The sequence below is a fragment of the Dermacentor andersoni genome, chromosome 9, assembly GCF_023375885.2.
Source record: "Dermacentor andersoni chromosome 9, qqDerAnde1_hic_scaffold, whole genome shotgun sequence".
In the NCBI taxonomy this organism is placed as follows: domain Eukaryota; kingdom Metazoa; phylum Arthropoda; class Arachnida; order Ixodida; family Ixodidae; genus Dermacentor; species Dermacentor andersoni.
In genome coordinates, this window is record NC_092822.1 from 43,333,450 (window position 1) to 43,404,324 (window position 70,875).

The 70,875-nt window shown below is 48.6% G+C and overlaps 4 protein-coding genes and 1 long non-coding RNA gene across 5 annotated transcripts; all 5 read right to left on the minus strand.

Annotated features, from left to right (window-relative positions):
• Positions 1-14,705: 14,705 nt before the first annotated feature.
• Positions 14,706-22,304, minus strand: LOC129383867 (uncharacterized). The gene is made up of 3 exons (XM_055068828.1): positions 22,215-22,304; positions 18,349-18,650; positions 14,706-16,252 (listed from the first exon to the last, which is right to left on the minus strand). Exons 2-3 carry the CDS (start codon positions 18,643-18,645, stop codon positions 15,182-15,184), a joined length of 1,368 nt encoding a protein of 455 aa, XP_054924803.1. The 5' UTR covers positions 18,646-18,650; positions 22,215-22,304; the 3' UTR covers positions 14,706-15,181.
• A 5,907-nt stretch (positions 22,305-28,211) lies between these two features.
• On the minus strand, positions 28,212-34,619 carry LOC129383868 (uncharacterized). Its single transcript, XR_008611708.1, has 2 exons — positions 34,557-34,619; positions 28,212-29,751 (listed from the first exon to the last, which is right to left on the minus strand). It is a non-coding gene; the product is annotated as an uncharacterized lncRNA (long non-coding RNA).
• Positions 34,620-37,767: 3,148 nt separating this feature from the next.
• LOC126527735 (uncharacterized) lies at positions 37,768-44,453 on the minus strand. Its single transcript, XM_050175610.2, has 2 exons — positions 43,232-44,453; positions 37,768-39,290 (listed from the first exon to the last, which is right to left on the minus strand). Exons 1-2 carry the CDS (start codon positions 43,526-43,528, stop codon positions 38,220-38,222), a joined length of 1,368 nt encoding a protein of 455 aa, XP_050031567.2. The 5' UTR covers positions 43,529-44,453; the 3' UTR covers positions 37,768-38,219.
• Positions 44,454-49,463: 5,010 nt separating this feature from the next.
• On the minus strand, positions 49,464-57,069 carry LOC129383869 (uncharacterized). Its single transcript, XM_055068829.2, has 2 exons — positions 56,592-57,069; positions 49,464-50,958 (listed from the first exon to the last, which is right to left on the minus strand). The coding sequence occupies exons 1-2, from the start codon at positions 56,886-56,888 to the stop codon at positions 49,873-49,875; spliced, it is 1,383 nt and encodes a 460-aa protein (XP_054924804.1). The 5' UTR covers positions 56,889-57,069; the 3' UTR covers positions 49,464-49,872.
• Positions 57,070-65,695: 8,626 nt separating this feature from the next.
• LOC126527650 (uncharacterized) lies at positions 65,696-69,926 on the minus strand. The gene is made up of 2 exons (XM_055068830.2): positions 69,099-69,926; positions 65,696-67,028 (listed from the first exon to the last, which is right to left on the minus strand). The coding sequence occupies exons 1-2, from the start codon at positions 69,393-69,395 to the stop codon at positions 65,940-65,942; spliced, it is 1,386 nt and encodes a 461-aa protein (XP_054924805.1). The 5' UTR covers positions 69,396-69,926; the 3' UTR covers positions 65,696-65,939.
• Positions 69,927-70,875: the final 949 nt, after the last annotated feature.

Sequence of the window (70,875 nt, forward strand, 5' to 3'; positions counted from 1 at the left end):
CTATTTAAGATGGCGGGGGTGGGGGTGGGGGGTGAGGGAGGCGCGTGCGCGAGTGAGGCTGGGCCGAAATCACGTAGGACAAAGTTCGGCACGGCATGGTTTGCGGGATGCCGAACTTTGTGGGTCTTGTCATTCGTGTGGAAGGGGACGGGCGGTTCCAACATCTTTATAGCGGTCTTTTGCCGGGCCGTAAAGAAAGGCGGCTTTTACACAAGGGTGCCACGCGAGTGTCCCGAATACGGGGGTGATTTATGGCATCTCGTCCTAAGGCGCAGTAATTTCGTGGAGGTCATCGCAGAATAAACGTTCGAAGGGAGAGCACTCGTGAGATAAGAAAATATTTTTTTTTCACTGTTTTTTGTTTTTGCAAGACTGAGCGAGGAACTCGATATACTAAATGTTTCTCAAAACTGTTTACGAATATAAAGCTGGCTGCTTATCAACCGGACTACATGCAAGATTCTTGAATGTTTTCTTCACGATTCCCACGTTTCCTTCTTCCCGTCCGAAGAAAGGTTCTTTTCTTTTTTTTCATTCCTACCTACTGCTTTCTTTTCTGTTGTACCAAAGCTAGCACACCTGAACCGTACAATTTCCAGAACATTGTGGACCGAAAAAAGAAAGAACAACTCGTCTGGGCACCTATTTATTTTATTCCTTAAACTAATCTTGGGCGTATTGTCGATGCTTCGTTACTACATTCGTGGTCACAGCGACTCTTGCTATTATTTTCTTTCTTTTTTTCCTTCTCTCTTTCTCTCTTTGTATCTTTCTTTCTTTCTTTGGTACATCTGTCACGCAGCAGTTACCGGGGGCTCCGAATATAGATTGCTATAATTATCGCACTTCGCTTGAGCATGGCGTCCGCGAAACCGTTGTCTTTCTTTGAGAGCTCATTTGCAGCGTCTAGTGCAACATATAATTCTTCACCCTATATCACGCGAAAATTACGATTTTCTTCTTTTTCTTGAAGCTCCTACGGGAAGGGATTGTGCGTATCCATGCCAGGGCGACCCTCTCCCTCCTGGGCCCATCTCTGGAGCCAACGAATTAGAAACCGCTGAAGCAGAATGTCGTTTCATGGCTCTCCTGATAAGTTTATTGTGTCCACCGCGTCCGTCCCTTTGTCTTCCGAGACTGTCAAGCTTCAGCGGTTCGGCAAACACAGGGGCACTAGACGGGAAAGAAAGGCACCGGGCCTCTTCCTGGCCGTCTGTATTGTCTCTATTAGAACATTCATTATCATTTAGGGTTCCCAAGTGATTAGGCCACATTCTATTGTTTTAGAGCTCTTGGAGGAAAAAAACAAACGCGAGCTGCAAATATTACAAAAGTTAGACGCATTGATAGAACTCTTGCGCCAAAACAATTTAACTGTTAAGAGGGAGTTCTCGCTTCGGTGCACATATGGATGTACATAAACGCCTAAATTTGTTTCTCTCAGGAACCAATGAAGCCCTAATAATGGTGTTTGTGAATTTACAAGCAAAATCTATAGCCTACTGAGTATTGCAATTCCGCTCTTGAGTAAGGTTTTTCATTTCAATAAATATTTGGAAGCGTTAAGTTCAATAAAGTTCACCAGGTTGAGAAACAAGGACTCGGTAACAATGCAAGGCAACCCCGCAATGAAACTGCATAAGTTAATGTGTTCAAAGAAAGGAAAACTAAAAGTAATATGGAATTTAAAAAAAAATTCCGGTGTTTCACTTGCCAACACCACTAACTGATTATGAGGCAAGCTGTAGTAGTGGACTCTGGATTAATTTCGACCCCCTGTCTATTTTTTTTTAACATGCATCCAACACCTGATACACGTGACGTTGCTGTATGCAACAAACACAAACGAAACGGTTTACATGTTATAGCCACGTGCACAACCACTACCAGTGTCCTGGTTAATGGCTCTCTTCTCTGCGGAATTACGCATTGAAATGACAAACGCGACCTTGTTATTTTCACTGCAACGAAAGTACGCCTTAAGTGCACCAATCCTTTAATAAAGAAAATAACTTTTTAAAAACGTTAGGCTTTTCGCTTCCGTAACACAATTGCCGTCAGGGGTTGCTGCACGATTTTTTTTGTTTTGTATTGTTTTGTGTCCGAGTACAGCAGCTGTCCCAAGTGAGGTCTGCTTCTTTGGCTCAGCCGAATTAGGATGGCTCAAAATTCTTTTCGGCGAGGTGTGAGTTAAACAGTTAATGCAGTGGTGCAGACTTCCTCACTTTCACTTATCGCTCAGTGTTCGCTGCACTAGAATTGTTCGCATTGGCAAATGACAGGCCGCTCCTAATGGCGGACATATAATTTGCCAAGGGGCTTTTAGGCACGGGTAATGTAAAACCGCGAGGAAGAACGGAAAGCATTGTGAAAATTAGTCGTCAGTTCTCTTACTCCGAACATTGCGATGTAGACTTATGTACCACACCTGGTGCCCCGTGTCAATGCTTGCGTCAACCCAGCGGTCTTATAAAGATGTCGCAGTGTGTGCGTGTGCGTCTGCGTCTGCGTGCGTGTGCGTGTGCGTGTGTTCGTGAAGGTGTGCGCACCGCCTTTTGTTTTGAGTGATAATCCACTTCAAGTCCGGGACGACCCAGTGTGTTCCATTTGACTTCTTTGTGTAAATACGTGTGTTCAGAATCAGATTGCGTGAACACCATTGCACTAATATGTGCAGGTTGGAGGGCCACGAATGTTCTTTTAGGACATTCTGCATCCCGAATTTGTTGCGTTTACGATACCTTGCGTAAAGAAAGCACATGTATTCCCTTTATGTCCCAACGCCTACGCCACTTGTTCCTAACGTAGAGTATTCAGAACTTCAGCAGAGATTTCGAACGACTGTTACAAACATAGCAGTCAAAGTTGGCGCAAAACCAATGTGTGGTGTGAACAGAATGCTGGTGATCTTAGGAAACATGATGCGTTACTAAGACTAGGATAGTTAAGAAATTTCACATAATTGCCGAGCTACAGGAATCGTGTAACACGCAAGCGTACTTACGATTTCATGAATGATGACTGTGAACGTAAGAGCTCCCGCTGCCTTTCACTGAAATTGAACATCTCTGTAGGAGTTGCCTAGGAATGGTGAGGTTTTGAGCCAATGAGGATGGTTAAAGTGACTTTTCTTTCAGAAGTAGTCAGGACTCCACACAACCTCCTGCCCGTGAACTTCAGCCAATTGTTTGAAATGGCCACACCAAAAGTGTCCCAGGCTCCGTGTTTGAATATACCAACGCGGTCACCACTAGCACATACCTTTTATGGATGAAACTGAACAAATGTTGGCTAGTTGTTTTCATCACCCAGACAAATTAACATCCCCTGCGAAAACAGAATGCGTTGATTTGAAAATGTCCGTTTCCCTTTGAGCACTCCCCAGGACGGGCTTTTGAAAAAAAAAAGGTAACATATCCTTTGATGCAGCGTAAAAATTATTGAAGGCACAAAAGTGTTTCCAGATACGGTGATGGATAAAATTAAGCCAACTCTGATGAAGAAAGAAAAAAAAAACATTTACCATAGCTCGTAAGCTAGTCAATGAGCCAATAAGAAAAAAAAATTTCAATGACTGCCAATTGTTGCCATTAAACTGATAATTTTTTATCTGCGTAAACATTTCTTCTGAAATAACTTCCATACACGTCATTGCAACCTGGGATTGATATTACAAGCAGCTCACTGTTGTGGATCATTTCTCGAAAGAGTTTAAGCACCAAACTGCACCTACACCAGTTCATCGATATTCACATGCAATGTCATAATTGATCCCCTAAAGTATTTGATGGATATATTCGTGACTAGATGTCGAAGCTGTATGACATAAAACAACGAGCGTAGCGTGTGGCTATTTCTGCGAGTGACTTAACCTCCTCCTCCTCTTCAATGCAAAAGCCTCTGCTACAAGGAAAGTTGAGCATTGTTTGCGACGCACACTTTATTGGATGGTTGGCTAAAGAGGTTGGCTGGAACCACGTGGCAAAGGCCGCGTGCTTCCACGTGATACTTGAGGACAAACACTCGCAGTGAGAAGCTTACCCCGATGTCGGAGTCTTATACCTGTGTCACACGGGCACATTTGGAAGGCCTTCCAGTCAACGGCCTTTGAAACGCCACAACTCTATCGACTCAAAGCAGTTGTCGCGCTGCTACACGGCACTCTTGAAAGGCCGTTGAGTGGTTCAGGCGTTTTTCGCAAAATTGTGTGGCGCTGTGGATCTTTATTTTCGTTTTCATGTCACGAAAACGTAAACAACATTGAAACCATTTAAATATACTATAATTTCTTTTATGTTTGTTTATACATTGCCATACATATATGTTTAGTTTTTAAGTTGTTGAGTAGCGAAACTGCGGCAACGTTTGCGCCGCTCGATGCGGCTGCCGTTTTGGTGTGTGTTCGCACATGTCAAGTGACAAAAACACTTTATTGAATAATGAATGACACTCATCTATAGTATTCTTAGAGCATTTGGTTTGATTTGTTCTTTCTAACCGTGAGTACGAGCACACTGTGCACGAGAGGGCATGTTCGCGCTGTTTCCGCTTCCGTTGCTCAAAGGCCATCGAGATTTCGATAGAGTTGCAGGGTGCTCCGTTGACTCGATAGACTATTGACTCGGCGGCCTTCGAAACTGCTCGTGTAGCAGCTCGAACTTGACCTTTGAGTCAACTGACTATCGGTTGGAAGGCCTTCCAAACGCCCGTGTGACACGGGTATTATACTGCACAGGAAAGGTCAACGCATAAATGCAGCATTTCCATTTATGCTATACCACGATAAAAGTATAAAAGGATTTCGACGAAGGCGCACTACCGTCATTGTCAAATTTCTTGATTTCTTCTTTTTTTTTTACTTTATTTCAAACCGGCAACAATTATTCTTCCAGCTCCTCTTCGTCGCCTAAGTGCTGTGCGATATTAGGTGAGTCGAATCATTAAAGCTATTCGGTGATTCGCTGAGTCATTCGCAATGAGGAAAAAAGCGTTAAAGAAAGAAAGAAAAGAAATAGTTTCCGAACCGTCTGCTCGAATGAAATAGTCTAGGTATTCAAAGATAAACGCTTTCAAAAAGAATAAAACACGAAAGCAACTGACGCTACGAGTAGTTTTGCTATTCTCCACAAAATATAGGAGAAATCATCAAATCCAAATACGTACACAAACACAACATTGTACGCGTAACGGCGCAGTTTGAACAACGCTCTGCAACCCACGAAAACAACACAACCTTTATATATATATATAAAGATATTTCGGACAGAAATCTAATAGGAAAGCTCGCTTATATCAATCAATAAGTTGACAATCTGTCACTACCTCTTACGACATTAATAAAGTGTTCACAATTTAACCTCATGGCTACAGCATTGAACTTTACGTTCCAAATTCTTCTTGTATCTGTAAGCTACTATTTGTTTCTCTTTTTATCCCCCTTAACCCTTCCCCCTGCGCAGGGTAGCCAACCGGAACTACCTCTGGTTAACCTCCCTGCCTTTCTCTGCATTATTTTCTCTCTCTCTCTCTAAATCACTTTCATTTCCCCGAGAGAACACTGCTTGCAGATAAATATAGCTTGATTTTGAGCTGAATCTTAACCAAATCCGGTGATATAGTTTGTTGAGGTACAGTTCCTCCTTTTTTTGTGTTTCGATACTTTTAGCAGAGTTAAGCGCCGTCGCCAAAACTGAACTGCACATGCTTTGTACAGTGCCGAAGCTTTGATTACCAAGGTATTTCGTTCCGCGTGTCATCCAGATGCAAAATCACCGCTGAAGGCACTTCCCCAAATTAAGCAATCATTGAGACACGTTTTGAATCCTATAAACCTGAAGCCCTGCCAGCTGGCCATTACGAGACCTTCAGTTTAGCGAGGCTCCGAAGTCCCATAAATTTACATTAACGAAGTTGCCCGTTTCATAACTATTACTTTAAACTGTGTTCACCAGGACTGCAACTTCAAAGTACTGTTCAATTATCATGCTATGACTATCGCATTAACTACGGTTGTGCGAAATTAAATAGATTAAATTAATTGCATGGAACACTTCGTTGTGCATCAGAACAGGGAGAAACCCTAACTTTTACAGCACGTTTCCTAACTAACCCCGTATTACGCCAAAGTATTCGCTTAAGCCTTGTAACGGTTGGATTCGGGCATGAAATGAATGGTAGCTGGTGCATGCCGCCGTCCAACTCATCCACGCTGAGGACGTTCTTGAAGGGAGAGACTAGTTCTCATCGAGAATGAGGAATATTGGATTTATTTACAACATCTACATGATAACGTTACAGTTCATCAGTCCAGCATGACTGAAAGAGGAATGCACCCCCAGCAGCCGCGCAACAGCAGCTTATAAGGACTCTGTCCTGCCTAGATCCCTAAATGAGGGAAAACGGCCGTTCGACCAAACGGAGCGTCCAAAGTCATCGTAGCCAACCCGCCTTTGAGGAGGAGGGTTTACGCACTCACTTCCGCACAGGCTCGTGACCGTGCTCGAAAAACTGGACAATCGCCCCTTCACAGAAGAGAAAGTTCTAAGACACTGGTCCAGACGGGTTTCGGCAATCAAGGCCTTAGGGGCTTTGCTCAAGTTCTGAAGGACATGTGAATTGTGCGAACGCCTTTGACTATTGTTGCGCGTAACATCGCGTTACTGTGTGCATTTTTCTTGTTTTTTTTTTTGCTCTTCCTTCTTTTATTCCCTTTACCCCTTCCCCCAGCACAGGGTAGCCAGCCGGTATTTACACTGGCTAACCTCCCTGTATTTCCTTCCCTTTTGTCTCTCTCTCTCTCTCTCTCTCCGCACAGGCTGCACTGACCACGCCAAGGTGAGAGGGTTTTCGCAGACACGGGTCTTGTCCTGAGCAGGCGCCTCTTGATCCCAGTGTTGACCCCGCAGACAGTGGCCGCCGCATCCGTCCATTGACTGACGCTTGGCTTCTAAGGCCCGTGAGACGGCGCCCCAAAACCTCTTCTTCCCAGAGTTCCCCCGCTTCAAGGAAACCGTGGCGGGGGCGGCGAATCCACTAACAATGCTTGGTCCGCCGACTGCGTCTAGACATCTCGGCGCCATTCCGTTGGGGACGCGGCGCATTGTCCTCCTTACAAAGTGAATCGCCGCCGCAGACATGCCGGCGCCTTTCCGACGGTCGCTTCCCCGAAAATCGCCAGCCCCTGCCGGTCGAACGCAACAGCCAACGTGCCATGTGTCACAGCCTTTCTCACGTTACAAGCTCTTCATTTAGCGTCAGGACCAATTATCAGTGTAGCAACTTGAGCTTTCCAAAGCGTGAAAAAAAAAACGAATTGCCAATAGCTTGGGCCGATGTACACAAATTAGACAACTAGCCTGTAGAGAATGTAGGACTTCTTAAGGTGTGGCACTCCGATAATTATGTCGCGGCCTGCTGCCCAGTAAGTTGCCCGTGCAGTTCCCTAACTTTGGCAAAGATTTCAAGGGCAATGTATTGTCAATATAGATTATGTAGATTGCCTCTCACGTTCGTTTCGCTGGTAACGAGGAAAGTGATGCTGACTGAAAATTATAGTCATTCAAAGTCAGTCATTCACCATGGGCCCACTTGGGCTTCCTTTTTTTTTTTTTTTTTTTTTTGTCGCTTTGATTTCTGTTCGCAGTAAAAGGGTAATAAACAAGAGGGCGCATTTATAATATCCGCGAGAAAGTTGTTTTGTATGAACAACAAAATTACTCACGAAAAATTAAGCGTGCATTTAATTAATAACTTGTGGTGACAGCTCAACAAAGAAGTCAGTTCGAGGTCTCCTTTGCTGCGGCGTGAAGTAGGGGGTCAGTGCGGCCCTGCGATTGTCCCAATGCTTTCACTCCGATACCGATAGTTAAAAGAAAAGGTAGCGGTTTCACGGGAAAGGCGAGCAACAATAGCCATAGCGAGGTATGAAACAACGACACGAAGTAAGTTTCCTACTTGTACAGGTAGTCTATATTGCAGCAAACATCCTGTTACAAATGAAATTAATAAGGGTGGTGTCATGCATGCACATAACAACACTAACACATCTCACTTGAATACTGCGACCACTCGCTCTCACAACGCTGGTGTGATGTAGACGGCTGGCAGCGGGGAGTGGACGCTTTGCGCTGCCTTTCACTTCAACGCGTCTTTCCAAACTTCACATTACGCGAGCTCCATCATCAGGCACGCATGAAAACAGCGCGTATGAAGCCACCGGCCACCTAGGCTCGCCCTAACTTTGCCCCCGCCGCAGATTACCTCCAGGACAGGGCTCATGGGCAGCGTATACTCTCAGCCACGCGGACCCGCTCACCTAAAAGACCCGCTCACCTAACCCCAACCTTTATGCGTTTGATCGCGCGACTTTCAACACTGATAGCTGATTCAACAATAATGACGACGAAAATCGCTCTAGCAGTATCTCGGCACGCAAGCTTGCATTTCATTATGGTCCTCTGCTATTTTATGATCAATAAGTTGATTAAACAAACAATCGACAGCGTAGTAGATAACGGATGCTAAATATAAATATCGCTTATGAAATACATCGTAACGAGATTATGCAGGCAAGAATTAGGTGCGAACTATTCAATCTCGTCGCCACATCCGTCACGTAACTCATGTTTCAATTGATAAAGATTGCTAGAATCAGTGATGAAACTTTCGCTTGCATGTTTCATTTCGTTGCACGCAGACTTGAGGATAGTTAAGCCGTAGTTACCAAATGCAATAGTTAAGTGTTGTCGACGAAAGACGACCGGGTGAGGACGGCTCGCTTCTCGATGGCTCGTTTCTGCATCGGAATGCTGACCGCACGAAGTAAATATTTCAAACCCTGATTATTCCCGCAGCATTCCACCAGTCCACGCACGAAGGCGTTGCTGTGTTAGCCCGCGCGCATGCTTATCTGCGTGAGCCTTAAACTTAATGAAACGTCACATCGTTCTTTGCCTTGGCACGCCCTAACCAGTCTACTGGCTACAACCCAACAGTAACGTTGTGTATCTCTGTCGTGCATCAGGCAACGCAGTGAAGATCATCATCACGAGTCGTTGCAGTGGGACAGCCGGTGATTACACAGCGCTCCCGTGCATGAACAGAGCGTCCGTATGTTTAGAAGCAGACCGATGGCTTGCGTCACAGTGGCCCGATTGTTTTTTCGTACTTGGTGTTTTCGTACGCGGTGTTTTCGTACGCGGTGTTTTCCCGCACCAGATTTCGAAAGCGTTTATGAGAAGCTTGTTTTTAACGTTTGTTACAAAGCGAACTACACTCCCAGCCTACCACTGCGTCGGGAGAGACTTGCGAGTTCGGTGTCTCGAGGGCATTGCAACAAGTCTTGCACTTCGAGTCACCTTAGCTTGTGCCTGCAGGCGTAAGGTGTTTTAAGTAAGTCATTGAAACCGAGCTTCGAGGAATCATGAACTCGAAACACACCCGTAACGATAAAGCCTTCTTTTTCGACATGCATACGCAGTCATCGACGTTGCACAAACGTCAACTAAAGAAGCTGGTCAAGTTGTTCAAATACAGATGAGAAAACCTGTGCCTCCGTGAAGAATGTCAAAAACAAACGAATTAGTTTTCTTTTTTTAATAGCCATAGTAGCTAAATACGCACGACCCGAATACGCCTACTTTACCTGCCTAAGCTTTTGCAAAAAAGCCAGGTGTTATATCTTAACATGTCGGATTCAAGATCGTCGAACTGGAGCAATCAAACCACTCAAAACGTATTGTTTTCTCGAATATTGCTTCCGAATGTGCCTGTAGCTAGTTGGCGTGCGCTAAGATAAAGCATTAGGTTACTTCTACCACGCCATATTGTTCTGCGGTACTCGAATCCTCACACACTCACAAAAAACAAATAAAAAAAGTTCACGCGTGTACATGCTTCTTAGAGAAGAAAATATATCTAAACAAACAATCGCTTGCTATCCGCCGAAACTGCATGGTACACACACTTGGAACTGTGAGAGGTAACCATGCTGTCGGCTTCGTTAAACCACCGAAAATAAACTAGAAAAAAAACTACTCACGTGTTTTCAGTTGTGGAATTTTCCTGGACTCGAGACCCGGCGTGGTGGCTTAGCGGATGTGGCGTTCCTCTGCTAGGCACGTTGGTTGCGGGTTCGAATCCCAACCGCGATGTCGGCATTTCTATGGGCGCACGCTAAAGAACCGCAGTTGGTCACAATCGACCCGGACTCCCCCACTACGGCGTGCCTCATAACCAGATCGTAGTTTTGGCACGTAAAACCTAAGATTTTTTTTTTTCTCTGGGCTCGAGCGAGTTTTACCAAGCGCAAGTTATGGGCACTGTGGTTTTCTTATTAAAAAAATTTTGCGTGTCTGCTATTCCGGCAAACGGGGGCGGTTTCGGCGGATTGCCGGATGTGCGGAGGCGTAAACGTGAGCGGCCGGAGCGGTGCAGCCGCCTGGTGGCCGTATAGCTCAACCAGACAAACACAGAGCTAAAATTGCAGTAACCCACTACATCCTGCTTCGCTGATAGTGCACATTTTCGGGAGCGGCGTAATTGTGAACACGCAGCAGCTAAGCAGAATAAACAAATTGGCTCTGTGTTCGTTTGGTTGACCTTTGCACTACCAGTTGGCGCTACCAATCTGGCGGCTCACGTTTACACACCCGCTCAACCGGCAAGCCGCCCGCGCTTGCCGGAATACCGCACGCACTAAAATTCTCTATTAATGGAATCTGCGGTACGTGAATGGACGGAGACCTACTGTTCCTTTGATTCAGCCGACACGAAGCCTAGAAATAATCAGCCATTGTTTGACAACATTGTGGCAGCAATCAGCCTTGCACACGGTAAAACATGTGCAGACATACAGGGTGTTTCAGCGAACACTATAAAAAATCTTTAAAAGTTCTCTGTTGCAGATATGATAATTCTCGTTCATGAGCTGGTCTACCCGAAGCGGCGGACAATACTTGCACAAAAACTGACAGGAAATCGACTAATACATAAAAATTCACTCATCAAGGTTTTAACTAATTACATTATGGCCCATATTGCAATTTACAAATTCTAGCCGTGGAGTTCGCAAGGCAAATCCACTTGGAAGGAATTTTCAACATGACACCAGTTTCAAGATATAGATTCCCGAACTTTGAGGAGAAATGCATTGGCGTTCCAGTTAATTTGTTAACGAAACGCCGTTTCATCCACTGAAGCACACAAGTAATTGGAACGCCCGTGCATTTCTCCGCAAAGTTTGGGAATTTATATCTCGAAACTGGTGTCGTCCTGACAATTCGTTCCAAGTGGATACGCCTTGCGAAATACACGTCTAGAACTTGTAAATTTCAATATGGGTCATACGATAATTAGCTAAAAGATAATTAGTGAATTATTGTTAATTAGTCGAAGCTGCATTTCAACTTTTTGTGCAAGTAGTGTCCGCCGCTTCGAGTTGACCGGCTCGTAAACTAGAATTGAGCTATCTGCCACAGGCAACATTTAAAAATTTATGAAAGATTTCGCGGAAACACCCTGCATATATGTAACGCAACTGCCTTAATTTCATTTAATATACTTATAATTTATTACTTATATGCTTATGTACTTTATATACTTATATAACTTACTATACTTATAATATAATTTACATATAACCACGCACAAACAGCGAATACGACCGGTGTTGCCGAAGCGCTGTCGGAATGTCCGAGTTGTGTGCATCCCCTCGCCTCGCGTTCCTTTTCCTTCTTTCGATGTTCTGAGGTCCGTAGCAAATTTGCACTGCCACTACCATGAACAATTTTCGTTTTATAGTCGACAGCTCCAAGACGAAACAAAAAAAAAAAACTTTTTTACTACCTCTCTTCTCAACATCGACGTCTCCTTGCAAGACCCAACGTGAAAGTGTAGACCCTGAGTCTAAAAATCGTCAGGAAATTCCTTCGTTCAAACCTAGCTCTCAACGACTCGTGGCGCCGTATTCAACCGAAAAGACTGAATTCCCTTCTTCGATGCCGTCGTTGCGTTTCTCTGTAGGCAGAAAACGTATACTAAGACAATGAGGCGAGAATTAGAGAGAGAGAGAGAGAGAGAGAGGAAGGGTTTCACTCCGCATTGCATCACGTGCAGCGCAACTTTCCTCGTCTGCCACACCCGGGGCCTAACGACGTGACCCTGAGAAGCACTCCGCTGCTCCACCAGTCGACCGCCTTCCTCCCTCGGCCGGCATTCCTAATCCCCGTCTACGGGAGAGAGGTTCTTGAGGGAAAGAGGGAAGGCTGGGGCACTGTGTTCTGCAACCGTTGCGGGAGCACGGCTCAGCGCCAGCCGTCTGCACGCGGACGCCTCAATTGGTGCGTGCGCGCTCCTTTCTTTCCACGAGAACGTCCCTCGTGGTTCTCGCAGCCATCCGTTCTACGCCCATCGTTCGCTCGTCGTATTTCTCTGGAATGCGCTTGCGTACGCAGTTCTTTTTCCCTCTCGTTTCTTTTCTTTGCTTTCCCGGTTTTCATCAGCCTCGCGTTCACTCCTCCCTATCTGAAGCAACGGATCATCATTCGCATTTCATCAGCGCACTCGCTTCCTCGCGAACCAGCCCACCGTTTCGTCTGCAGGCGGCGTGTCGTCTGCTCTGCCGCGGCAGACGCCGCATTCCTTCGGCCCGGCTTATGCGTGGGACGTAGTCGCATCTTAATGCATCAGCACACTGCAAAAGTCAAGTGAACGTGCGAGAGGCTGAAGCCCAAAATCCCGGAGCTCTCAATCGTGCCGCGGTAACGCTAACCGGAATAACTTTTCCTGCACACAACTCGCCGGCTCTTAACTCGAAGTGTGCGATTCGGTTGGCGGCCGTATAGCTGTGACGACGCCTCACTTCAACACGCATCGAAATTGCCAGCAACGTAAGTTAAAGCAACGTAACGAAGATTGCTAGCAACGTAATTACCCTATGACCCGTCCTCGGAAGGTACGAACCGCTGCTGAAGAAGCGAATTGTAGAGCTGCGCGCGCAGTCGTAACCAGGCAACGCAGGGCTCAGCAGACCGCTGTGCAAAGAGCAGGACAACCCGCAGCTCGCCGTCGAAGCCGGAAGGACAGTTCAGATCATTCTTGTGGAAACGACGCGAATACCTTGTAGTGTGTGGGGCCGCAAATGGAGCTCCTGTGGAGCTTCTGCTCCTCCAGCTTACGCAGCGACTGCACTTCGTGTGCCATGCAAGCCTGCAACTTTTTTTGAAAATGGTTATAGGCGCAAGAAAGTGGACACGCACAACGGAATAAAAGACACGGACAGGCGCACGCTAAGTTGTAGCGAAACGACTTCTTACTAAACTGTTTTACTAAACCGTAACTTTTTACTAAGACGAAATCCAAAATTTTAATTAGTTTTATATAGACGTAACGCCCATAGATAAGGCAATTTGACCCGTTCTTCTAGTATTATAATTCACCGGGTGTTTCTTTTTCATGCCGTTGTGGAAGAGCGCCCTCGTAAAGTGGTTCTGCCACTATACGCTCTCCTCAAATGTGTTGCACCTCCTTGAGTTTTCTGAATCGAGGTGGCGCGAATTTCACGCTGGTTGATCGCGGTGCTTGAGGTGTGTAACGGCGCAAGTCAACGTGTTCAGTGAAATCTTTTCATGTAAATTGAGTGACACCCTACACGTGTCCGCTTATGTGGTCTTCGTGCTACTGCTGTGACCGACGGGCTTGCAACTCAGACGAAGCACGTGAGCTTACGCAGGGTACGTAAGGAGCAACATCCAGGCCACGAGTTTACCCACAAGCAAAATAGGGCTTCAGGTCATATGTAAAGAAATTGGTTCTCTCGTAGGCGCAGCATTTTCTGTCCTCTTCGTGACACGTTTTATGGGCCTGACTTATTTGTCACAACGGCATTCTCACCTTCCATTACAAAGGTTTTGAACACGAAGCAGGTTTCGCGGTATGCACAAGGCCAGATAAGTTACTAAATTATGTCTGCGTCAACGTTCACACGTTGGCACCTTTCCTGCGATCCTGACAACGGGCAGAACGTAGTGTTTTAAGTTGTTCGAAACACACATCACTTTTCTGCGAAACTGCAATACTAGTTGTGCTAACGCGAATAAATATCGACCCTAAACAAATTCAGAACGTTTCCCCCTGCCTGCCAATAAAATAAATATGTTATAGAGACGCAAAGCAAGAACCAACTCGTAAGGTTGAAGAAGATATCTATTCATATTGTAGATGTTACGCTAAGTTCTTATGTTCTGTAGTCGCTCTCGTGGTGAGGCAGGCATGCATGGTTATGGTGATAGCACATTGTTAGTGTTATGCGCAACGAATTTGTGAAATCATGGTGCCAATGTATATGTTCTTTCAAGGACAAGCACAAGAAAGGTTAAGGCCTATTAAAGAGACACAAGTGTCCGTTTCAATGTGCCTTAACCGTTCGTTCTCCACTTCCTTAGCGCTGTGTATACTCAAACACGGTATACATTTGTAAGACCCAAGACAATTGGGTAAGTCATTAATACAGATTAGGGGCACTATTACACCCAGGTTGCAACCCTGCAGTACACCTTTATTAGCATTCCTGAATTGAGAGAAAGCGCCGGAAAAGCCAACAATTTCACACCTATCTCGTAAGTAACTGCGAAGTATTAGTAAGGGTGGACCTGTTTTCCTGGTGGCCTGAAAACGGTCATCGAGAAAAAAGAAAGGATGTACACGGGTCAATATGCGTTAACCGTAATTTTTTATTAGGTGAGCGCTACGCCCAGAAAGGCAGAGGGGCAGCAAAATAACTTTCAGCGTGTCTTCGTACCTTCCAAAAATTAATCAAATGCCCGTGACTGTCACAGTCGGTGAGTGCTCGAATCCCCTGATTTGCAGGAAGCTAGCGAGTTTGTCCTCGACGGCCTATAGCTGCGACAGCCGTCGCGGTAACCGCGAGCAGCATTAATGGGGCGACTCCACGAAAGAACGCTCATCTTCCCCTCGTGTCTCCCAACGCACGGTCAAAGTTATCACCGCATTGAGAGAAATATAAAACAAAATTTTAAACGCACCTTTACATCTTGTCTAGGAAAACATAGCAGTCAAACGCCCTCCCAGCGACGACAGGTAAAGCCGTGCATGTTTTCATGTGGAACTGGTAAGCCTGTCAAAGCAGAATCGATTCATTGTCGGCCGAGTCCGGCGCCGTGCGTTAGTTGTGTATAGCGATTTCGAGTACACAGCTTCTATCCCAGCTAAAGTTCTCCCCGCGGAACTTCTGTCCCCCACTAGCATCATCGATTTCCTCAAAATCACGGGAACCATGTCCCTTTAATTCTGTTACTCTAACGGCTTTCGGAAGGCAACGAATGTTTTTCTTGCAGCTCCAAGTGAATTTGACAAAAATTACTGAACTATCCCGCCTTACACGTCGGCCGATACCCATAGTAAACCACGTGTCTCGCCGATGCAACCTAGTCACAGAGGTGGCAAGCTCTTCATCTCCGCCTCGGCTTGTTAAAATCACATGATAGACTGTTTCATTAACGTTCGTACAGCTTGGCGAGCTAGAGCCGGCGCACCCTTCCGTTGGCTCGTCTGTTTTTCGAGGGAGAAGGAACAACTGAGCGATCGGTTGGTAGTCTCTCATTTGTACTTGGACTAAGCCTTCGAGACATCGGAGCGACTGGCCGGCGAAGTGTTCCAAGTTTCGAAGGGTGCCTGTCACCTCTGGCAAATGAACACTTTCGGCAGGAGAACCTGCCCCACCTTTTCGAGTCAGACAACTTTCTCCTGCTTCCGAAGCGAGCATGCGCTTTTGCATCCGCGAGGCCTCGCCGATCGTCTCCGAAAATTTCTGGGCGGCTAGTGTCACGTTGGCAGTGAGTGCGTCAAGACTAGCCGCCAGCGCGGCGTTTAACTCCTGCAGCTGAGCGCCTTGGATTCTGGCCGCCTCCGTCAGTTCGTTCACCTGACTCTGAAGCGCCGGCATCGCGTCCTCGCAAGTATTCGCCGCAGACTTGTCGATTTCTCGCCCAACTGTGGCGACGTCACCGGAAGTGACGACGGCGCCGCTTTTCTGCGATGACTGGGCCAGCGTAACCGACGACGCTGCGTTGCTGCAGCCGCCAATGTAGTGGGCGGCGAGCTCCGAGTTCCGCACGGTCTCGCCGCACCGTTCGCACGGAAGCGCGTGGAAGGAGCACTCCGCCTCGAAGTGTCCCAGGAGTGCCGCCAGGGGGCCCACGAAGTCGCAGCCGTGGACTTCGTTCCAGCAGTGAGCCTTGAAAAGAAAGTGGAAGGACGAGAAACGGGTCATGGTAAACAAAAGCGTATCCATGGCGCTCGGTCGTTTTACAAACGCTCTGGGGTTTCCCGCTCATAGTACATGGGTAGTTATGGTCAGTCCCTTTAAAAATGATACTGATAACTATTCACAATACGTATTCATATGCGAGGGACATGGTCAAGACAGTCTATACAAATCTGTAGTATTTCTAAGCTCTCTTCATCCAACAATAAAATTCACATCAGAATCTTCAACAGAGCGCATACACTTTCTGGACACAACAATATAAATTGACAATGGGGCGCTAAAGACAACGCTGTATAGGAAACCTTTAGACAAACAACAGTACCTAGAATATTCGATCCACCATCCCACACATTGAAAACAAGGCATCTTTAAAGGCCAAGCCACACGTCTACGTCACTTCTGCGTTGAAAACCAAGACTAAATAAATAGACTCGATCGCCTTAAAGAAACTCTATCAAACAGGAACCACCCAAACAACGACCTTCAAAAAGCCTACAACGCTGCAACCAAACTTCATCGAGCCGAGGTCCTCAAGCCGCGCCCGAGGATCACAAAAACAACAACGGCTCTTCTTACTACTAAATTCTCAAACGCACTCCCAAACCTGAACAACGTTCTCAGTAAATACTACCCAATTCTCACCAGCAACCAGAAACTTAATCCCTTGAAAGACCATGCCGCTGCCTTCCAGCTACCCCATGCATTGCACCCCAGACTCCTTGTCGCCATCTTACCTCCTTCAACATTACTCGACGCATTGCCGCCACGCTACTAAACTCACTCTTTCAAATGATGTCTTTTTGGGTCTTTTTTGTTACTCACGCACTGACCCCCTGACCGAGCCGGTCAGGCGGGTTTAAAGCCACAAAAACATGCCGCCAACGACCCCCCTGTGCTCCCTAACCTTTCGCTTCCCCGGCACCTTCCCATGTCCTCTTACTTTTCTTGTTCACTTCTTTTCCTCTTGGGTTCCCCCCCCTTTTTTTTCTCTCTCTTCTTTTCTTTCTTTTTTTTCTTTTCTTCCTGCCTTCGTCACAATACTTCCCGCTCTTGTCCCCTGGTCTTGGGAACCACGTTCACAGACGTCAGGCGACAGCACTCATTCTCTTTGTAGTCTTTCCCTTTACAACGAGCCGCCCCCGAGAACAACCAAACGTAACGTCACGGCACTAACCTTTTAAAACTAACATGCCGAGGATGACGAGACGAAGACAGGTCCTCCTATCGAAACGTTGGCCAGCCTTTCTGAGGCACCATATCCCTGTTCATAGCCTTTATGCCACAGTGTGCTATTCCATCTGTCAGCCCCTTTTTGATATTGAAGTTACACAATGTTACCCCAAAGCTGCAAGCGGCTGTTTTCCTGCCGAAACTGCCTGTCGTGCGCATTCTGTAGTGTGTGAATTCGATTGAGCGGTGCCGATCGGCAAAGTACATGTTCTTGGAGCACGTAAATAAACACTCGTTGCATTATGAACATGTGTTACATGAGAATGCATGATGTCTGAAGAGTGTCTGAGGATCTGTCACAGCATCGAATTTCGTGTTGCTGCACTTAAACGGTTAAAGAAAATCACGCAGACACAGCGAACATGTTGGAATATATGTGCAGCGATGCTTTCGTGAAGTGGATATTGTAATGCTTGCTATAAATATCTTGACGTAATTCCGCTGTACGGTAAAAGAGTTCACACTACTTCCGTGCCAGCGGCCGCTTGAAACACAGAGAGTTCAACGGGAGCTCGGTGGCATGAGCGATTTGAGCACGCCTTCTTTCAAGTACGGAGAACGCAGAGAATGAAGCACCGGTAGGACATCGACGAAACGACACACATTCGAGGCGCTGCAATAAAACCTACCGCTGAGGAAAGAATACAATAAAGAAATACTGTGCCACTTTCTGTACGGAGCGTAAGCATAGTCTCATGGGGAACGTTTTAACTCGTGTCCGATTGGAGAGGTTCACGAAAATATCGCGGTATACACTGCAACGCTGACGCTGAAAACGCATAGCCTCAGACTTCGGCTCACTGTTCAGGAAGCGACACACGGCGAGTACTGACCTCCAACTTTTGCTTCCTCCTCTCCGGAACCCGCAACTTCTGGCATTCGTCCTCGCAGAATGGCTCTCCGTCCAGCGGACAGACGTTTCCGCCATCTTGGGTAGCACAGCCGCGCTGGCACTCCTCGCACAGGACGTGACAACAGGGCAGCAGGACTGTCGTGGTCGGTATCAGCTGGCAGACGCAGCAGGCGTAGCGAGCCACCACTAGCTCGTCGACGAACCGCGTCGGGCGCCAGTTGACGCCGCTGACAGAGTCGCACACTCGGTGCAGAGATCGCCCTCCGGCACCAAGCATGGCAGCTGTGGAGAAACAATCAAGAATGGCGCCAAGGAGCCAAGACCTCCAAAACGCGAATTCTTTCGAAACCACGTGACAGCAGGTGATGTCGCCCTCGGATAGCACAGCCGCAGAAGCGTCCTTGTGAAAAATCAGTCTTCTCGAACTAGCGGCTTCTGCTCGGCCACCAGCCTATCTGCACGCTCACTGTTCGACCGACCTATGAGTGGCGATATCGTCCAAGAGTAATGCCGACTAGGACTTCGCGGGCGCAAACCGGAGAACACTGCACGCACGATACGGCACACTGCCGACATCTAGCGCGTGACGGTGAGACTAACATCACCATAACGTGGCCCTTGAGATTTGTGCGAGGCGGCTTTGCGTAAACTCAGTAAGCAAAAAACTGAGGAGAGGCCTACCCCCTCCGCGCGCTAGGAGAAAAGTGCGGAGACAGTCACGTGGTATTAAACAGTAGACAGCTTTAGTTTAGCCTACGCAACTATAGCGTATGCTAAACAGCGCACGTTTTTACAGTTTTAGTTGCCCTGCGAGATTTTCGGATCTCAAAGGCCATATGCCGTCGTTGTGGCTATCTCCGGACTGTAGCGATAGGTGGCGCTGAAATCTCGAAAATTTCTTTCGTTAGGCTTCAACTCGTTCGAAACGAGAAGCGATCTCGAGAACACCACAAAATTATCCATAATACTTTGTCATCGAAACGGCCAGAGATTAAGCGACAGCCATTTACACAGTCATTTGCTACGACCTAAGTGCATTTTACAAAAGTAATGCCAAATTCCGTTCGAAGCTGGCAGCCGGGACCGCCGGCATGTTTTACGCAAACTCCGCAAACCACGCGAAGATGTTAACAGACAGTTAGCCTACGCAACTTATAGCGTACGCTAAGCAGCGCACGTTTTTTACACCTTTAGTTGGCGGGCGTGATCTCCGGACCTCAGAGGCCATATGCCGTCGTTGGGGCTATTTGCGAACTGTGGTGGTAGATGGCGCTGGCATCTCGAACGTTCCTTTCGTTAGGCTTCGACTCGTTTGAAACGAGAAGCGATCTCGAAAACACCATAAAGTTATCCATAATACTCTGTCGTTGAAGCGGCCTGAGACAAAGCGAAAGCCGTTTACACAATTATTTGCTACGAACGAAGTGCATTTCACAACATCAACGCCAAATTCAATTCGAGGCGGGCAGCCGGGACCGCCGCCATGTTTCACGCAAACTCCGCAAACCATGCAAAGACGCTGACGCTTATCTTTGCGAGCGTACGTCCTTTAGCGTTCTTCGCTTGCGCAGTGACGAGAGCGTACGCAATGGGATAGCGTACACTATAGACAGATTTAGTATAGCGTACTCTATACCACTGCGTACGCTAAAAAATAGCGGGTCGTCACTGCGCATGCGCTGAACGCTAAACGAGATAGCAGGTATAGCGGGCGTACGCAACGCAAACGAGTTAGCGTTAGCGTTTCTGCGTGGTTTGCGGAGTTAGCGGGAAACATGGCGGCGGTCCCGGCTGCCCGCTTCGAATTGAATTGGGCGTTGCTTTTGTAAAATGCGCTTCGTTCGTAGCAAATGACTGTGTACACAGCTTTCGCTTAGTCTCAGGCCGCTTCGACGACAGAGTATTACGGATAACTTCGTGGTGCTTTGGAGATCGCTTCTCGTTTCGAACGAGTCGAAGCCTAACAAAAGAAACGTTCGAGATGTCAGTGCCACCTATCGCTACAGGCGTGAAATAGCCGCAACGACGGCATATGGCCTCAGAGATCCGAGGATATCATCATACCTTGCTGGTGAAGCAGCGCACTGACACGGACACAGTGAAGACAAACAGGAAAAAGACGACACTCGCAGCAGCGAGAGTCTTCTTTTTCCTGTTTGTCTTCACTGTGTCCGTGTCAATGCAGCGAGTGTCGTCTTTTTCCTCTTTGTCTTCACTGTGTCCGTGTCAGTGCGCTGCTTCACCAGCAAGGTATGATGATCCCTCACCAACTAGCCCAACTTTCCACTTTTCCGAAGTTATCGTCGGCCAACTAAAATTGTAGAAAACGTGCGTTGCTTAGCGTACGCTATATTAGACAGTTCTGGTTACACGTACGTAGAGGTTCACGTTTGCTTCACGTACGCAAACGTGAAAAGCCTACGTACCTTACGTGCACGCCATCTGAAACGCTTTTAGCTACACGTACGCGACGCACGCCGAGAGACCCCTAGCTCCATCTATCGGGAAATGTGAACACGGCGGTAGCCAATTCAATCGTGTCGCCGTGTTTCGATGCGAGCCGTCTGCGCGCGCGCGGCCCGCTATCGCTTGTTTGTGATCTTGCAGAACTCCCGCGCGAAGCTGTCTACGTGCGCAAGAAACGCACGCAAAGAATTTAATCTCACGTACGTCCGTGAGACGCGCGCGCGCGCCCGCTACGTTCTACGCATGCACACTGCTCACACGTAGAAGCTCTACGTACGCAATGCCTCTACGTACCTGTAACTAAAACAGTCTAATTATAGCGTATAGTGTACGCTATAGTTGCGTACGCTAAACTAAAACTGTCTATTTGGGTACGCTATACACTATCAGTCGTTTAGCTTTCTGCGCATGCGCAGTGACGACCCGCTATTTTATTGCGCACGCAATGCTATAACGTACGCTAAACTAAAACCTAGTTTTAGTAAAGAATAGCGTAGGCTAAGCAGCGCGCGTTTTTTAGTTTTTGTTGGCCTGAGAGATCTTCGGATCTGAGAAGTGTTATGCCGTCGTTGCGGCTATCTCCGAACTGTAGCGACAGGTGGCACTGACATCTCAAATGTTTTTTTTTTTTTTGCTGCGTTAAATTTAGGGAAACCACGGAGCATGTTTTATTAGAATGTGAAGACGTCTGCCCAGCGGTAGATTTAGACACCACTGGCCTCCTTGAAGCCCTTGGGTTCAGGGACAGCTGGGGAAAAGTAAACATATGTGCGCAATAGAGATTAGTAAGAGGCGATTGGAAGATTGGTGGAAGTAGGCAAACGACAGAAAACGGAGACGTACAAAATCAGTTTTCAATAGGTGGTCAGAAAATTTGGTTGTGGGAGTTCATATTAATTTTTGTCTCTTTCTTTTTTAACCTAGGTAAGACATTAGGCAGTCAAATAGCAAGAGCTTGGTGGGGCAACCCACCGCTCCATTCCAAAGAGGACGCTCATAACATCCCTCCATCCATTTAATATTCCTGAATCTCTAACAGTAGCGCCAAGCATTTCCCTCCTCCTCCGCTCGGCGCGGCTTCGATGGTGGCGCCGTCCATGCTGGCCCTGCCGTAGCAGGCGACGGCTGACACGCTACCGGAGGAATTCCGCGGAAATGTTCGTTCGAGCCCTGCGGGGCAGTGTTTTTCAATCGAGATCTTGCTTCGTCAGTGGGTAACTGACCTTAAGAATGTTGTTTTGGAATTTTGGTAAACATGGAGAAAAGGACCAGTATTGAAGAAAAAGAACAAACGTATGATTATGGAATACAGTCATCAAAGTCGACAAAACACTAAGCAGCAATGAATGTTTTCGCAGAACTCTGAAAATGACAACTCACTTTCTCGAACGGCCGCAATTTCTTTAAAAGGCCGTCGACTCAGCCAAATCTCACGCTTGCCGAGAAACAGCCGCTGCCGCTCCTTTTTGTCTGCTCAATCGCCTTCAATTCACGTGTGTAGCGGTCTCTCAGCCGCTTCCACAGTTTGAGGCACTCTTCAACTGAAATAGGAAAAGCAAGGCATAACAACAAACGGTGATTGCATACCAGGTTTCGAGAAGTATCCACTTCTGAGTATGAGAAAAAGTACGAGTATGTAGACATCGACGCACCCGTCAAGAGGCCGGCGAACAAGCGGATAAGCTCCCCGGCGTTGTTGTTGCGATGCACATCGCGATGTTCCACCTGTTTAAGTGTCATACAAGCAGGGATGCTGCTGTACGGCGTCCAAACATATCTCGATGGCGAAACGAGAGAGGTCCACTACGTTTTCGTGAGAAGCGGCCATTTTGTACTGGCGATGAGTAGCTACGGCGACGAGAGAGGGCGCTAGGTGCTGACGTGTTCGGGTGGCCGGCGCGAAAAGGCAGACGGCTCTATTCGGAGCCGGAAGACGTCCAAGTGCATCAGGAGCCGCCGGTCACGTCGCGGGTGGGGAGCCGTCGGACCACCGTTTAAAACATGGAGGAAGGAAACTGAGGAGAGGCCCTACCCCCTCCGCCATCCCTCCGCGCGCTAGGAAAAAGATGTAGAGGAAATGACGTAGTAGGTTTTCCTCTTTATTGGTGATTTTTTTATTTGCCGTGGCGGCCACGCCTTTCGGGCCACAATGGCGGCATTGTTTTGGTCACGGAGGAAGGAAACTCAGGAGACGCCCTGACGTCACTCTTTGTGAAGCTAAACTGAAGCCGGAAGTTGGCGTTGCTTGTGGCGTTGCTCCGCCTTTCGGGCCAGCTCTCCTCTCTTGTTTGCATTTCTCCCGAAAGCACGCCGCGCTGCGCGCAACCGGGCTGCTCGAACGCGCGCGCTCCGCAGCAATGCTAAACACAATCATGTAATCGCGATGTCTCAATGCATTACCGTTGACCAAGTCATGTCGAAAGAAATTCATAATGAACTCCGCAAATTGGGTCGTGTGTCGAATCGGCTGCTTTTACTGGATTTTATGAAAATAAACATGCTTTATCAGGCCAGTCAAATGAGCTATTCTCATGAACCGCGGGTACCGGCCGCTGCCCAGCTCTCGCGCGATTTTAAAAAGGTCACCTTTATCGCTGCCTTATACTTGCTTTTCTGTGCATGCTTAGACTTCCTGGGGCTCTCAGACGGTCTTGAGAGCTAGACGTCTGGCCATACGAGAAAAATGTACGCATTCTCACTGCACTGCAAGAACGCACTGGAGACACGTACTACACACCGACCCATTTGCGATCCATTTGGAGTTTATGAGCACAAACACATTCTCGTTTGAGGAATCGTCGTGCTTTATTGAACAAAATCCGCGCATCACTACGACAGCGCGCCGGCGAGGAGGCACAATGTCATTTCTGACTCGGCGTTTAGATTCATCGACTGCGGGCTGAGGTGCCTTCTTGCCACGGTAAGTGAAGCATCACGTAACCAAAGTTTTGCGATAGCCGGCACACGGTGCCGAACAGTACGCGCGTAGAACCGGCCTACGTGCGACCATGGGACAGCCGTTTGATGTGTTCGCAGGCGTACGTTCTGTAGAGCCTTGCTCACTCTTTCAGCGCATCCTCTAATCTTCACTTCCCCGCGCTTCTCGCGCGCACAGATAAGATACGCCAGCCGTAGGGAGGATTCGTTCCTTCAGTCAAAGCAGCCGCTTCTTTGCCATCTTCCAGGATGAAGCGTCGGCTGGCAGGCGCACGGTGCCGAGGGCAGCAAAACGCACATATTCTGCGTAACGCCATATCAGCACGTGTATTGAGGTACACAGCTGTGCAGGTGTGCATGAACCTCGAACGCGCTCTGCTTAGAAGACTTCGTGCTGTCGCAAGTAATGCGAGGAACAAGCAACAGTTAAGCAACATGTGTTTTAATATGCACAGCAGCAAGTTGCTACCGAACACGAACTATGCATTCATAACGTACGTCTACGAGCCGCGAGTGCACCATATGCGCTGTCAAAAGCAGGAATCACTGACCGGCGAAGCGTTCATTGCACAGATTCTGGAACGCATCGGTTTCGGCCAGCGATGGCATGTTAGCATGATTCCGCCAAAGAGGGCAATATTTCCCGCGGATATTCCTTCGTCCGTTGCCATTGCCGTGGTGCGGTACATTGCGTACAGCGTTGCATGCGCGTTCATTTCGCGAACTTTAATTCCTCGTGTGCCACCTGGCCACAGCAAAATCCGGGAGAGCACGCTCCAGCTAACGCAGTGCAGCAGAATACGGAGACAACGCAAACCTGCCCGCACGGCACCTTTGCCACGGTACGAAACCTACGGAGCGACACGTGTGAGGGCGCAGAACCAAAACCGTGCTCCCGAGCCATTCGTGCGTCGGAGGCGGCGGCACTCTCGCACCACAATGCATCGCGCGCAAAGAAAATGGCCGCTGCCTGTGCCATCAGCGCGAGTAGCGCAAGCGGTGCAAACGCGATGCAAACCCCCAACAACGTTGTTGAGCGGCGGCTGGAAACCATTAAACAGCACCTTGTGTTCAGGGCACAAAACTAAATTTCCGCGACCAGCGGCGCAAGGTAAACGCGTGGGAGATCAGGCAAAGCAGCGGTCTCGCCACAAATGAGCTGTTTACGACTCCTTGTGGTCGCCCTTGCATGTTTAGCGCCGAAAGCGAGTTTCTTTCTTGCGGCATGCACCGTCATGTTTTATTTTTTGTGTCCCCGGTTTCGGTTTGTAGTGGAAGAATCCACAATCTGTGGAAGCGGTTAAGGGGCCGGTTCACCCGCGAGCTCATAGTCATCGAGCTCGCGACGAGGAGCGGCAGCGGATACGTGCCGAGGCAAACGTGGGAGTTCGCCGCTACCATGGAATTTTGCAAGATGTGTGAGAAAATGAGTTTTGTCTCCATTGTTGGATGTACCAGCTACGTGGAGTTAACAGCGCGTGCGTGTGTGCGTGTTGCGTGCGCGTGTGTGTATGTGCGTGCGTACGCGCACCGAGAGGTACGAAGCGGCTGGAAGAAGTTCTAGGGGTGCATAGCAACGTTGAGGAGATCATAGAGGCCCACAAATGGGCTCATGTAGTTCGAGAATCCGGCACACACGCGGGACAGCGGATCCTGGACACCTTGGAGTATCGCCCAGCCTTAGACATCCCGCAACGACACCGGATACCAAACACCGTCCGGACCAAGATCATTATCCCCCCGCTTCTGAAAAACATGAGCATTGAAAACAGCGGTAGACGCAAAGCTAGGGCAGTGGCACTCTGGCAATGCTATAAAAACCAACCCGCCATATACGTGGATGCTGCTCGCACCAGTGATGGTCGACACACCATAGCCGTCGCTACTGGCGACGGACACACTATCAGCTGTGCGACGGTAAACACATATTCCATTGTGTAGGCGGAAGATGCCTCCATCGCCATGGGCACCTCCATCCCGGGCACCAAGATTATTATACCAGACTCGAAAACAGCGATTGGTAATTGCATTTCGGGTTTCATTTCCCCTCGAGCATTCAGAATTATCAACAAAAACTCAATCAATTAAAGCTGGTGTGGATACCTGCTCATGAGGGCAACCCTGGCAATGAGGCCGCCCACCTAGCCGCCCACCTAGCCGCCCGAGCAGCAAGTAACCCGGAGGTGGGCTTGCCCGTCGGGGTTGACCGACATGAAGGGATTCACACCTTTAACGAAATTACCATTTACTACCGTGAATCGAGGCATATATATCCATCCCCGCACGAGATACTGAGAAGAATACAGGCCACTTACCTCAGGAGAGTACAGACTAAGTCTGAACTTAGTCCAAAAAGACTAGCTGCAATGACCAGTGGTGAATATCCACCAAACATTGTAACTGCCCCCTGGCGGACCAAATCACATCTTGTGGGGATGCCAAAAAAACCCTCCCCCGAGGGAACTCTTAAGGCGAGCTTCTTCACACGAAGAGTGGGAGATGAAGACGAAAACTTCCAAACCGAAAGACCAGATACGGTTGGCGGAATGGGCTGATAGCGTCGCGGCGAAGCAGACGCCACGCTAGCCCAGACCACTGGGAAAGAAAACTACACTCAACCTTGACAATAAAAGGTTTTCTCTCTCTCTCTCTCTGTTCTCACGCGCTTGCTTCCGAGAAGCATACATTTCACGGGTCCCGTGCACTTCTCACGCGCCGCGCATGATCTGGCGCTGCTTATTATATTCCGACGCAGTGGCGCTTTCATACCAGAGCGTGAGGCCTTCGCCTGCACTTTGTTTGGCTCTTTGCAATTGCATGCACTGCTGCGCTTTACTACAGTTAGCATTAGGAGAAAGCTGTCGACGTTGCTCGCCTTTTTTGCAAATTTCATAGTTTTTATGCAGCTGTTAATTGGGGAATCCAAATATATAGTATAATCGGATTAACCTAAAAGCTTTTTTTCATCTCGTACGTAATGCAAAAGTTATACCAACAATGTGATAGAACGAACTTGGGCTATCAGACATCTTATGCGTGAATTCTGCAGATTTTGTTGCTTAGACAATTGTGCTGTTGCGTGTGATTTTCTGGGTGGATTTTTGGACCTTGTGGGGAAGTGTCCGTACGGCATGCTAGAGGGTAAGGAGTCGGTAAGGCTCGGCTGGCACCGTGTGTCGCGAGCCGAGCTGCACCAAGCCAAAGCAGTGAGAAGCTGGTGTCGGCCACAGAGTCCACGCCGTGCATGTTCAAGTTTTGTGTGCGTTTTTCATGACCAAAACACGAGTTAACATTAATTTACCTGCTGCGAGACGACGAAGCAACAGCAAGACAGCCCGCCTAACCAGGAGGAAATTTCGGCTGAACTGAAGTTGTTGCCGTACCCTTCTGACAAGCGTTTAGTATGCTCCGGCCGCATAAGAAGAGAAGTAATATTAAGAAAACCGAAAATCATCTAAAAGAACTGAAAACAAAAAGCGCGATAAAAAAGGCATTCGGGTTAGTGGCACCATCTAGTAACGGAGAGTTTACTTACAGGGGACGCCGAGTTTTTATAGCAGTGACTAAGTATACTCTACTTGTCTACTGGTGTAAAGTGCCGACAGCGGTGCAACTGACAAACACCACTATGTAACAAAGATATGTTTCACGTGTTAATCTTGACACCATGACGTTCTTTAACGTGTCCCAAAATCTAAGCGCACATGCGCTTTCCATTTCGCTACCGCCGAAATGCGGCTGCCGCGGTTGGGATCAAATCCGCGACCTCGAGCAATGCCATAGCCGCAAGGTTACAGCGCCGGGCACAGAAATGTTGATTTGACGGTTGACCGTTTCCGTTTAACCGGACCCCGCGGTGAGCTTCACTTAATGCGGCTCTGCTTCTGCACGCCCTGCGTAGTTCGGCCGCTTGAAATATTTGCATGTTTTTCAAAAATAGCAGCAACGTACTGTACCTTGCCTTGAACTTAAGCTTATCCAGTTTCCCCGCAACCGCGGTCGTATTGTAGTAGGGTGTCCTTGCCTTCCCAAGTCAGCTTCCCTCCCTCTCTTGTATGGGAACTGCCTCATCTCCTTCCTCTCTACAGGTCCATCTACGTCCCCTCTGGACTCTCGCGTTAGTAGAAAGGGAAGCGCTGCAGTTTCTACAATGCTTCCGAGGGGAGTCACGGATAATTACAGCTGTCAAGAGGCTAATGTGGCCACGCCCAGGGAGCTCCAGAGGACATTTTGCACATGCAACGCGGTGGGGTGAAAACGAGTTTCTCGCGTCGCCTTTCCTTTCTGACTCGCCACTGTCAGGCATGTACACTGTCTGAACCACCCCCCGACGCCGTGTGTCGGACTGCAGCAGACAGAGCAGCATTCACAGCAGCAGGAAAGTCGAAGAAAGAGGCAAAGGAAGCTTCGCATTAGAGAAGTAACCAATGTACACATGTCAATATGTTGTCGCTTTAATATTTTACCAGGTCAGCACTGCACCGAGAAAGAAACATGAGCAGCAGCACAATCGCCTTTATCCTGTTTTCCAATCTTCGAAGAATCAATGAACTGCCCGTGACTGCCACAGTGGGTAACGCATCCATCCCCAGCTTTGGACGAAGCTTGCGCGTTGCCATGGCCGTTGCAGCATCCGCGAGCAGCTGTAGTGGAGGACTCAACGAAGGAACATTTTCATCTCAGGGCTTCGAAACCATGGTTTAAGCTCTTACTGCCATTCCGAACAATATATACAAAAAAGTTTGGCCACATTGTTCACACCTTGTAAAGAACACATGGCAGTCAGACGCCCTTGTTTTCACGATGGGCAGAGCAAGGGTGGCTTGCCTGTGGGCCTCGCAAGCCCGAAAAAAAAAAGAATTGATTCACTGTGAGTCGTGTTCGGTGCCATCTGTTAGTCGTGTATAACGATTTCGAAAACCCAGCGTACTTCATTTAAGAGATCGCTCAGTTCGCCCAAACGATATTGTTTTTGCCAGTCTTCGTCTACGATGCTCGGTAAGGTATAGGAACAATATCGATTTACTCTCGTTACATTAACGACTTTCGGAAGGTTGATCATGTTTTCTTTCTTGCAAATCCAAGTGAAATTGATGTATATGCTTGCCTGTGTCGTGCGTGTACTCGCACATTCGCTGAAATTGACGCTAAACCACACGTCTCGCCGATGCAACCTACGTAGAAATGTGGCACCTTCTCGATTGTTGAACAGGTTTGATAAAACGATATGATAGACTGTTTCGTTCACTTTTGTACAACTTGGCAAGCTAGACATGGCACACCCTTCCATCGGCTCGTCTATTCTTCGAGGGAGAAGGAGCAACTGAGCGATCGGTTGGGACTCTTTCATTTGTACTTGGAGTAAGCGTTCGAGAGATCGGAGCGACTCGCCGGCGAAGTGTTCCAAGTTTCGAAGGGTGCCTGTCACCTCTGGCAAATGAACACTTTCGGCACGAGAAGCTGCCCCACCTTTTCGAGTCGGACAACTTTGCCCTGCTTCGCAAGCGAGCATGCGCTTTTGCATCTCCGAGGCCTCGCCGATCGTCTCCGGAAATTTCTGAGCGGCCAGTGTCACGTTGGCATTGAGTGTCCCGAGACTAGCAGCCAGCGCGGCGTTTAACTCCTGCAGCTGAAAGCATTGCTTTCTGGCCACCTCCGACAGTTCGTTCACGTGACTCTGAAGGGCTGACATCACGTCCTCGCATGTATTCGTCGCCAACTTGAGTTCTCGCCCAACTGTGGTGATGTCACCGGAAGTGACGACGGCGCAGCTTTGCCCCGATGACTGGACCAGCGTAACCGACGACAATGCGTTGCTGCAGCCGCCAATGTAATGGCCAGCAAGCTCCGCGTTTCGCACGGTCTCGCCGCACCGTTCGCACGGAAGCGCGTGGAAGGAGCACTCTGCCTCGAAGTGTCCCAGGAGTGCCGCCAGGGGGCCCACGAAGTCGCAGCCGTGGACTTCGTTGCAGTAGTGAGCCTTCAAAAGGTGGAAGGACGAGAAACGGGTCATGGTAAAGAAAAGCGTATCCATCACGCTCTGTCGTTCTACAAACGTATGGGGTTTCCCGCCCATAATGCAGGGGAAGTTGTGGTCATGCCCTTTACAAATGAAACCGATAACTAACAGTGATGGGTGTTCGGATAGCGGCATTGGTCGCGTTTCAATTCCCGAGATTTTTTCCGTCATTCTCTGGTGAGTAGGCACGTCAGAATATTCCCCGCAGATTACTACAGAGAGTTATCGAGGCAAGGACACTGCGCAGAAAAGGTTATAGCAGATCATGAAAAAAAAAAAGCATTTTCGTGAGGAGTTCCCAATTAGCGACAAATTTTTAAAAAGGACAGCTAAGCAACATATATGCCGTTAAAGGAAGTGAGCAAAACAACGAAAAAGGCAGGATCCTAACGGGGAAAGAGGGTAAGCGGGTGGGTGCGGCAACGACTGAAGGTGTGTTAGCGTCGAGGGTGCAGAATTGAGAATAAAGGGGTGCCGTGCACAAGGCTGGTGACACGGCCGTGTGTAAGCCGGCGTGAAACCACAGCACCCATTTTTGCTTTACTGGATATAATAAAAGAAGCAGCAGAAAACGGTACTCATTAAAAAGAAAACTATTGAAATGGAATAAAAAACACTAAGCAAGCAAACTAAGTGTTGTTGCCTATAGCTTAAAATTTAGTATCGCGAACAGATACTACAGGTCCTATTTAAACTTATGGATATGGTATGATTCTCTGTATTTTCTGTCTCGTTCAGAAGAGAAATTTTGCTGCAAGATGTAGAGTTTAAGTTCATCAAAGTTATTGCCTCGCTAGTTGAAATGTTGGGCCATGGCTTTGCGAAGCTTTCTAGCTGTGTGCGCGCGATGTCCGTTTTATTTGACATTCAGCGATTGTTCCGTTTCACCGATACATTATTTCTTACACATCGAACATTCAAACATAATGTACAGCCGAACTTGTACAATAAAGCTAGTTTTCACTTTGTGGGCTTTGTTATGATTCTCTTATGATTATCCTTTATGATTTGCGGTGCTTTAAACGTTTTGTCACACGAATAACGCAGTAAACGTACACGAACTCCGCGAAGATATAACATACTTTTTAAGAAGCATGCGCATCAAGGGGTTCTTTTTCGATAGCCCAGACGTAGGAAAACAGGATAGAAACTCTTAGACCACCTAGGACATGGGGCACCGGAAGCCGAACAGTGCCCAGACCTTCATTCATGCATAAAGCTAATCTCAAAGTAAATTCCCGAGTCAGCGCGGCATTGCCCGAAACGCAATTTGTCCGCCGCTCAGCAGGAAATCCTTAAAAATCTCGCGGGAAGAAATGATAATGTAATAAAAGCAGTAGAACAAAGGTGGCAGTATGCTAATCTGGCCTAGTAATCTAGTACTAGTATGGTAATCTAGTACAAGAATTAGGCCTCGAAACAACTAAGTAACCACAACCATTACACAAAACTCGACACTAACCCAACTACAGCAGTACTCTGCAAAGCCCAATAGCGGAGCTCTAGTCCTGGGAACCAATCAGGCAATCTGAATATTGCTTCATGTTGCCCAGGAACAAAAACAGGCCGCTGTTATCTTTCTAAAATACATAGGTTACCCGTAGAAGAAATATTGACAGCATAAATTCCAGGTCGGCCTATAGTGTCTAAAAACAGCACACCTACCGAGCCATTATCCAAATTCTTAAAACACCACCGGTCAAACATCCCCACCGCCCTCCCATCTTTGGTTCAAGGCACGCCGCACTTCCTTCGAATTATTTACGGCATCAACGCCAACCAAATACTTCCTGACCACGCTATTCTATCTTTGCATGTTTCTGGCCTTTACACTAACACTCCCACGAGTGAAGGAGTTGAAGCCGTATCAATATCCCTCGCAGTCGATCGTGAAGCGCACGCTCTTGAAGTTTACCTGTCACTCCTTAGGTGAGTTCTCACGCTCAACTATTTCGAATTCGATTCTGTACCGAATTATTCTATATCGTTTTCATATCGAACTATTTGGAATCGATTCACCATCTGCAAACTTTCAGCACTACCATGGAAACACCATTCGCTCCGACGTCTGCGAACATTTTCATGGGACACCTTGAAGCAGACATGTCGAATTCAGGCCCTTTAAAACCCCACACCTGTCTGCGTTACATTAACGACATATATATATTATAGGAACAAGGCACAAGCGCGTTAACCAACTTAATTAACAATTTCAACCGCTTTCACCCGAGTAATAAATTTGCTGCTCACCACTCTCCTAGTCAAATCAACTTCATCGACACGACGGTCTACATAGAAAGCGGAAAACTAAGAACGACACTTTACCGGAAGCCTAAGGATAGCCAGCAATATTTAGAATGCAAAAGCCATCACCCGCGACACCGCAAGCAAGGAATATTTGTCGGCCAAGCGAAACGAATAGGAATAATCTGGAACAAAGACAACGATTATTTCCACCACCTAAATGAACTTAAAGCAATGCTAGCAGGAAGAAACTATCCACAAATTGCTCTCGACGGAGCTTATGATGCCGCGTCTACATCGGAGACAGTTGGAATTAGCTAAGAAATAGCGTATACTAGAATCTATATAATCTTTGTAATCTTTACAACAAAATATTCTAACGCCCTCCCAAACATAAACGACATCCTACGAAAATACCACCCAATATTCTCAAGTAACAAGCGTCTGAGGAAAGCGTTCCCGGATGTACCAAGGGTCACCTATCGCCACAATAGAAACCTTAAAGACACTGCACGCAAAATTCAGGTAACATCATTACACCGTATCCAAAGGATGTTGTCGTCCGAGGTGCAAAACCTGCAGGCTACTTCAAAGTGACATTAAAATTAAAAGCACCGCAAATAGTTATACGCACGAAGTTAAATCTAACTCCACTTATACAAGTTCGGATGAAATTTATATGCTTGAATGTTACTTCTGTAAGAAACAATATATCGGTGAAACGGGACAATCAATGAACGTCAGACTAAATGGACATCGTTCGGACACAGCTAAAAAGCTTCCCAAAGCCGTCGCCGAGCATTTCAACCAACGAAGTTATAACTTTGATGAACTGAAACTCCACATGTTAGTCAAACTTCCCGTCTGAACGAGAAAGAAAATACAGATAATCATACGTTATCCATAAGTTCAAGATATTGCAACTAATAGGCATAAACGTTTCAAAAGGAGCTTTAGAATCTATTCGCTAAGCTAAAGTTCAAGCTGTAGGCAACAGCACTGAGTATGGTTGCTTAGTGTCCTTCGTCTTCATTTGTTTTATTTATATATTCATTCCATTTTAGTAAGAGTTTTTTCACGGGCACCGCTTTCTGCCGCTCCTTTTATTATCTCTTTCACAAGAACTATAGCCCGCGCCCTCCAGCGAAGCAGACAATAGAGCGGTGCTGTGCGGAAAGTTGCACGGCCGTTTCACCGGCCTTGTGCACAGCACGCCTTTATTCTCAATTCCACGCCCTCGCAGCAAACACTTTCGGTCGTTGCCGCACCCACCTGCTTACCCCCATCTCTTAAGAATACTACCTATATATACTGTGCCGAGGAAAGCATTATGTCGCCCTGAAAAAGGCAAGTCCACTAGTCGAAACATGGGCTCCCGCTTTTACTTTGTTCTCGTTTTGCTGATAGTTTTGAATTTCCATCTGCTGCCTTCCCCGTGTTTTCCCTGGTCAAAGGAAGTGGTCAGTTCAAAAGAAGTCAACCACCCTAATTCTGTTACGTCGTTAAACAGCCAAAAAGAGAAAAGGACAGCCCGGTGGGCACCTGCACGACGCGGAAGAGGGGAACCCCCTTGGCCCACACAGCAGCCTACAATATCACCCCAATTTACTCGATATTAACCCCAAAGCTGCAAACGGCTGATATGCTGCCGAAGCGGGCTGTCGCGCGCCCGCTATTGCCTGAACCTTCGATTGGGCGGTGCCGATGGGCAAACGCCATGTTCTTGGAGCGCGTAAATATACACTTGTTTTAATGCGATCCTGTGTTTCATGGTAATGCGTACTGTTTTTCAAGAGTGTGCGTGTGTGTGTGTGGTGGGGGGGGAAGGGGGGGGGGGGCTGCCACAGCGTCAAATTTCGTGACATTTGCTGCACTTAAACTGTTAAAGAAAATCACGCAGACACAGCGAGCATGTTGGAATCTATGTGAAGCGACGATTTCGTGAAGTGGACACTGAAATACATGCTACAAATTCGTCCACGACATTCCGGCGACTTTGGCGTACTAATAACAGTCTAATGTAATGGCCTTGCACGGGATGTGGTAGCATCTCCCTGCGGCGTCTGTGCGGTGCGCGCTAAGCCATTTTCGGCAGGGGTGCAATCCGCGATGTTCAAATCATTATCTTTCGCTGTAAGATAGAAGAGTTCGCTCTACTTCAGTGCCAGCGGCCGCTTGAAACGCAGCGAGTCCAACGGAAGATCGGTGGCATGAGCGCAATGGTTTGAGCACACCTTTCAAGTACGGAGAACGCAGAGCATGAAGCTCCGACAGAACATCGGTCAAAATACGCACATTCGGGCCACTGCCATAAAACACACCGCTGAGGAAAGAATAGAATCAAGAAAAAACTGCGCCACTTCCTGTACGGAACGTAAGCATACGCTCATCGGGAACGACATCTTAACTCGTACCCGATTGGAGAGATTCACGAAAAGATCGTGGTATACACTGCAACGTTAACGCTGAAAACGCATAGCCTCAGCTCATTGTTCAAGAAGCGACGCACGGCGAGTACTGACCTCCAGCTTTTGCTTCCTCCTCTCCTGAAGCTGCAACTTCTGGCATTCGTCCTCGCAGAAAGGTTGAGGTGTCCTCTGCTGAGAGCAGTTACTGCGCTGCGCTTAAACCCCATTCTTCCTTCCCCAACCAAGAATCTCCTTCCTCGCAGAATGGCTCTCCGTCCAGGGGACAGACGCTTCCGCCATCTTGGGTAACAGAGCCTCGCTGGCACTGGTCTCAGAGGGCGTGACCACATGGCAGCAGGACTGTCGTGGTCGGAATCAGGTGGCAGGCACAGCAGACGTAGCGAGCCACCACCGGCTCGTTGACGAACCGCGTCGGGCGCCAGTTGACGCCGCTGACCGAGTCGCACGCTCGGTGCAGAACTTGCCGTCCGGGACCAAGCATGGTAGTGGTTGAGAGGCAATCGGGAATGACGCCGGGGAGCCGAGACCGCTAACATGCTAGCTCTTTTGGAATCACGTGACAGCAGGTAACGCCCTCGTCGGACAGCGCACCCTGGTGAACAACGAGCGTTCTCTAACCGACGGCTTCTGCTCGGCCACGTGTCTGTTTGCGCGCTCACTGTTCGACCGATGAACGGCGATATCGTCCATATGAGACGCACACCACGAGGTAAGACATACTACAGTGCCTGTGACGTGGGCTGTAGGTCACGTGACCCGCTGCTCCGACGACGGCGAAAGACGAGGCGGCGCTTCGGCGGCAGGAAGCGTGAACAGCGCCCGCAAGACGATACCGCACGGCGAATAAACGACTGTCTTTTTTTTTTAATTCGAAAGCATGCCCTTAGGCATAATACAAAAGATGTTAAATATACACGAACAGATTCGACTCGTGCAAAAAATCTAGGAGTGAACGATGATGGGGTCCATGAATCCAACGTTCAAGGTCGGGTGGGCGGCCAGCCCGAAGGCCAGTTGCCCGGAGATGGCGGAGACGGCTTAGATGAAGTACTGGGCACGTCCATAATAGGTGTGTCACTGTCACATTTTGGATTCCTGTGTTGCAAAATGGGCACGATGAGCCGTAAGGACCATGGTACTGTCGTCGCCAGAGAGCGGTCACAGACGGGGTGAGCGCGACCCCGGCACGTAGCCTCCTTAACGTAACCTCCTCTCGGCGGGTTAACCCACCACGGAGGTCTGACCCACACGGAAGTATGAGAGCTCGTGTGGTACGTCGGAGGTTTTCCTTTTCCCAGATCAGTCGTCCAAAGGAGTCTTCAGGAAAATGTGGAAGCGGGTATGTTGTAATCTGTTCGTGGGCTGCCATATCTGCTTCAAGGAGCCCCGGCAGGGCTGCTCGAGGCGGCGGTGCCGGGAGGACAATTCAGATCATTCTCGTGATAACGACGCGATTAGACTTCGCCGCGAAGACCCTGTAGTGTGTGCTGCCGAAAATGGAGCTCCTGTGGAGCCGCTACTCCAGCTAATACTGCGACTGCGTTGCGTGTGCCATGCAGGCCTGTAAATTTTCTTTTTTTTATAGATTTAGGAGCAAAAAATTGGACACGGACGACGGAATAAAAGACACGGACAGGCGCACACTAAACTGTAGCTGAACTACTTACTAGACTGTTTACTAAACTAACTTCTGAGACGAAATCCAAAACACAAATTAGTGCTAAATAGACGTGACGCCAATAGATAAAACGATGACCTTTTCTTTTAGTGTTATTATAATTCACCCTTTCTTTTTTCATGCCGCTGTGGAAGAGCGCCCTCGTGAAGTTTTTCTGTCACTATACGCTCTCCTCAAACGTGTTGCTCCTCCTTGAGTTTCCCGAATTGAGGTGGCGCGTATTTCACGCAGGCTGATCGCGGTGCTTGGGGTGTGTAACAGCGCAAGTCAACGTGTTCAGAGAAATCTTCTGGTGTTAACTGAGTGACACCCTACACCTGTCTGCTTCTGCGGTTTTCTTGCTACTGCTATGACCGACGGGCTTGAAACTGAGAAAAAGCACGTGAGGTAACACAGGGTACGCAAGGAGCAGCATCCAGGCCACGAGTTTACGCACAAGCCATGCTCCAGGTAATTTGTAAGTTGGTTCTCTCGTACGCTCCACATTTTCCGTCCTCTTCGTGACACACTTCCTGTGATTGAATTACTTGTCACAACCGGCTTGTCACCTTCCACTTCAAAGGTTTAGAACATGGAGCAGGCTTCGCGGTATGCACAAGGCCAGATAAGTTACTAAATTATGCCTGCGCCAACGTTCACACGTTGGCACCTTTTCTGCAATCCTGACAACGGGCAGAACGCAGTGTTTTAAGTTGTTCGAAACACACATCACTTTTCTGGGAAACCGCACAACTAACTGTTAACCCAAATACACATCGACCCTAAACAAATTTAGAACGTTCCCCTCTGCCTGGCAATAAAAGAAATGGCAGAGAAATGGAAGGCAAGAACTAACTTTTTCAGTTCGACCAAAAGCTGTATCGATATTCTAGTTGCTACGCTAACTTCTTAGGCTCTGTAGTCGCTCTCGTGGTGAGGCAGGTGTGCATGATTATGGCGATACTACATTGTTATTGTTATGCGCAAGGAATTCGGGAAATTGTGGTGCTGATGCATACATTCTTCCGTTGCCACGCTTGGTGGCAATGATTATACAATAAATACCGTGCAATAAGTTAGGTTTCTTTAGAATCAATGGTTAGTTTATCCATTCTGCACCAGCCTAATAAATTATGATTGACATCGAGGTCATTGACAAGAATTGAAAGACGTCCATCAGAACTAAAATTTCTATCAGCATATCATAAGCAATCAAGTGGTAACGTCGGCTAGTTGTCCTTCAATTGTGGGGCGGGTTCGGCGCCAAGGACAAGCACAAAAAAAAGGATACGGCACATTAAAAACGACACAAGTGTTAATTTCATTGTGCCTTAACCGTTGGTTGTCGACGTCCTTGGCGCTGTGTATACTCAAACACAGCATACATTTTGAAGACTCAAGACCATTGGGTAAGTCGTTAACACGGACTAGGGGCACTATTATACTCAGGTTTCAACCCTACAATACACCTTTATAAGTATTTCTGAATTGAGAGAAAGCGCCAGAAATGCCAACAATTTCACACCTATCTGGTAAGCAACTCCGAAGTAGTAGTAGTAAAGGTGAACCTATTTTTCCGGTGACCTGAAAACGGTCATAGAAAAAAAAGCAAGACTATGTACACGCGTCAATATGCGTTCACCGTAATCTTTTATTAGGTGAGCACTGCGCCCAGAAAGACAGAGGAGCAGCAAAAGAACCTTCAGCGTTTCTTCGCACCTTCAACAAATTAATGAGATGCCCGTGATTGCAACGGACCGTGAATGCTTGCATCCCCTGATTTGCAGGAAGCTAGCGAGTTTGTCCTCGACGGCGTCTAGCTTTGATAGCCGTCGCAGTCGCCGCGAGCAGCATTAATGGGGCGACTCCACGAAAAAACGTTTATCCTCCCCTCATGCCTCCCAACGCACGGTGAAAGTTATTACCGCATTGAGAGTAATACAAAACAAAATTTTAAACACACCCTTAACATCTTGTCAAGGAAAATGTGGCAGTCAAACCATGGCGACGACAGGTACAGCCATGCATGCTTTCATGTGGAGCTGGCAAGCCCGTCAAAGCAGATTCGAATCATTGCGGGCCGAATCCGGCGCCGTCCGTTAGTTGCGTATAGCGATTTCGAGTACAAAGCTTCCTCCCCAGCTAAAGTTCTTCACAGAATAAGTTTGCCCCCAGTCATCATCACTGCTTTTCTCGAAGTCACGGGAATCATGTCCCCTTAATTCTGTTACTCTAACGACTTTCGGAAGGTCACGGTTGTTTTCCTTGCAGCTCCAAGCGAATTTCAGAGAAAGTAGGGTCTTCGTCGGCCGTTCACATCGGTAGATAACCATAGTAAACCACGCGTTTCGCCGATGCAACCTAGTCACACAGGTGGTACAGTCACCCTTCCAGCCAGGGTGTGATAAAATCACATGATAGATTGTTTCATTAACGTTCGCACAGCTTGGCGAGCTAGAGTCGGCACGCGCTCCCGTTGGCTCGTCTATACTTTGCGGGAGAAGGAACACCTGCACGGTCGGGCGGGATTCTTTCATTTGTACTTGGACTAAGCGTTCGAGACATTGGAGCAACTCGCCGGTGAAGTGTTCCAAGTTTCGAAGGGTGCTCGTCACCTCTGGCAAGTGCATACTTTCGGGAGCAGAACCTGCCACACTTTTTCGAGCCAGACAACTTTCCCCTGCTTCACAAGCGAGCATGCGCTTTTGCATCTCCGAAGCCTCGCCGACCGCCTCCGAAAATTTCTGGGCGGCCAGTGCCACGTTGGCATTGAGTGTCTCGAGACTAGCCGCCAGCGCTGCGTTTACCTCCTGCAGCTGCGCGCCTTGCATTCTGGCCGCCTCCGTCAGTTCGTTCAGCTGACTCTGAAGGGCCGGCACCGCGTCCTCGCAAACATTCGTCGCCAACTTTTCGAGTTCTCGACCAACTGTGGTGACGTCACCGGAAGTGACGACGGCGCAGCTTTGCCCCGATGACTCGCCCAGCGTAACCGACGACGCTGCGTTGCTGCAGCCGCCAATGTAGTGGGCGGCAAGCTCCGAGTTCCGCACGGTCCCGCCGCACCGTTCGCACGGAAGCGCGTGGAAGGAGCACTCTGCCTCGAAGTGTCCCAGGAGTGCCGCCAGGGGGCCGACGAAGTCGCAGCCGTGGACTTCGTTCCAGCAGTGAGCCTTGAAAAGAAAGTGGAAGGACGAGAAACGGGTCATGGTAAAGAAAAGCGTATCCATGACACTGTCCTTTTAGAAACGTTCGGTGGTTTCCCGCCCCTAATACATGGGAAGTTATGGTCATTCGCTTTCAAAATGAAACCGATAACTGACAGTGGTGGGTGGTCTGTAGCGGCATTAATTGCGTTTCTATTCTCTAGCATTTTCGTCGTTTCCTTGTGGGTAGACACAACTCAAACTTTCGGGCGCATGATCGCGGAAAGTTGTCGATGCAACACAGCTGCGCAGAAAAGGTTATTGCATGTCATGCCAAAAAAGTATGCTGGTAAATAGTGCTCCTAATTAATGACGAATGTTTAAAAAGGACAGCTCAATAGCGCTTTGACGGCAGCGTTGCGGGGCAGGTTCACCGCAGGAGGTCGTATCTAACTAAACACATGGTGTAATACACATCCGTTTACATGTACGCTCGCAAAGGAAGTGATCAGATTGAAAAGCAGTGAACCACCCTCGTTCTTTGGCGTAATTTGAACTGTCTAACACGGGATGTGGTCGCATCGCTCTGCGGCGCCCGTGCCTCGTGCGCACAGCCATTTCCAGCAGCGGCGCACTCCGTAATGTGGATAGCATCATCCTTCGCTGTACGGTCGAGGCGCTTACGCTACTTCCGTGCCAGCGGCGGGCATGAAACACAGCGAGTTGAACGGGAAGCTCAGTGGCATGTGCGCACCGGTTTGAGAACGCCTTCTTTCAAGTACGGAGAACGCAGCGCATGAAGGCACCGATAGACGAGCACGAGACGTTCATTCGAGGGATCTCCAGCCGTTTGTGCGCAGGCGCGAGTAAGACCGGGCGTGAAAGAGATCTGGGGGCTTTTGCTCCTTGAATATATGACTCTGCCTAGGCACTCCGGAGGAGTTTCTTAGCGCGGGTTGTATGCGCTTGCCCCTAGGCGCCCCGGCAAAAGTCACGGGGTGCGGTAGTGCTGAACCTATCATCGCAAGTTGGTGGCTCGACGCAATTATATTTATTCAATGGTGGTGTTTGCCAATTAAAACAACGTGTCACTATTTCGCATCATTGGCGGCGCCTCCAGGACACCAAAGCGGCAACGAGCACATCAAAGCTAGAAGCCGGACTGGTCCGTGGATCGGGGCTCGCAGAGGCCTGCGCGTGCCAAGAGAGTATAAGATCGGCTGTCCGCTATCGCAGACACCCATTTTTTTTATGCAAACACCCACTGGCACGCTTTTGGCTCCGCGGCAACAACCGACAGGCCGCCCTGCTTCCAGCTTTGATCCCCCCGCTACCGCTTGGGTGCCCCGGATATCCTGCGCCGCCTGCTTTAATATAACTTCAGGCGCTCTCCTGAGCGCCTCAGTTTCCCGGTTACATGTGCCCCCCTGGAGCAGTGCTTGTAAAAAATGCAATCATCGTGACTAACAGAGTGGCCCGCGTCTTATACAGCGCCAGTCTGAACCTTGCCCCTTCAGAGACAGTGATCACCAAATGGTACGTACGTGTCCACTGCCTCACCGCGCGGGCAGTTAGCGGCCGAGCGTAAACAAACTCGACCCCCCTCCGCCATGCCTAGGGACAAACGCACGCTACACGCCCAAGGAAACTTCTCCACCGTAGTGCCTAGGCAGAGTCGCATATTCAAGGTGCAAAGGCCCCCAGATTTTCTCTCTTACCCGTTCTTACTTACGCCAGCGCAGAAACGTCGAGCGCCGTCAAAAGTGCCACGCTCCGCTGTACCTACTAGCATTGGTGATCGCTGCGTCTGAAGGGGAAAGGTTCTGATTGGTGTTGAATGAATCGCAAGTCGCTTTTTTCGTCGCGACGATACATGGGATTTTTCACGAGCACTGCTTCAGAAAAGGACACATGTAATCGGCAAATGGAGGCCTCAGGAGAGCGGCTGAGGTTATAATAAAGCAGGCGGCGCAGGTTCTCCAGGGCACACAAGGGATAGCACGAGCGATCAAAGCTGGAAGCAGGCCAGCCCGTGGGTTGGGGCCGCTGAGGCCGAAGCGTGCTAGGGGGTGGAGGAGGAGGAGGAAAAAACTTTATTCTTGTCCTGTACAAGGTGTTGCCATCTGCCTGGCTAGTCTCATGTTGGGACCGGGAGGTCAAGCCTCCTAGCCCTATCACGGGCGTACTGGACAGCCAAGACTTGAGGGATATGATCTGGAGATCTGATCATTCCTAAAAACCGATTCCGGGAAATGCCAGGGCCGAGCGACCCACACTCCCGGAGCATATGTTCAAGCGTGCATATCTCCTTTTTGCATGCTTTGCATATAATATTCATGTCTGCAATGTCATAACATTCCTTTATTTGTGCAGGTGAATAATAAGACTGTATTTGCCTAGGTGTAACGGCTTGTGCTCTGTTTAGTTTATAGTGAGGGGGTGGAAACTCCCTCCTTCCCATGTAGTAATGTTTTGTAATTTCATTGTATGTAATGAGCGTATCTCTCTAAGTTCTCCAATCCAGCAGAATCAAAACCATATGTAAAAGCGGCCCGGTCTGTAAGGTCGCGGGCGACGCTGTTGGCCGATTCATTTGGATTCACAGGAATCTTCACACAAAAAATTGGCACAGCCGATGTTATACACCCCTGGCTAGCGCTGGCCTCGGCGAGCCCCAAACCACAAAGCAGTCCAGGTTCTAGCTTTGGTGTTCCCGTGGCCACTTTGGTGTCCTGGACGCGCCGCCAATAATGCGAAATGACATGTTGTTAGTTAGTAAAAAACACAATTGAATATAATTACGTCCAGCCGCTAACTTGTGACGCTAAGTTCAGCGCTACCACGCCCCCCAACTTCTGCAACACCAGTCAGAACTTTGCCTCTGGTGCTGAGGTAGTCATCGTCACCGGAAGCCTTTCAGCCACCCGCATTCAACCGCGGTTGTTAAGGCACTCTGCCGTCTAGATTCCCAATATATGCGGCCCGGGCTCTACTACGGTCGCTACTGCTCCCACAGAAACATCCGTGATGTTATTTACAAGGCACTTCGCCGTAAGGCCCGAGAAAGCTATGATCCGCCACGACAGACTTAGCACGAGTGCTGCAGGTGCGAGACAGTCTGTCCGACACAGCGGTCGCGAAATCGGGCGTCAGTGCCCGCTGCTTCACCTATTTTACCGCGCCGGCAGCGAGCGTAGGAGCGTAAGCAAACTCGACCCCACTCCGCAATGCCGGCACGCCTAGGGACAAAGCCTACAAGAAACCTCCTGTGAAGTTTCATGCATCAGGTGCAACGCTGTGGTGCCTAGAGATACTTTGTGCAGTGGCCGCGTTCGCGCTTATAGTTCGGTGTCTTTTGACCGCTTTTCGTGAAAATGTTTAATATAAAGTCAGTTCTCAATGAAAATAAAGATTTACCCTTAAAGCGGACAAAGGGTGCGCTTATTTGGCTGCTAGCACGTTGTTTTGCATCAATTTGCTTTTCGTTGTTTTTTTTTGTATTTTTTGTTTGTTTGTTTGTTTGTTTTTTTTTTGCATCCCGTCGCGGCAGCCTCACGAGCATGCTCGCGCGATTAAACGCCGCTGGCGCAGAACGCGCGGAGTGATAAAATTTGAAGCCCGCAGATTTTCTCTCTCGCGCCCGCTCTTACTCGCGCCTGCGCACAAATGACTGGCGATCCCTCAAACCAACGTCTCGTCACCGATAGGCGCCGATAGGACATCGACGAAATGACACATTCGGGTGCTGCAACAAAACATACCGCTGAGGAAATAATAGAATAAAGAGAAACTGTGCCACTTTCTGTACGGGGGGGCGTAAGCAGAGTCTCATCGGGAACGTTTTAACTCATGTCCGGTTGGAGAGGTTCACGAAAAGGTCGCGGTAGACACTATAACACTAACGCTGAAAACTCATAGCCTCAAACTTCGGCTCATTGTTCAAGAAGCGACACACGGCGAGTACTGACCTCCAACTTTTGCTTCCTCCTCTCCGGAAGCTGCAACTTCTGGCATTCGTCCTCGCAGAATGGCTCTCCGTCCAGGGGGCAGACGTTTCCGCCATCTTGGGTAGCACAGCCTCGCTGGCACTGCCCGCACAGGGCGTGACCACAGGGAAGTACAACCGTCGTGCTCGGAATCACGTGGCACACGCAGCAGGCGTAACGAGCCGCCACTAGCTCGTCGACGAACCGCGTCGGGCGCCAGTTGACGCCGCTGACAGAGTCGCACACTCGGTGCAGAAATGGCCTTCCGGAACCAAGCATGGCGGCTGTGGAGAAACAATGACTAATGGCGCCCAGGAGCGAAGACCTTCAAACTGCGAGCTCTTTCGCAACCACGTGACAGCAGGTGATGTCGTCCTCGGATAGCACAGCCGAAGAAGCGTCCTTGTGAGAAATCCGTGTTCTCAAACTAGAGGCTTCTGCTGGGCCACTTGCCTATTTGCACGCTCACTGTTCGACCTATGCCTGGCGATATCGTCCACGAGTGATTAATGCTGACTTTTGACGCCGCGGGCGAAAACCTGAAAACACTGCACGCACTATACGGCGCGCTGCCGACATCTAGCGGGTGACGGTGCGACTAACATGACCATAACGTGGCCCTCGAGATTTGTGCGGTGCGGCTTTGCGTAAACTCAGTCGCCACATTGGAGGAAACGAAAAACTGAGGAGAGGCCCTATCCCCTCCGCGCGCTACATGGCGCGCTAGGAGAAAAGTGTGGAGAAATCACGTGGTATGGTCTCCTTTCTGTTGCAATTTTTTTTTCTTTCGCAGTAGCGGCGAGGTTCTCGGGCAACAATGGTGGCGTTATTATGGTTGTGTGCGCTTACACGTGTTGCGCCGTGGGTTTAGTACCGTGGCAAAGGCGTCGTGTGTGCTGGATTGCGTTAGTCTCCATGTTTTGCACCGCAGGGTTGTCTAGATCGGGCTCTCCCATCTGTTGTTGTGGCCAGTTGGGACTGGAAGAAGCAAAAAGCGTGAAACGAGCGCGCTTGCAAGGACAGCGAGGGGATATTTTCCCCCCTTCTTCGGTGGATTCATGCTAACGTGTAATCACAGACTTAAACCGCTGTGCTTCAGATTACTTACGATAGACACCTTGCATGTTAGTGACAGCTGTGCAGTCTTCCTGCTTTTGACAACGGACGACGCATTTGTGGCACGTAATACAGCCCGGTGGAAGGATGGGAAAGAAGCGGTTGCTGTGAGTAATAAAGGGCCGACCACATTGAATGCAGTAATCTTACCCGTTTGCTCGAGGGACCCAGGGAAGTGAAGGCTGGCGGATGCGCTGCAAGAGTGAAGGCTCAGCAGAAGAACGTACGCCTGCACATGAACGTTGGCGCGGTCAGCGCGATAGTCGCCCGCGTACGCGCTTGCTGTTCGACACCGGAGAACTTTGTTTCCGTGAAGCTTCACTTACCGTGGGAACAGTATGCACGATGCTGTGGTCGGTGTATTTAAACCTGTAACGACGTTCTCCTCTCCGGACTGTTTGTCAGTGCGATGTGGCTCGTCACACCTCCTATGTGAGTGGGCGCCCGAAACGTGTTCAATAAAGCAAAACGATTCCCATGAAGCGACGACCAGCATGCGTGTTTGTTCTCGTAAACCGTCTTGTCATTTTCCACTGCGAAGATTTCGAACACGCAGCACGTTGCATGCGCGGGGTGCGTAACGCCAGATAATTTACTAAATTATGCCGGCGCCCAGGTTCTCGCGTAGGCTTCTTCCCGGCGATCGAGAAAAAGGGGCAGAATCTAAAGCGTTCTAAACTATTCGAAACATACATCACTTTTTGAGAAACTGTAAGTATAAACGTATCAATCGAAATATACGTCGACCCTAAACATAAATCTAGGTCGTTCTCACCTATCTGCCAATCAAAAAGAAGAATCGCAGAGATGCAAGCAAAGAAACAACAACTTAGATTGGAGAAAATTATTTTACCATATGCTTGTATGTCCTGTAGTCACCCTGGTAACCAGGCAGTTGCGCATGAATATGTTGATCGCACATTGTTATTGTTATGGGCGAGGATTCCGAGAAATCATAGTGTTCATCTTCATGTTTTTCCGTTGCCGCACTTGGTGGCAAAAAAATAAAATACAACGCAGTACAATTCAGTTTATTATGGTCAATGCTTAGGTTATCCATTCTATACCAACCTAAACGACCATATTGTAGCGGAAGAAATCTCGAAAAGAGAGACTATCAGCGACAGAATGAGCAGAAAAAAAAGACGGCGGTACACTCAAAGGCATAAAGTTGGCTGCATATGTGGCGGGGTAACTCCACCACTGGAAAAGCTGGCGCCACCGTCGGCGTGACGTGCATTAGGGATCACGTGGACACAGCGGCCACGTCGGCTGCTTCGGAAGCGCCGAAGCGAGCTGAAAACGAAAGTTTAAAGTACCACTTGCGCTGCAGTATTGATTAAGTGGTCAGGCTTTACCGCATGATAACATTTGAAAGTACTATAATAGGCAGTGGCTGCCTTTGGAGGCGTGCAGCATGGTAGGCTACCGCTCGCTGCCGCAGTGCCGGACGTACGCAGCGGAGCCTGGTGTCAGCCTTATTCGCACGTAGCCGCAGGACAAGGAGCTGCGTGAAGCTTGGCTCGCGATACTTAGAGCCGGCAAATAGCCATCGGCTACTACTCGGGTATGCACCAAGCACAGACGCGGGCAAGATTTCTGCTGCAGCGCCGGGACTGCCATGTTCGATGAGTAGCAGAAAACGCGCACTGAGACGCTCGCCCGCGCCCGCTGTCCGGCTAATGTCATGACGGTTTGGTCTATGAACTTGTTGATGCTAGATACTGGCAAGTTCACTGGAACGGAGAGGGAGCGGTAAGATGCACATTAAAAAGGCATGGCATATGGTCATGTGTGTGTTATGAATTGCTGCACTGGATTACGATAAAGAAGCAAAGGGAAATCGCATGCTGAGAAGACTGTTAAACATACAGTGCGACGCAACTTGAGAAGTAATATTGAAATGTCGAAGAATTTAGAAGACAAAAAAAAAAAGATTGAATTTTCGCGACGGCACATCACAGTCGCCGTGGACGTCGAAGTCTGTATAACGAAATTAATTTTGAACAGCTCCGAGAGTGTCCACGCAACGATGGTTGCTACTGTACTGTCTCTGCTCGGATGCTGCGCCCTAAAGCTCACGGCACGGTGCGAAAACGCGGTCGCTGCGAACCCCGGCGATCGCTGCGCTGAGGCTTCATTCTGTTATGCCATTTGGCTACACAGACAGAGTCACCGTAAGAACATATTTCACATAGTTTACTTTCGGCGTCTGCCTACCTTTCACGCAAGAAGCTTATTCGGCAGATCATCGTGGCGACCGCGCGCACTGTACGTATTCCGCAAAGAGATAGCGTCCGTAAACGATTCGGTGCTTTCAGTCTGTGCAAGATTATTATATCGGCAGTCAAAAACTTCCCTCGATTTGAGAATACTCACATAAATGTCCAGAAGCGCGCCGCGTGATCCCTCATACGGCGCAAGGGAGGCGCTTCCGACATATGGCGACTCCGCAAGTCCTCGCCCCCAATATCGCGTTCACACTCTCGACACTAAGGGACAAGTCATCTCGTTTGAGACAAATCTAGCAAATTAATTTCCGCATCATTAAAAGGAAACAGTTTTGCAATTAACGCAAGCTTGACCACTGATATGAAGACGATACGCCTCTAGCAGTTCCCGCGCGGTTTTATCCCTACTCCTACCCGTAATCCTTACCTCGGAAAAACGTGGCTCACAGCCACACAATCTGCAATGCGCAGAAAGATGCCCACCCATATCCCTTTAATAATCTCGCATGTTCCCCGATTCGTTCGTTCATACAACGATCTGTCTGCCCGACACAGGTTCCTCCGCAACCTATAGCGATACCTGGTAAACAACTGGAGCGGAACACTTTAGTTAGCGTTTTGGCACGATTGGCTTTGCACGTTTGCACCGCACATGCCGTGATTCGGGCTCATAGGTGAGCCAGTTTGTTCGGGGCAGAAAACACAACAGGTACCCCATACCTGTTCGGCACCTTGTTGAAGGTCGTGGCGAACGTTGTAGAAATGAGGTACCACCTGTGCCTTTGTTCGGTAATCCTGCTCGCTTACCAAGCCTATCTTGGTATTATTGCCGCGGCTGAGCTTCTGTAGCAAGATTTCTGCTACCGAGTTAATAAACGAACCAGGGAATGCAGCATTTAAAAACCGCTGGACCTGATGTTCGAAACCAGGCTCGAGCTGGTAAACACGTGATCCCCTAAGCGCGGAGCATAGGCCGAGCGTCGCTACAAGTCTTTTAGGAATTTTCAATTGGGCAGAGTCATAGGGCAGCACTTCTTTTCTCGCTTGCAGTGAACAGTGCCATCAGACATCTTCGTTTAAAAAATCTTTTAAATCTTAAAAGCACAAGTCATTATCAATTGGAAGCGCATGCGTAAACGATATGACATTGCCGGTGAGTTTAGAAGGATTCAGAGCCTTGCCAATTTCGTCAGGGCTAATTAAAATACTTGGACCAACGTGATTAAAAGTAGCCTGCGTATCTAAAAAAACACCGATCTAACAAAAACACCAACCTGATTAACTATATGAAGATGAGAATTAAGGTTATTATCTAGAGTTGCAAGACATGCGTCAGAACCAAATTTGTGTCGTCAGCATACGGTACGCAATCAGAAATGTGCCTTAACCATTGTCCACGTCCTTAGCGTTGTGCTCATCCAAATACATTATACAATTGGAAGACGTAAGGCAATTGGGTAAGTCAGTAATATATATATTAGGAACACCATTGGGCCCAGGCTGGATCCTTGCAGTACGCCTCTTAATTTTTCACAGTTTAGGGGGAACGCCGGGAACGCCAACACCTTCGCGCCTGTCCTGTGACGGCGAAGTAGTGATAAAGGAGGACCTGTTTTTCCGGCGACCCGAAAACGGTCATGGGTAATGTATGCAGATCACACGCGCTCTGGGAATCGATGTAAGCTAAGGTTCCCGTGCTCGTTGCTTTGACTATAATTAGCGGGGATGTTAACGGCTAAAGCTTAATTTCTTGACCGTTTAGCCTAACAAGAGAGGGGTGAATTGATGTTACGCGTTACCTTGCGTGCACCACTGCTGTTTGTCAGCGTAGTACACAGAAAACACAAGGAGAGGTTTGCTTGAGGGGTTGCGAGCGATATTTCATAGCCGTTGAGAGGATTGAGCATTGCCATTGCCTTACATGGCACATCCCACCGTAGCAGAAGTATTGAACTTAGATTATGGAGCTGGTACGTGCCAAAACCACAATCGGATTATGAGGCACGCCGTAGTGGCCGACACCGGATTAATTTTGACACCGTGCGTTCTTTAACGTGTCCCAAAATCTAAGCGCACATGCGCTTTCTATTTCGCTCCCACCGAAAAGCGGCTGCCGCGGTTGGGATCGAATCCGCGACCTCTAAGAATGCCATAGCCGCAAAGCTACCGAGGCGGGCACAGAAATATTGATTTGACTGTTGACCGTTTCCATACACTCTACCCCGCGGCGGGCTTTCATGCGGCTCTGCTTCTGCAGGCCCTGCGTAGTTAGTCCACTTGACAAATTTGCATGTTTTTTAGTAATAGCAGCAACGTACTGTAACGTACCTAGAACTTAAACTTATCCAGTTTCCCCGCAACCGCAGTCATATAGTAGGAGGGTTTCTTTGCCTTCTCACGTCACCTTCCCCCTCCCTTGTATGGGAACTGCCTCCTGTCCTCCTTCCTCTCTGCAGTTCTATTTAAGTCCCTTCTGAACTCTGGCGTTAGTAGAAAGGGAAGCGCTGCAGTTTCTAAATGTTTCCAAGGGGAGTCACGGATAATTACGGCTGTCTAGAGGCTAATGTGGCCACGCCCATGTAACTCCAGAGGACATTTTGCACATTGAACGCGGTGGGGTGAAAACGAGTTTCTCCCGTCGCCTTTCCTCTCCGACTCGCCCCTCGCAAGCATACACACGCTCTGAACCACCCCCCGTCGCGGTGTGTCCGACAGCAGCAGTCAGAGCAGCATTCACAGCAGCAGGAAAGTCTAAGCAAGAGGCAAAGGGAGCTTCGCTTTATAAAAGTAAGCAATGTACACATGTCATTACGTTGTCGCTTTAATATTTTACCAGGTCAGCACTACACCGAGAAGGAAACGTGAGCAGCAGCAAAAGCGCCTTTATTGTGTTTTCCAATCTTCGAAGAATCAATGACATGCCCGTGACTGCCACGGTGGGTAACGCATCCATCGCCAGATTTGGACGACGCTTGCGAGCTCTAACCCGACGGCTTCTGTGATGGCCATTGCGGCATCCGCGAGTAGCTGTAGTGGTGCGACTCAACGAAGAAAAGGAACATTTTCCCCTCACGGCTTCGAACCCCGTGGTCAAAGCTCTCACTGCTATTTTGAGCAATATATACATGTTTAGGCACATTGTTCACACCTTGCTAAAGAACATTTGACAGTCAGGCGCCCTTGTTTCAACGATGGGCAGAGCAATGGTGGCTTTCCTGTGCGCCTCGCAAGCCCTTAAAAAATTGATTCATTGTTTGTGGGGTTGGTTGCCGTCCGTTAGTCGTGTATAACGATTTCGAATACCCAGAATGCTTCATTTTCGAGTTGGTACAGTTCGCCCAAACAATATTGTTGTTGCCAGTCTTTGCTTCCGAAATTACGCAAGATATTGGAATTACCTCGATTTACTTTTATTACGCTAACAACTTTCGGAAGATTGCTCATGTTTTCTTTTTTGCAAATCCAAGTGATGGTCATGCAAATGCTTTTCCGACACGTGCGTCTATCCTCATAGTCGTTGAAAGTCACTCTAAACCAGACGTCTCGCCGATGCAACCTAGGTGGAAAGGCGACATCTAGATTGCTGGACAGCTTTGATAAAATCATATGATAGACTGTTTCGTTCACTTTTGTACAGCTTGACAAGCTAGACATGGCACACCCTTCCACCGGCTCGTCTATTCTTCGAGGGAGCAGGAACAACTGAACGATCGGGTGGGACTCTTTCATTTGTGCTTGGAGTAAGCGTTCGAGACATCGTAGCGACTCGCCGGCGAAGTGTTCCAAGTTTTGAAGGGTGCTCGTCACCTCCGGCAAGTGCATACTTTCGGAAGGAGAACCTGCCACACCTTTTCGAGTCAGACAACTTATCCCTACTTGCCAATCGAGCATGCGCTTTTGCATCTGCGAGGCCTCACCGATCGTCTCCGAAAATTTCTGGGCGGCCAGTGCCACGTTGGCATTGAGTGAGTCAAGCCTAGCCGCCAGCGCGGCGTTTAACTCCTGCAGCTGAGCGCCTTGGATTCTGGCCGCCTCCGTAAATTCGTTCACCTGACTCTGAAGGGCCGGCATCGCGTCCTCGCAAGTATTCGCCGCAGACTTGTCGATTTCTCGCCCAACTGTGGTGACGTCACCGGAAGTGACGACGGTGCCGCTTTTCTGCGATGACTCGGCCAGCGTAACCGACGACAATGCGTTGCTGCAGCCGCCAATGTAATGGGCAGCAAGCTCTGAGTTCCGCACGGTCTCGCCGCACCGTTCGCACGGAAGCACGTGGAAGGCGCACTCTGCCTCGAAGTGTCCCAGGAGTGCCGCCAGGGGGCCGACGAAGTCGCAGCCGTGGACTTCGTTCCAGCAGTGGGCCTTGAAAAGAAAGTGGGAGGACGAGAAACGGGTCATGGGAAACAAAAGCGTATCCATGGCGCTCGGTCGTTTTACAAACGTTCTGGGCTTTCCCGCCCATAATGCAGGGGAAGTTGTGGTCATTCCCTTTACAAATGAAACCGATAACTGACAGCGATGGGTGTTCGGATAGCGGCATTGATCGCGTTTCCATTCCCGAGATTTTTTTCGTAATTTCCTGGTGAGTAGACACGTCAGAATATTCCTCGCAGATGACCACGGAGAGTTATCGAGGCAAGAACACTGCGAAGAAATGGTTATAGCAGATCATGCAAAAAAAAAAATTTATTTTCGATACACCGACGCGGCAAAGTACAAGGACAGAGGGGCCCACGCTATCAGCGCGATCAACGGCCAAGGACAAGAGGCAGCAGCGGACTCGGTAAGCCCTCCAGACATCGACTGCGCGGAAGAAATGGCGATAGCCCTGGCGGCCACTACGGGCCAACGAGAGGAAGATCTAATCACAATCACCGACTCAGAAACAGCATGTAGAAATTACCAAAAGGGCCGCCTTTCCAAACAAGCCCGGAGCATCCTCGAAAAACGAGACAATTTGCCGGAAGTGTACATTGACTGGGCCCCGGGACACGAGTCCCTGGCGGATAATGTAGCGGCCAATGCCGCTGCCCGAGATCACATTCTCCGGGCTATCCCACCAGGTTCACGAGCACCGGTAGACCAACAAGATAGCGTCCCGAAAAGATACGCCGATATCCTGATCCACTACAGACTGGGTAGAAGGATCTATCCACCCCCGCATCCCCAGCTGACAAGAGGAGAGGCGATGATCTTCCGAAGACTACAGACCGGCACATTCCCGCACGGCACCCTGCTACACGCCATGTATCCTACGAGCTATACTCACAAATGCGCCTTCTGCTCTACGCCCAATACCCTCTACCACATGGTATGGGAATGGCAACAAAACCCATCGACACCGCCCATCACCGGACCAACCGTCGAGCAGTGGGGGGCCCAGCTGACAAGCTCGAGCCCTGAAGACCAGCATCGCCTGGTGAGCAGGGCCAAGCTATCAGCTCAGGCCCACGGCATCCTGGACTAGGGACGCCGCCCACCTCGGACGGTTTGACCGTCGGCTCATTTCAACTAATAATGTTTATTCCTCCTCCTTTGTAAGGAATGTTCCCAATTAACGACAAATTTTTAAAAAGGCCAGCTAAGCAACGCTTTGACCTCAGAGTTGCGCATGTAAATACCTCGTGAGACATATCCGCATACATATATGCCGTTAAAGGAAGTGAGCGAAACCATGCAAAAGGCTGGATTCTAACGGGGAAAGAGGGTAAGCGGGTGGATGCGGCAACGACTGAAGGTGTGTTAGCGGCGAGGGTGTGGAATTGAGAATCAAGGAGTGCCGTGCACAAGGCCGGTTACACGGTCGTGTGTCAGCCGGCGTGTCAACGGCCATGCGCACAGCACCCCTTTTTGCTTTACTGGAGGTCGTGGACTCGTTTTTCTGAAAGATATAAAGAAAGCAGCAGAAAACGGAACTCATGAAGAAAAATTACTGAAATTGAATAAACATAAAAGAAAAAAAAGGGGGTGGAAAAAACGCACTAAGCAAGCAAACTAAGTGTTCTTGCCTATAGTTTAAATTTAGTAAGATGTAGTGTTTGAGTTCATCAAAGTTATTGCCTCGCTAGTTCAAATGTTCCGCGATGGCTTTGGGAAGCTTTTTAGCTGTGTGCGCACGATGTCAGTTTTATCTGACATTGAGTGATTGTTCCGTTTCACCGATACATTGTTTCTTACACATCGAACATTCAAACATTAAGCACAGCCGAACTTGTACAATAAAGCTAGTTTTCACTTCGTGGGCATAACTATTTGCGGTGCTTGAAACGTTTTGTCCCACGAACAACGCAGTAAACATACGAACTCCACAAAGATATAACATACTTTTTAAGACGCATGCGCATCAAGGGGTTCTTTCCGATAGCCCAGACGTAGGAAAACAGGATAGAAACTCTTAGACCACTTAGGACATGGGTCACCGGAAGCCGAACAGTGCTCAGGCCTTCATTCATGGATAAAGCTAATCTGCAAGTAAATCCTCGTGTCAGCGCGACATTGCCGGAAACGCTATTTGTCCTCCGCTCAGCAGGAAATCCTTAAAGATCTCGTGGGAAGAAATGATATTGTAATAAAACGAGTAGAACAAAGGTGGGAGTATAGTAATCTAGCATATAGAAAAGTACAAGAATCAGGCCTCGAAAGAACTAAGTAACCACAACTATTACAGAATACTCGACACTAACCCCATTTGAGACTACAGCAGTACTGTGCAAAGCCCAATAGCGGAGCTCTAGTCCTGGGAACCAATCAGGCAATCTGAATATTGCTTCATGTTACCCAGGAAAAAAACACAGGCCGCTGTTATCTTCTTTCTAAAATACATAGGTTACGCGTAGAAGAAATATTGACAGCATAAATCGCAGGTCGGCCTATAGTGTTTAAAAACAGCACACCTAAAGCGCCATTATCCAAATTCTTAAAACACCACTGGTCAAACATCCCCACCGCCCTCCCATCTTTGGTGCACGCCGCACTTCCTACGAATTATTGACGGCATCAACGCCAACCAAATACTTCCCGACCACGCTATTCTATCTTTGCATGTTTCTGGCCTTTACACTAACACACCCACGAGTGAAGGAATTGAAGCCGTATCAATATCCCTCGCAGTCGATCGTGAAGCGCACGCTCCTGAAGTTTACCTGTCACTCCTTAGGTGAGTTCTCACGCTCAACTATTTCGAATACGATTCTGTACCGAATTATTCTATATCGTTTTCATATCGAACTATTTCGAATCGATTCACCATCTGCAAAATTTCAGCACTACCATGGGAACACCATTCGCTCCCACGTCTGCGAACATTTTCATGGGACACCTTGAAGCAGACCTGTTGAATTCAGGCCCTTTAAAACCCCACACCTGTCTGCGTTACATTAACGACATATATATATATTATAGGAACAAGGCACAAGCGCGTTAACCAACTTAATTAACAATTTCAACCGCTTTCACCAGAGTAATAAATTTGCCGCTCACCACTCTCCTAGTCAAATCAACTTCATCGACACGACGGTCTACATAGAAAGCGGAAAACTGAGAACAACACTTTACCGGAAGCCTAAGGATAGCCAGCAATATTTTGACTGCAACAGTCATCACCCGCGAAACCGCAAGCAAGGAATGTTTGTCGGACAAGCGAAACGAATAGCAAGAATCTGCAACGAAGACAATGATTATATCCATCACCTAAATGAACTTAAAGCAATGCTAGCAGGAAGAAAGTATCAACAAATTGCTCTCGACAGAGCTTATGATGCCGCGTCAACATTGGCGAGACAGTTGGAATTAGGTAAGAAATATCCTATACTAGAATCTCTATAATCTTTGTAATCGTTATAACAAAATATTCTAATGCCGTCCCAAACATAAACAACATCCTACGATAATACAACCAAATATTATCAAGTAACAGGCGTCTGAGGAAAGCGTTCCCGGATGTACCAAGGGTTACCTGTCGCCGCAACAGAAACTTTAAAGACACAATGAACGCAAAATACAGGTAACATTATCCCGTAATAAAAGCATGTTGTCGCCCTAGGTGCAAAACCTGCAGGCTACTTCAAAGTGGCATTAAAATTAAAAGCACCGCAAATAGTTATATACACGAAGTTAAATCTAGCTCCAATTATGCAAGTGCGGATGTGATTCATATGCTTGAAGGTACCTTCTGTAGGAAACAATGTATCGGTGAAACGGGACAATGAATGAACGTCAGATTAAATGGACATCGTTCGGACACACCTAAAAAGCTTCTCAAAGCCATCGCTGAGCATTTCAACCAACCATGTTATAACTTTGATGAACTTAAACTCCACATCTTAGTCAAACCCGTCTGAACGAGAAAGAAAATACAGATAATCATACGTTATCCATAAGTTCAAGACATTGCAACCAATAGGCATAAACGTTTCAATGGGAGCTTTATAATCCATTCGCTAAGCTAAATTTCAAGCTATAGGCTTAGTTTGGTTGTTTAGTGTCCTTCGTCTTCATTTCTTTTATTTATATATACATATTCCATTTCAGTAAGTTTTTTTTTTTTTTTTTTCACGGGCACCGTTTTCTGCCGCTCCTTTTATTATCTCCTTCACAAGAACTATAGCCCACGCCCTCCAGCGAAGCAGACAATAGAGCGGTGCTGTGCGGAAAGTTGCACGGCCGTTTCACCGGCCTCGTGCACAGCACGCCTTTATTCTCAATTCCACGCCCCGCAGCAAACACTTTCGGTCGTTGCCGCACCCACCTGCTTACCCCATCTCTTAAGAATACTACCTATATATACTGTGCCGAGGAAAGCATTAGGTCGCCCTGAAAAAGGCAAGTCCACTTGTCGAAACATGGGCTCCCGCTTTTACTTTGTTCTCGTTTTGCTGATCGTTTTCAATTTCCATCTGCTGCCTTCCCCGTGTTTTCCCTGGTCAAAGGAAGTGGTCAGTTTAAAAGAAGTCAACCACCCTAATTCTGTTACGTCGTTAAACAGCCAAAAAGAGAAAAGGACAGCCCGGTGGGCACCTGCACGACGCGGAAGAGGGGAACCCCCTTGGCCCACACAGCAGCCTACAATATCACCCCAATTTACTCAATATTAACCCCAAAGCTGCAAACGGCTGATATGTTGCCGAAGCGGGCTGTCGCGCGCCCGCTATTGTCTGAAACTTCGATTGGGCGGTGCCGATGGGCAAACGCCATGTTCTTGGAGCACGTAAATATACGCTTGTTTTAATGCGATCCTGCGTTTCATGGTAATGCGTACTGTTTTTCAAGAGTGTGCGTGTGTGTGCGGGGGGGGGGGGGGGGGGGGGCTGCCACAGCATCAAATTTCGTGACATTTGTTGCACTTAAACGGTTAAAGAAAATCACGCAGACACAGCGAGCATGTCGGAATCTATGTGAAGCGACGATTTCGTGAAGTGGACACTGAAATACATGCTACAAATTCGTCCACGACATTCCGGCGACTTTGGCGTACTAATAACAGTCTAATGTAATGGCCTTGCACGGGATGTGGTAGCATCTCCGTGCGGCGTCTGTGCGGTGCGCGCTAAGCCATTTTCGGCAGGGGTGCAATCCGTGATGTTCAAATCATTAGACTTCGCTGTAAGATAGAAGAGTTCGCTCTACTTCAGTGCCAGCGGCCGCTTGAAACGCAGCGAGTCCAACGGAAGATCGGTGGCATCAGCGCAACGATTTGAGCACACCTTTCAAGTACGGAGAACGCAGAGCATGAAGCTCCGACAGAACATCGGTCAAAAGACACATATTCGGGGCACTGCCATAAAACACACCGCTGAGGAAAGAATAGAATCAAGAAAAACTGCGCCACTTCCTGTACGGAACGTAAGCATACCCTCATCGGGAACGACATCTTAACTTGTACCCGATTGGAGAGATTCACGAAAAGATCGCGGCATACACTGCAACGCTAACGCTGGAAACGCATAGCCTCAGACTTCGGCTCGTTGTTCAAGAAGCGACGCACGGCGAGTACTGACCTCCAGCTTTTGCTTCCTCCTTTCTTGAAGCTGCAACTTCTGGCATTCGTCCTCGCAGAATGGCTCTCCGTCCAGGGGACAGACGCTTCCGCCATCTTGGGTAACAGAGCCTCGCTGGCACTGGTCACAGAGGGCGTGACCACAGGGCAGCAGGACTGTCGTGGTCGGAATCAGGTGGCAGACACAGCAGGCGTAGCGAGCCGCCACCGGCTCGTCGACGAACCGCGTCGGGCGCCAGTTGACGCCGCTGACCGAGTCGCACGCTCGGTGCAGAACTTGCCGTCCGGTACCAAGCATGGTAGTGGTTGAGAGGCAATCGGGAATGACGCCGGGGAGCCGAGACCGCTAAAATGCTAGCTCTTTCGGAATCACGTGACAGCAGATAACGCCCTCGTCGGACAGCGCACCCTGGTGAACAACGAGCGTTCTCTAACCGACGGCTTCTGCTCGGCCACGTGTCTGTTTGCGCGCTCACTGTTCGATCGATGTCCGGCGATATCGTCCATATGAGACGCACACCACGAGGTAAGACAAACTACAGTGCCTGTGACGTGGGCTGTGAGTCACGTGACCCGCTGCGCCGACGACGGCGAAACACGAGGCGGTGCGTCGGCGGCAGGCAGTGTGAACATCGCCCGCAAGGCGACACCGCACGGCGGGCGCCCCAAACGTGGGAACGTTGTGGAAAGAATAAACGGCTCTTCCTGTCTGGAATACGAACGTGCCGTTTGTTTTCTCTGCACGCTGCATGCCCACTCGGCTGGTAAGGCAGTGCAACTAATTCCTGGCCGATTTTAATTCCGCTGTACGTAACGGGAGGTACAATCTCGCCACGACCCATCCAAACTCTTGGCTACGAATTTTCCCTACTAATTCTCGCAACAGTCCCCGAGCTTCTGTGGGCTGAAATGACGAGTGAATACACTTCGCTAACACGCGCTTCACGTGATCACTGCTAGGTTTCGCGGCGCTGCTCCGGTGTTTTTGTCGGTGGGGAAATAAAGACATACTGTAACGCCCACCAAGTTCATTGGCATCTGAAGGCTGCAGATCTGAACGCAGTCTCTATTAAGCAATCACTTTGTGGCCACAATACGTATGAGGTGGCACTAAGAATACGGAAAAGCAGTGATACCTGTTATAATTTCCGTAAACGCTGAAGATTAGTGAAAATCAACGATCGTGTTGGAATGAAAAGGTGGCTAAACAGCAGGGCGAGTCCATTGTCATTGGTTTTCCGTGGTACGATCACAAATGGGGCAGTTCAGAGTGAGAGGGTTATTGCAAGTTTTCGAGTTAGCCAAGCACGAAGCAAGAATGGTTTAGAGCAAAGACTGGGAATGAAGAATAATAATGAACATTCAACTGGAGTACATTCTGTGCCTCAAAGCCTGGACAGGCAGAGGTAGATGTTATACGAAAAGAAAAAAAAATGCTGCTGGACACGTTCAATGTAACCGAAGCACAAGTAGGCAGCCAGCGGTCTTCAGAAAGAAATATAGCGCAACAGGTACGGTGTCAACACTAACGACAGTAACTTGGACGCACAGGCTCATCCATTCTAAGAGCGGCTCAGCCAGAGCGGTCGATTCTTGAGGCAAATGATGATAATGATGATGATGTTGACTAGGATCCCCCTTGAAACAGGGTAACAGTACGACGACAAATAATCACGCAGCGGCAGTGACACCTGGAGGAATGGCTTCGTGTCGTCTGCTACAGTGTTTGTCAGGTCGTGGCAGACTAGCGTTCAGGTGAAGGGAATGTTGCTCACGCGAGCAAATGGTTCTTTGTTAAGCCAGGCATCACGTGTAGACAGTCGGCCGATAATTTCCCGCCCTAAGCCAAATGAACGGCACAGGCGCCAGCACACTTTTATACTTTCCCTATAAAGAATTTGGCATTTTTTGAATAACGATACAGTGCAGACTACTCGACGTAATTTTTTAGCGGCGTCGATGAGGTTCGTTGGGCTGAAAGTGTTGAAACACTGGCTGATTATGAGATCATCGTCAGTAGCTTATTTTTATGTCCGCTGCAGGGCGAAGGCCTCTCCCAGCCACCTCAAACGACCTCTGCCTTTCTCTACCTGATCCTAACTTGCTCCTGCAAATTTCCTAATTTCATTAACCCACCCAATTGTCTGATATCCTCGTCAGCGCTTTCCTTCTCTCGGCACCCATTGTGTAACTCTACTAGTCCACCGGTTAGCCACCCTGCGCATACTATGGCATACCGTGGACAAACGCAAGGCTGCCTTCCTCGCAACTACTGACATGCTACTGACAGCGAGGTTCTATTCATAGCAACACAAGTTTGCAGCGCCCGTAAAAAAAAAAAAGAAAAAAAAGGAAGAAGAAGAAGCCGGTGACATGCCGCCACGCCTCCAGCACCAAGTGCCCCAGCGCAGGTTTGCGTCTATGCTTTCAACCACGCGTTCGCCCAAAGAATGGGCGAGTGTTCACATCATGGAAGCATACAATGGAAAGTCCATAAAGCATGGCAAGAGCAACAAGCAACATATTAGAAAAGAATTGCGCAAAAGAAGGAGTAGTGCTATTGGAAAGCACACAAACATTATATATATATATATATATATATATATATATATATATATATGCAGGCTTTCCATAAAAGCGTTAAATTCTTACTGTACGTACAAAACCCGTCACTATGATGCTATTTCCACAGGTGTACCAATGAGATACGCAGAGAGTAGCGCTCGGTACAGGCATACCGCTCTGCCGAGCCGCTAGCGCCATTAGTAGTTCCTCCGATTAACAGATTAACTCCTCCCTGATCGTACCCGAGCGACGTCCGCCAAAGTATACTTCCAGACCGTGAGTCAACACGCATGCGCATTCCCAAGTGCCGCGTAGTCGCGACTACAGCCGACGACGTGCCATTAGAGTACGCCCGCTAAGCCCAGTAACTTGCTGTTTGCGCTATTCGCTTGATTATGATGATTTATTTACACCCTCTCTGAAACAGGATGGTGACAAATAGCCACCTTGCCTGCTTGCGCAAACACGTATCCTATGCATGCTTCTACTGCGATAGCAATTGTAAGAACACTCCAGGCCCGTTTCAGACCGTCGCCGTGAGGATCCGTATAAAGTCCAAGGGCGATGACACCGTCGCCGCCCGCCCTATGCTGTATATGCAAGTGAAAGCACGCGAGGGGAGCCGGCTACGGCAAACCCGCTGTCTTCCGTCGCGCGAAAGGTCGTGCAGGGATGAGAGGCAGTGAGGGGGGGGGGGGGGGATGCGCATCGTTGTGCTCCGGAAGCAACTGCGTATTTGGCGGCTAGCCACAAGGGAAACTGACGATCGCGGCTCCATCTCGCCCGCGGAAGGGAGGAAAGAGAAGGGAAGCGGGGGAGAGAGAGAGAGAGGCGGCTTCGACTCGGCCAACAAGTGCTTACTTTCGACGGACACAGGGTGGCGATATGGGCTTGTTGGTCGGTCATCATTCAAAGGTACCTGTATAGCGCCACAAAACAAATACACAAGAAGATGCTTGCTAATTCAGTTAGTAAGCGAATGTTTCTAAGTTTACAGCGCCGACAAAGCTACTATCCTTACTTCGTATATCTGTCTACTAATTTGCTGTCGCATTCGATGCTTCGCCTTTCGGGCGAAAGTGACTTTTTTTTATGGTAGCATTTTGTGTACCATCTGTCACAAAAATCGCATTATTTGCTCAATTCTCCATCCCGCCCTCCTAAGCATGCACGCCTATTAAGCATCGCTTATTTAGGAATGGGCCGCAAGCCCATGTGCCGCGCTTCTTCGCGTAAAGGGTAAGGAACGCAATCTTTGGCACATCCAGAGCACGTTGAGCCATGTGCATTCGTGACTTGTTTTGTGTGTGATTGTGTTGTTCACCGGAGAAGGTGACCGCTGGTAGGGCGAAACCACGGTGGCCATACACCCGGCCTACGTGAAGCCGTCTTCGTCCGCCGCTATCGTTTTGTGTGCGATTAACTTGACTGCCAGTGAAGGTGGCCGCCAGTGGAGTCCGAACTACGGCGAGAACCCGTGTGCGCAGGTTTTATCCATGTGCCCGTCTAGACGGCAAGAAGTGAACGCCGATGCCTCGAGAGAGAGAGAGAGAGAGAAGTTTAATGATACGAAATGCTGAGAGGTCGGCCTGAGGTATATTCCTCTAGCCAGCTACTCGGCATTGGGGGAAGGGGAAGAGGGAAAGAAAGAGGGAAGAGGTGCATGATGGGTGACGATGACGATAGAAGGAAGATGTAGAACATATCGCAAGCAATTTGGCATGCTCAAAGTCTGCAACCCAGGCCCGTAGTTTTTAAAAAGTTCAGTAATGCCTGAATGGCCTTGAAACTCAATTGAGCATCTGGCCAAGGGCCTAAAATAACGTCCTCCGACAACGGTGCACTGTTGAGACGCGTAAGGTCGTTGTCCAACCTTTCACGCTCTTCCACGTACTTAGGGAGGTTTATAAAAACGAGCTGATGCGACACTTCACCAGTCTGTTCCGGGGTCGATAAACGGACGCCGAGCAAGTCCCGGACATATAAGCAGCCGACACCATGCCCCGACACCGAACACCGCCAGCCGCCGTGGAAGCCAGCCGCCGACGTCGAGGCGCCGACTTCGAGGGTGACCTACGGGCCGCATCGGTTGGGACGGACTATCGGTGCGCCAGGTTTACTGCATGTCACTTTTGATTCCGTGGACTGTGGACTCTAAACATTTGCCTTCCCGATTACTGTTTAGAGATGTTGTTTGTGCCGATGTTAATTGTTGATTTTACGATTGAACATCGTAATTGTTCAACATTGTTGCACCTGTGCTTTGGAACGGTCACTTGCATACTTTTTCCGTCTAACATATTCACATCCACTACTTAATAACGCCAGTTTGCTTTGTTGTTGAGCAATCGCATTAAATCACTGCCCTTTGCTTGATTTTATCAGGCCTTTGTCTCGTTCACGACGGCAATTGTCGAAAACCAGACACCAGACTCTATCCCCTTACGCCACGACTCAGATTTGAGCTAACGCATCAAATCTGAGTCGTGACATTATCTGGAGTCCGCGACAGGACGTCTGGTGCAAAGTAGCCGCCTTGAACGGGAGGAGAACCTTGGTGAAGGATCCCCCTTATTTGTAGGACAATCCCCGTTGGCAAAAAAATAAAATGAACATTTTTCAACGGACAATTTTTTTAACGCTCCTTAGCAGACCGAAAGTTTCTTTCTTACCGTAGAGTTCGAAAAGTTGGTATCTGTCGGGACTCAGCTCGGTCTGTCATGTGTGGAGCTGAAGCGGGTAGAGAAGGAGCAGGCGAGACAGCGGCAGCAAAGGGCTTTGGCTGGAGAGGCAACAGAAAGAGAACGAGAAGCCGCGGAGAGAGAACACACCGCAGCTCCGCAAGGGGGCGTGAGTTGGAAGCGTTACGTCTTAAACTGTAGCTTCAAACGCTCGAGAGGGAGAATCCGAGTAACGTTAGCAGCACTCAGGAGAGGGATGCCGACATCGGTTTGAGACTGAATGCGAGCAAGCTTCTCATCGTATTAGACGAAAGGTGGCCTTGATCATCAGGCCATGCACTACAACCGAAACCTGAACCTGGCGTGCAAATGTGTGCTTTTATTGTAAGCAGATCGAACGGCGTCTCTTTGCTAGTCTGTGCTCTCTGCAAGGCAGAGTTTCATACAATTATTACTAAAGGGCACTCTGGCGCTGCGTTCGTTCATCTATCGTGGGAATGATAGGAAGTGATGACTGTTGGTAGAAGTGATGACTGGTGTCCTGTTGTTGCCAAAGAACATGTCATCCCGACGGCTGCTAGAATCGCTGATCATTCGATCGACGCCAGCTACTATGAACCGGACACCAGGGACTATGCCTGCCATTTACGCACGTTCGTTACGTCACGTGCTGGCTACATAAGTGAAGACGATTTCCTGTCCAACTCAGTGAACAAGGAACCCGTACGCGGTTCCGAAACGTCAGATTATTCATCACACTCGGTCAGTGACCGTGATTCCCTTCATTTCCATGCCTGACCGGACGAACTTTCGTCGAACCCTTGATTAAACTTTCCAGTATTCTTAAGCTGGTTGAACCGCCGCCACTGCAGCTCCGGTAGATAAGAGCGCCAGAGTTGCCTCTAGTAATTAGTATTATTGCAAGAAACTATGCTGAGATAGAAACAGTCAGCAACCTATACCGCAATAACCGCGGCTCTAAGAAGCAGCCATCACCTTGCGCATATCTTGGGATCTAATATAGATAGCAGAAGCCTTCGGAGCGCGCAAGTAGCGGGAAGGCTTCGCCAAAGCCTCGTCACGCTTGCATAAGTGGGTGACGTGATAATGTGCAGAAATCGCCCTTACATGCACTCGACATTTTCGACCCCGAGAGCGAGCAGAGTTTGCGCCTTCGCCGAACCACAATAGGCCCCAAGTCGCGCACGTACGCGCAAGCACTGCTGCCGCAGCAGCTGATCGAGCTGATCGCCGCGCTGCTGCTTGCCACGTTCAACGTGTCCAAAATTGCTTAACTGTGCAGTTATTTTATTTGTACCTGCTTGGTCTGTGTACACCCTCGCAACTTTTAACAATAGGAGAAATGCGCCTGCACCTTCTATGGCAATCGAGCAGTGCGCAGGTAGTCTGGGACAAAATATCAGGTAATCTGCGGGCGCGGGCCAAACTGCATTCGCGCAGCCTTTAACGAAGCAAGAGCGCCTGCATTCGAGACGTGGCATTGCTCATGCACGGCCTTTCACGCTGCCGCGCCTGCCGCCACAGGGCCATTTCTTTGCAGCGTGCTCTCGGTATCGCGATGATTCCAGAAGATTACGCCAGGAGGCGCGGTGTCGTTCTCGGGCGCCGCTGTGCTCAGTGCAGTGTCATACACGTCGCAGTCGGCCGAAACCGACATCGCTCTCGTAGCGTAACCCTATGCACGCATCACGATTCCAATAGCAGGCCGGCAAGAAATGGGCTTAGGGGCAGGCACGCCTGCATGAAAGGCCGCGCATGCGGAATGTCAGATCTCGAAAAAAAAAAAGAAAAGGCGCTTCCTTCTATAAAGGCCGCAAGAATGCAGTTTGGCCCGTGCTCAAAGATCTAATGATATTTTGTCGCAGAGTGTACTTCAGCTCTATGACCAAAGGATCCCCGAATACGTTGGTGATTCACGCCAAAATCTCGTGTGGGTCAGCTATAATGTCGGAGGTTTGCATAAATAGCGCGAGCGCTCCAACCTCATTGCCCGCTATGCTTCACGTATGCCGACTAATATGACGACCTCAACGTTATCTACGCGCTCTCATTCAAAAACGCATCGCAAACTGATATCAGACTGCAAGAAAATAAGCGGAAAATTGTAACGGGGCGCGGGGACCTCGGTGCATTCGCCATACTGCACAGTGTAGCCAGCCTTCGCTGTGCCTTTTGGCGTTTGATTTAGTAGGGAATAAAGAGCCTCCCAGCGTCGAGTAGAGCGGTACGCCACTCCTGTGGTTACGGTCATAACGCTTGTCACTGTATGTGCGTGAACTCAACCCGCACGTACACAAACAATGCAGCGAGTATACTTCGGAGGCAATAAATTCAAGAATCGCTGAAAAAGAATTCGAGATACTCTGATTGATGCACTAATTCTACTTTCAAAACTAAAGTGCACTAATAATAGGAGTGGACTCACCAGACAGCGTACTTTATTGGAAGTTCAATAGTTACACTCTGCGAGTTGCTCATGAAGCATTACGTAATAGCAGAAAGTGTCAGCTATTTTACAGTCAGGAAGTTACAGTCGACTTTAATCAGTCGCGAAGGCGGATTGTTTAGCTTCTTTGAAGCAACTAACTTTGGGGACAAAAAGAGAGGGATACACATGTTGACTTTGATGAGATGCTGGAGATTACCGCTTTGTTGATGACCCCGTACGGTACTGCAAGTGTGGTGCGAAATTCTCAGTGATAACACAGTGGTGCATACAGGTCACGGGAGCGCACAGATCAAGTAAAAGCCATCCGCAAAGTCCTAAGGCTTGCAGGTCTCGTTAAATCAATGTGTGTCCCGATGTCTGGAAGAAGACTAGAATGACCAGAGTGGAACGTGGAGTATTGGCTGCGTATACGTGCACACTAATCGCATGAAGCGTGTAGGATTCGGCCGTGCATGCATGACCTTGTATTCTTCTTGTGGTTCGAGCAATGAGAAACAGCTTACAAGTTGTACCATGCGATCACGGTGGAAAGCTTTTATGTGCTTCAGCTATCAAGAAACTAACCAATTTCTGACCAGGTTCCACGACATCACGACACACGATCAGTTACAAAGACACGTATACCCATTCCCTCACGCTAGGTTAGACAGGACGCAAGCAGTACACTTCAGATAATTACAAACGGATTGTTACAGAAACCCCAGACTTGTGCACGCCATGTGTCTAGACATATACACCACAAAGAGATGCACATCGTGTGGCGAGGCTGCCACACTTAATCACATGTTATGGGAATGTCAGCACTTAACAAACAAGTCGGGCAGTGCCGACACCTCCGTCTCTTCTACCGCCAGCCTCCGCTCGCGCTGGAAGACCGCACTGCTCAGCTGGAACCTGACAGCACAACTCTGGGCCGTCCAGCGAGCTGAGAAAGCCGCTTCGACACAAGGTCTCGGAACCGCGTCCGCGGCGGGTGCCCAGACCCAGTAAAAAGACGCCGGACTCAAACCTTACTGATTTGAAAATAAAGTTTACGCTCTCTCTCGCTCGTTGAGCCAGTTTGCTGCGACAGCACCGAAATGTCTTAGCCGAAATCACCTTCTTGAGGCGAATAACTTATTTGCGATGCGAACAGCGTTGTCCTCGTCCACAAAGTTTCATTTTGTCTGCAAACGTACTTACCTTCACAAAATACGGGGCCCCGATTGGTAGAAATAACTGTTGCAGAGACCTCTTGTAATGTTATCTCTAACTAGAATGCAACGCGTAAGACAGGGTTTCCCGTTACAAAGGTTTTCTCGTTACACAGGTGTTAAACTTTGCTGCGTACGCCTTCCACCAGCGAACTAGGCAGAATATGGTTGGTTACTGCACTCATAGTTAACAAAGCACAGTGAACGAAAGGAACGTTTATTTTTTCTCAGGTATTCCAACACGCGGTCAAAGCTCTCGCCGTAGTCAGTGAAATGAAATCACGATTTTTCGAACACATGGTAAACGCTTTGTCGAAGAAAATTTCGCATTAGAACGCTTTCATTCTGACGAAAAGTGCAGCCGTGGTCGATTGCACGAGGGACTTGCGAATCCGCCAAAGGACAGTCAATTCGTGGCGGTCTGAATCGGGCGCCGTCACTCAGTCACGTATGGCGATTTCAAATATGTAGCACCCCCTGGAGTAGGGGGGGCACAAGCGTTCCAATAAATATACTTGCTGACACTTTTCACTCCAGTTCTGCAAACTTAAATCAGAAGAACCCTCTCTGCCCAGTAGCGATACTCTAATGACTTCCGGAAGTTTGCTATTTTCTGGCTTGGCAATCCAAGTGATCTTGACCATTTTTCCCCATTCTTTTACGCGTTCTTTCATTACTTCAGCACTGACAGCCACTCTAAACCACACGTCTCGCCTGTGCAACCGTATGGGGATGCTGTGACAGGTACCCATCCACAAAAAGTTTGATAGAAGCGCATGATAGACTACTTCGTTCACTGTTACGCTGTTTGACGCGCACGTGTCAACACACCCTTCCGTCGCCTCGTCTATTCTGGGAGGAAGCAGGAACAACTGAAGCATCGGTTGCTTGTTATCGCTCTTTGCGACTTGCAGTAAGCTTCGGAGGCACAGGACCGACTCGCCAACCAGGTGTTCCAAATTTCGAAGGATGTCCGTCCCCTGCCGCCTACGCGTACTTGCGCCGGAAGAACTGGCCGCGTCAGTCGCCCCACCTTCTCGGGCCACACGACTTTCCCCGGCTAACCCAGCGCGCAAGCGCTGTTGCAACTGCGATTGCTCGCCGAACAGCTCCGATAGTTTCTCTGCGGCGAGCGCAACGCTGGCACTCAGCGCCTCTATACTAGATGCGAGCGTGGCGCTTTGCATTCTGGCGGCCTCCGCGCGTTCGTTGACCTGACTCTGAAGCACCGTGACCTCGTCCTCACAAGCGTACCTCACCGACGTTCTGATTTCCCGTCCGGCTGCAGTGACGTCACTGGCAGTGACGACGATGGTGCCACCTTGTCGCGATGACTCGGCCTGTGCCGCTGATGACGATGCGTTTGCGCAATCGCCGATGTAGTGGGCCGCAAGCTTGGTGTTCGGGACGCTCTCGCCGCATTGTTGACACGGAAATGCGTGGAAGGCGCACTCTGCCTCGAAGTGTCGTAGAATGGTCTCCAGGGTGCCAACAAAATCGCAGCCGTGGGCTTCGTTCCAGCAGTGAGCCTTCAAAGGAGAAGAAATGGGAAACAGGCGGGTCGTAGTGGTGTTAACAAGCTTCTCGCCACAATGAGTGACGGGTAGCTCTTTTAGATTGCCTGTGAAGTTAAGGGTGTAGTCGTGCTATATAGAAGGCAAGTTAACGAGGAATGACGTATTCAGAAAATGACGAGTCGTTGTGTTGATAAAATAAGTGCTTTATACGTAGTGCAAATATATGATACCGACGCTGCGAACACTGTAAAAAGTTGGGAAGAAACATATGCAGGGTGTTTCATGTAACTTGTGCCAACGATTTAAAACAAAGTGGTTAGCCCTAGCTGAATGAAACCATCTGCACATGGTTTGCCGTCATGTGGTGCTCCTTAGAGTATGTTCTTATATTCCGCTTAATTAGATAACTTAGATGAATTGCGCAAGTTTTCTTAACAGTCACTTTAGGGTCAAGTGTGTTTCGTTGTGTTGTAGGGGGATTCAGAAACGAGTGATCCAATTTTTTGTGGCAACGTTCACGCTGCGTGGCAATCATTTTCGGCGTTTAAGGAAAGTCCGCCAAATACGATAAAAACCACGTGACTGCTCTCGTGCGCCAGGAAACGTACTTTGCCCTAAAGTGAATGAAACATTTTGCATAGTTCATCTTAGTTAACTAGTAATCCGGAATATAAAAATATTCTAAGAAGCGCCACATTACGGCAAACCATATTACATTGGTTTCATTAAGCTGAGGCTGTTTTAAATCCTTGGCACAAGTTATGCGAAACACCTTAGATAGACCTGGCTTTCCGAAATGAAGTTCCGTATTTGCTTCCTATCATTCGCCCAGATATTGAGTGCGTTACAGCCGTACTACAGGGGTACCTTTTAAGTACAATATCTACACTTATGTCTACGCGCGCATCTAAACAAGCAAGTACAGATCAGACTGTATATGTGTTGTATGCGTAAAGTAGTACAGAATAGGCGCTTTTACACATATTTGTTACCGACATCTACAGAGAATATCAACCAAGAACATTAACGCAGTAGTGGGATTGTACCTTTATTCAACACGAGGTTCTGACGAAAACAGCAACCAACTGTTCCCGATCACCCATCTATCTCCTTCAGATACATGCATGACTGCCCGCCGTGGTTGCTCAGCGGCTATGGTGTTTTGCTGGAAAGCGCGAGGTCGCGGGGTCGAATCTAGGCTATGGCCGCAGCATATTGATGTGGGCGAAATCTGAAAACATCTGTGTACTTGGATTTAGGTTCACGTCAAAGAACCCCAGGCGGTCCAAATTTCCGGAGTCTTCCACCACGCCATGCCTCATAATCACATCATGGTTTTGGCGCGCAATATTCTCTAATTTAATTTTTTCTGTCGATGGGACTAAGTAGTTTCCGTGATTTCGTACGGCAGGCTTCTTTCTGTAGTCATTCCGTAGAAATGTAGAATTAAATTTGACTACGACAATCTACCCTTGTCGTCATAATGGGTGCGGCAGCGGTTGGCTTCCCGAGCCAGACCAACACAAGACTTCCGTAATGGCGACTGAGGCCGAAGCTGAACAGCATATAAGAGCCTCGTTGCAAAAGTGGCCTGCCGATAGCGTTGCGGGAGTTCGGTGGAACGATTAACTTTCGTTGAAAAAAGAAAACGCACTTGATTTTAAATACTGAAGATGTAAATGGCGCATGTCGGAACATCCGATAGTGTATTCCATTGACCAGCAGAAATCATAGTGGCCAGATAAGGAAAGAAAGCAAATACTTCAATCTATTCTTTGTTCGGGACTGACGTCGCGTAGTGGTGTTTTCGTAATTGCCGCTGAATAATTTCATTGCCTGATTTGTTATTCTTCCTAGCTGATGTTTTCGAATAGCCGGTCGTTTCTGTGGCCACAGTTCCCACGTTTCACAGCTGCTATCGAATAAGAAGTTTGTGGGTTGACTTTTCACTGGTCTCTTGTTGATATTGGTCACGGAGATTGTTACGGAGTGAAGTCACGGAGTGAAGTTACGTAACACGTAAAAACGTGGGCACCCTATTTCCCCTACTTGTTTGGCAAGAGACAGGGGTCGCGTACTCACCTTCAGGTCGCGCTTTTTCTTAGCTGACAGGTGACAACTGTCGCACTCGTCCCCGCTGAACGGCTTTCCGTCCAGGGGACACACGCTTCCGCCATCTTCGATGACGCAACCTGCCTGGCACTGCTCGCACAGGGCGTGACCACAGGGCAGTACTACCGTCGTGCTCGGAATCACGTGACACACGCAGCAGGCGTAACGAGTCAGCATCAGCTCGTCGACGAACCGCGTCGGGCGCCAGTTGACGCCGCTGACCGAGTCGCACACTCGGTGCAGAGATCCCCGTCCGTGGTCGGGCATCGCAGCGACGCAGGGTCAGTGCCTACAGTGAGCAGAGACTTCACCGCAGCAGCTAAGGCGGGCGTCTGTTATTAGCACCCACGTGGCATCAGATAACGTCCTATCATGACGCGGCCGCAGGAGTGGCGGCGCCTACAGCGAGGAACGATGTCCTTCCAAGGGCCGGCTCATTTTGGCATATGTGGCAGAATTAGTTTCCAAGAGAACGTGCTGACCCGGACAGCAAGAGACAATGACACACGCTAGACGATCAAGTGATCTTTTGTTATTGATTTCCTACAATGCTTACAGCACAAGATAGCCAATGCCTCTTTTTTTATTTGTGTGCGTGTGTATGTGTGCGTGTGTGCGTGTCATGCCGATTATCCGACTCCTTAGGTGGAAATATCGTCTTTGCGCAAGTAGCCCTTTTCTTTTTCTGTTAGTAGTATTGATGGTGTAATGATGATGATGATGATAATGATGGTGTAAAGAAGCGACAGTTTACCTTAAATATATAAAATAAATGGTGATGTTTTACCTGAAAGAATATCGCTTCCGATTAGGTACCAGGAGTACTATCCCTTTTTCCCATCTCCTTCGCGTATCTCATGCTGATTAGTTAGTGAAAGACTTGGGGTTTATTTATTTATTCATTTATAATGCAAACCCGCATTCGCTTAAAAGCGTTACAGAGGGGGAAGATATGACAACGGTAATACAAAAGGAATCGCAAGAAGAACACAGTAGGGAATGATGCAGTGGAAATAGCACAATGTCGCCTACAAATACAAAAACGAGCAAACGCAAGGAAGCACGACAGGAAGTTACAGCAAAACCAGTTAAGTGATCACATCTTGAGTACTTTCTTTTAGATTGCTTAAGTTGATGTTTGAGAAGCGGTTTTTTCATGTAATACATTCCACTGATTGATGGTTCGGGGAAAACAAGGACCTTAACAAGTTTCTTCTGGCCTTGACAGGCCTTATATCCAATGGATGATCTTGGCGATAATAATTATGTTTTATCATGTATTTCGACTTATTATTGCCAGTATTGTTATAAAGGATATCCTGAAAAATTTCAGATAGAAGTAGCGTTGGCGTCCGGCTGACTTCGAATGCGCTAACGTTCTTTTCATTTCTGTGACGCTGCTGGATCTGCGGCAGTTACCCCTGATAAAGCGGGCTGCTTGGTTTTCTTTGCTCTCTAGGATGTATTTCAGGCCGTCCTGATAAGGGTCCCATGTCACGCACGTGTAGTCAAGTATCGACTTTACATATTTAACATAAAACTTCTTGATTGGCGAAGGACAACTGCGACAGCTTCGAGCCAAGAACATTAATGCGGTGTACGCTATCTTAGAAATCCCGGCAACGTTATCCTGTCAATACTTGATAAATGAACACCAAGGTACTATCGGCGTCAAATGAAAGTTGAACAGCGCAGTGCGTGGCCCAAGCATAAGTGAAAATATAGTGCGCGCCGTCCAGTCATCACC

What these genes read in the sequence shown, in the direction of transcription:
- LOC129383869 (XM_055068829.2), bottom strand. Translation starts at nt 56,888, where the DNA reads ATGCTTGGTACCGGACGGCAAGTTCTGCACCGAGCGTGCGACTCGGTC. An exon ending in GGAGGAAGCAAAAGCTGGAG is followed by an intron (nt 50,959 to 56,591) that starts GTCAGTACTCGC and finishes TTTCTTTTCAAG; the next exon opens with GCCCACTGCTGGAACGAAGT.
- LOC126527735 (XM_050175610.2), bottom strand. Translation starts at nt 43,528, where the DNA reads ATGCTTGGTTCCGGAAGGCCATTTCTGCACCGAGTGTGCGACTCTGTC. An exon ending in GGAGGAAGCAAAAGTTGGAG is followed by an intron (nt 39,291 to 43,231) that starts GTCAGTACTCGC and finishes TTTCTTTTCAAG; the next exon opens with GCTCACTGCTGGAACGAAGT.
- LOC126527650 (XM_055068830.2), bottom strand. Translation starts at nt 69,395, where the DNA reads ATGCCCGACCACGGACGGGGATCTCTGCACCGAGTGTGCGACTCGGTC. An exon ending in AGAAAAAGCGCGACCTGAAG is followed by an intron (nt 67,029 to 69,098) that starts GTGAGTACGCGA and finishes TCTCCTTTGAAG; the next exon opens with GCTCACTGCTGGAACGAAGC.
- LOC129383867 (XM_055068828.1), bottom strand. Translation starts at nt 18,645, where the DNA reads ATGCTTGGTGCCGGAGGGCGATCTCTGCACCGAGTGTGCGACTCTGTC. An exon ending in GGAGGAAGCAAAAGTTGGAG is followed by an intron (nt 16,253 to 18,348) that starts GTCAGTACTCGC and finishes TTTCTTTTCAAG; the next exon opens with GCTCACTGCTGGAACGAAGT.